The sequence below is a fragment of the Rhinopithecus bieti genome, unplaced genomic scaffold, assembly GCF_001698545.2.
Source record: "Rhinopithecus bieti isolate Rb0 unplaced genomic scaffold, ASM169854v2 scaffold_62324, whole genome shotgun sequence".
Lineage (NCBI taxonomy): Eukaryota > Metazoa > Chordata > Mammalia > Primates > Cercopithecidae > Rhinopithecus > Rhinopithecus bieti.
In genome coordinates, this window is record NW_016823670.1 from 56,380 (window position 1) to 128,468 (window position 72,089).

General features: G+C 37.5%; 1 long non-coding RNA gene and 1 pseudogene across 1 annotated transcript; one reads left to right on the forward strand and one right to left on the reverse strand.

Moving 5' to 3' along the window:
* Positions 1-11,376: 11,376 nt before the first annotated feature.
* LOC108521755 (uncharacterized) lies at positions 11,377-28,224 on the reverse strand. The gene is made up of 3 exons (XR_001883272.1): positions 27,907-28,224; positions 17,344-17,391; positions 11,377-11,529 (listed from the first exon to the last, which is right to left on the reverse strand). It is a non-coding gene; the product is annotated as an uncharacterized LOC108521755 (long non-coding RNA).
* Positions 28,225-48,979: 20,755 nt separating this feature from the next.
* Positions 48,980-49,393, forward strand: LOC108521750 (40S ribosomal protein S20 pseudogene; annotated as a pseudogene).
* The last annotated feature ends 22,696 nt before the right edge of the window (positions 49,394-72,089 follow it).

The following is a 72,089-nucleotide window of genomic DNA, read 5'->3' on the forward strand; positions in this document are numbered from 1 at the left end:
AAGGAGGAATGCTACCTTAATGGCCAGCTGACAGCTTGAAGCACCTGTTTAAGTGTGAATGAAATCTGAGGATAACTTTCCTGGCTTTACTGGGTGTCTCATTAATAAATCACCAGGCCTAGCCAGCCAATGGACAACTCCCAGAAACATTGGGTCAGGGTGCTACGAAGCTCAGAAATTAAAGTAGTCAGTATAATAGCTAAATAAACATTTTTGTTATCAAAATAAATCATTTTAAAATGGTGTCTATCCAAGAGCCAATTCCCTGCAAAAGTATACTTGGAGTGTTTCTGTATCCTAATTTGTAGACTCATGAAATGTTAGAACTGTCCCTTCTCCAAAATAAGTTTCTTTAAATATCCAGCTAAGCGGGTTTTTTAAACTGTTTTATTTTTTTATTTTAATAGCCACAGAAGCATTCTTTCTTCCAATCAATGCTTTATATGGAGGTACACTGTGTAGAGGAGAGAAACCATAGGTCTGTTCCTGAAGCCGGCATTGTGGCCCAGTAGCTCTCCCTGTGACCTCTGCCTTCTTTGCCTTGATTTGATTTCACCAAACTGCGTGACTTCGGAGGTTAGCAGTTTGAAGACCGTGGTCCACAATCCAATTTATCTATTTTATAACTGAATAAACTGAGGTTCAAAGAGGAGAAGTTATAGGAAGCACTTAGCTCAAAGTCCAAGTCTCAATTTTCAGTCTAAAACCTATTCTACTGTAACAAAATCAGGTGGTTGCTTTTTAGTCATGAGCACTTTTAATCTACCATATGTAATGTTCTGATATAGCTAAAAGTCTTAGGTTTCAAGATGAGTAATAAGTAGACCTGTTACTTTCTACCTGGGTATTTTATTTCACTTGTGCTGGCTGCTATCAGGTAAGTGCTGTGACCTCTTACAGGTAGGAAAGATCTAGTCATCCAACCTCTGAGTTAAACCCGTGAACAGTTTAAAATCATACTTTGTATTCTCATTAATGGATATTTTTAAATGAAGTGATTAATAAAATACAGAAATTGACTTTCAAATAATTGGAAAATATGACACGGTTTCCCTTTCCCCCCCTCCAACTCCCCACACACACTCTTCCTCATTGTATAAATCATCTGCAGAACTGAATCTTCTATTTAGTGGAGCTTTCTGTCAGAATTGAGAACAGCAGCGTTCATTCTGACTACATATCAGTAATATTTAGAGCAAAAAATAAAAATATACATTTCTGGTCTGGGCCAGACACACCTGCCTTTCCACCAAGAGATTATCATTCAATAGGTTTAAGGCTACAGGTATGTGTGAAATTGTATTAATGTACAATAAAACATAGAATGAAAATCACACTTTCCACAGTGATGATGGAAAGGAGGTGGCTTCCTTTCAGCTGTATAGAGCCAATTCCACTGTCTTCAATATGCTGAACTCTAGTTCTTGAGCCATGTTTGAGGGTTAATACGGATTCACAACCAATTCCTAGAGCTGTCTGGCTATGTAGCAACCACTTATATTAACCATCTTTTGACCCTATGCCCTGAGCGTGCTCATGTTCCTAACAGTAGATGCTCTTTAAAAATGTGGGAACTATCTCTGAGTCTCCTATAACACCCTCAGAACCAGAAGTCGCCATTCCTGAGACTTACTCTAAAATATATCTTAAAACCCTGCCCCTGTCTAAAATATCTTTTAGAAGTTTCAAAACTTTCTCCAAGTCCAGAACAAGAAGGCTTCGAACCCAGGCACAGATCCAAACCTTTGATCAAAACATCTGTTCCAGTTACACTGAGCCTAGTATCTTGGGTTTCACAGACTTAGCCAGGAGCGATGATGCAGGCTAATTTGGGTAATATTAATAACATAATCCTTAGAAACACGCTCTCAAATTTAGATGTCTCCGAAAGAAATAAAGGGTGGAGGGAAAGCTGCCTCACTCCCATGCATTGGTAGCACTGGGGTAGAGAAACATTTACCTGCCTGTTCTGTGAAGTACTGACCACTTGTTCTAATAATGTAGTTGGAATCTGGTAGGGAGAAACTCAACAGGGCATTCAAAAAAAGGTCAATAGAGCATTCAAAGAGAGATAAGTCAGGCACTTAAGTACCAACAACTTCATCACAGAGGCTGAAACCAAAAGAATTAGGCTGGCCGCGGTCATGGCACCAGCTGGAACCCACAGGTGCAACCACAAGGCAGAAACCACTTCTGGCCATGGAAAATCATCACCAGACTATAAGCCTTGCTGACAAGTGAGAAGCCACAGTTGTTTCTTCTCTGGGCCTAAATTTGTGCTTCCATTCTGTGAGCTGACTTTGGCTTTGAAGATCTGAATCACCGTCTTGGTAACATGCCTAGTTTGTCCCCCAGCTGCACTGGTAGGAGGCAGCAAATCTGAATGTCTACAAGGTCCAGCCAAGTAGCATAAACAAGTAATATGGATTATTTGAGAATGGTGCAAATTGAAAAAGGAATGCCTCATTAATAGAGGCCAGGTGCTTAGTCCTAGCTGTTACTGTGATGGAAGAATGTAGGACCAAATCTTCCACTTGTTCATGAAAAGCTGAACATCTGAATATTTTACTCCCACTTTTAAAAGATTGAGGCTGGGTGCGGTGGCTCATACCTATAATCTCAGCACTTTGGGAGGCTGAGGTAGGAAGATGGCTTGAGGCCAGGAGTTCAAGATCAGCCTGGGCGACATGGTAAGACCCCATCTCTACACAAAAAGAAAAAATTAGCCAAACATGGTAGTGTGCACATATAGTCCCAGGTACTTGGTAGACTAAGGCAGAAGGATCTCTTGCACCCAGGAGTTTGAGGCTGCAGTGAGCTAAGATTGCACCACTGCACTGCAGCAAGGGCAAAAGAAAAATAATAATAATAACCTAAATTTTAAAAAATATTTTTAAAAATTGTGATAAAGACAATATATTTCATGATTAAAATGGTGAATTTTGTATTGTATATATTGCCACGATTAAAAAAATAAAAGAAAAAGAAACAAAAAACATGTGGGCCAAATAAAAAAAATCTATAGTCTAGATTAGATTCAGGTGCTGTCTCCTCATTGTCAGTGTCTGCTTTCGTAGTAAGGGCTTGTATTGTCCTTCTTTCCAATGCTAATACCTCTCTCTCCTCATTGCTAAAATTTGCTTAACTCTTGGACTCCAGACCAAGGCCTGAGACCTTGAAATCTGCCACAGGACTATGGCTATGTTTTAGAAGATCTGAGAATGGTCTGGTCCTGGATTTTGCTAAATTGTCAAATGCCTTACTTCCTTCTGTTGCATCCTCAAAATCTTACTGTTTATCCAAACTAGTACCAATGTGTCACCATCCCACAAGGCTTCTGGGGTCTGATTGTGGCTAGGTCTGCTCCCACCTAGACTTGCCGGGTCCCAAATTCTCTCCATCTCTCATGTCACCCTTCAAGAATCAGGCTTCAAGTCTGTTCTGAGATGAAGTAATAACTACAGCTTAGGTTTCCCATCTATGTGCCATGTTCTGATACCATGTTTTACATAAATTATCTCACTTTATAATTCCAGAAACTCTGTCAATAAGGCACAATTTCATAAGGAATCTGAGTTGGTAGAGAGACGACACAACTCGATCAAATGTACACAGCTATTAAATGGGAGATCTGAGATCCTAACTCAAATCTGAAGCTGTTGTCTCCTCCATTATCCTGCACGAGAGACACAGGCAAAGACCAGGGCGGGTATTTCTACACCTCCGTGCAGTTGGAAAGGAAAGGTAGTCCCTGGAATTTTTATTCAACCATATATTTTGGAAGTTCACAATATCGCTCCAATTTTAAACATTCTATATATAGTTACCTGTGGTTCCCAGGTTTGGGGATTTTTATGGGCCATTAATATTTCAAATATATTTGAGGGGCCCGCGTAGGGTTGCCAAACTTTTATTTTGCCAGGTAAGAATATTTTTAAAACCTATAATTTAGCATCATTATCACTTCACTAAATGAAAATTATTTTAATGTGCAGACGCATGTGCATGCACACACAAAATTTGTAGCTCTGTGGAACGAGGGATGCTGCTTGCCTTTGCTTTCATTTATGATGGATGTGTACATGAGCATGCAAAGGGAGTTCCCAGACTACAATTTTGTGGTGTTGCAAAAGTTTTCTGGGAAAACCATTGTTTGGAACTTGGAAAACCTTACTCTATAAAACAAAACAAAAATACTATAAATGATGGCTATGCTTCAAGCACACAGAGAAGATATAGAATATAGTTCTTTATTTGGATATGAGGCAACTAAGGCTTCAGGAGATTAAGCGATGCCTTTAAATAGCACACAAGCTCTTGCAGAACCAAGAGTAGAAATGAATTATCCTGATAGCTATTTCAGTTCTTGTTTTCATCATCAGAGACAATAATACTATACTATCGTTTTTACAGCATTACTAGTTAAATAGGCTTGTGAGGGGATAGTTTTTAAAACTTACTACTACTTATAAAAATGATTTATGGAAGAATGCAATCTTTGACAAAACTCAAAGATGCAAACATGGCTGTTATCACAAACAACAGTTTCCCTTTTACCTGCCCTTTCCTCCTCCCCCAACCACCAGGGCAGGGAAATATAGTGTGAGCCTCAGGAGTGAATCTTCCCATCCCCCAGAATAGAATAATCATTTGACTTTTCATATGAAGAGTTTATAAATCTATGTACTCTGACTGCGTTTGCATCCACATTAGCATCAACATAAGACTGAAATTGGGTCACTGACATGTTCGGGGAATAGCTATTAGCATAACCTTTAATTGGAATCCTATTTACTGTTCTGTTGGCCTAGCATCTTCTCTGTGCTTTAATGTGAGCTGTCACATGAAAAGATCATTTGAGACCAGGGCCCTGAAGAGAAACAAGAGTGTGCAATCCACACAAACTTGTAAAATTCAAATATATTATCTCTTTCAAAGAGATGGTAACAAATGTATTAAGCTAACGAAACTCCAGTTTAAGGAACAAATGATTAAAGATGACCAGAGAATTTAAAAGACTCTAAACAATTTCTCAGAGTTGCGTCCAATTTATAATCATTAGCCCAGTCTCTCTAGTGATAAGAAACAGATATATGTGAATACACATATATTGGTATATATATGCAGATATATGATATACATGTTTATGACAGTGACCATTATATATAATATTACATATACTATATATACAGTGTATGTGTGTGTGTGTGTGTATATACATATGTAGGAAATATTCAGAGGATTTAGAAAATCAATGTCGGGGAAAGTGTTTCTACGTATAAAAAGTGGCACCATACTTGAGAACTTCAATTTTCTTCTCCATCTTCCATGGCTTGCATTTGACAGTAGCAATTGTTTGTCTTTTCTCATCTAACTCTGCCTTCAGTCTTTCCAATTCCTCTTCATCAATTTCTTCTTCTTCTTCTCTTTAAGAGTAAAAAAGAAACACCTTAGTAAAGTTAAGTTTTGCTTGACTTTGGAACTTAAGGAAGGCAGGTATCAGATATTTAGTCCATTTTTTAAAATGTGACCATATACAGTCAACACTAGGACCCATAAGCGTGAGAACTTAAATCTGAACACTGATGCAGGATTACTGGAACTATTATAACGTTAAGCAGTAGTGGTTGCCTTCCTGAATCTAAGCTGTTCTTTTTTTTTTTTTTGAGACGGAGTTTCACTCTTGCCACCCAGGCTGGAGTGCAACGGCGCGATCTTGGCTCACTACAACCTCTCTCTCCCGGGTTCAAGCAATCTGCCTCAGCCTCTTGAGTAGCTGGGATTACAGGCAGCCACCACCTCGCCCGGCTAATTTTTATATTTTTAATAGAGATGGGCTTCACCATCTTGGCCAGGCTGGTCTCAAACTCCCGACCTCAGGTGATCCACCCGCGTTGGCCTCCCAAAGTACTGGGATTATAGGCATGAGCTGGGGTTTTTTTTGTTGTTGTTTGTTTGTTTGTTTTGTTTTGTTTTGTTTGAGACAGAGTCTCCTTCTGTTGCCCAGGCTGGAGTGCAGTGGGACAATCTCGGCTCACTGCAACCTCCGCCTCTCAGGTTCCAGCAATTCTGCTGCCTCAGCCTCCCCAGTGGCTGGGATTACAAGCACCTGTCATCTTGCCCAGGTAATTTTTGTATTTTTATTAGAGACAGGGTTTCACCATGTTGGCCAGGCTGGTCTCAAACTCCTGACCTCAGGTGATCCACCCGCCCTGGCCTCCCAAAGTGCTGGGATTACAGGCATGAGCCACCATACCCAGCCTAAGCAATTCTTTTATGTCTAGAGCCTCAAACTCTCTGAACTAGAAAATCTGTGGAAAGAATAATTACAGATATATCAAGATATTTCCCTCTCTTCTTTGTTCCCTTGTATACCTTCCCTCAATTCTACATTTCATTTAAATATTTTGTTTTCAATAAGGATAATAAATTAAGGGTGAAGATGTCTTTGCCCTTAAACATTTTGTTAGCCCTGTCTCAAGAGAAAGAAAGAAAGAAAATTGAAATCGCAAAAAATAAAATCCCCTTCTCAAAGGTAACAATCTGTTATCTGTTAATTAAACTTATAACTTCAGTTGGTAAAATTCACCTCGAAATATATTTGGTGGAAGTGAATCCTTTGAAGAGACCTTCAAAGGAATTTAGTTCCTACTGAGCATGAGATGTAGCTTTTCTTTTCTGTGTTCCTAGTATTACAAAAACACTATAGGGTCCAGAACTCAAAGAAAACAAAATCTAAACAAGAGCAACATAATTTTTAATCAAGGCATGCAATACCATATCATAGAGATCAGTTTTCTTAGCAATAGATTATTTCAGTTGTTAGGCTATTGTCCCAACTTCAAACACACCCTCCTACACTTTAACTTTGTGGTGCTGGGGCTGGTATTTTGTGAGTCATATTTCTGCTTTGATAGCAGGGTCAATATAGACTCTGACAACAGGGGATAGTGAAGAGGATCTCCATCTTTCCTGTGGCTTCCTCTCTGCTTTCTATTTGCTTTGAGGGGTGACACTTCCTCCTTAGCATCACTTCTTCACTCCTGGAGCTGAGCATCCTTGACGTACTGCAAGTGAATCCCTACTACCAATCTGCTACCAAGCTAGCAGAACCAGCTTCATCACCTCTCCCATAGAAACCAGCACCACAGAGCACCAGCCCCTCTGCAGAGGTTGAGTTTTAGCTCCTGGGTTTTAGCACCTGATAGCAGCCACTACAAGTGAAATAAAATACCCAGGCTACAGTGTTTTCATTTCAACCCTTTCCATTGTTCCTCCAGCCCTTGGGATGGAAGCTGCTTCCAGTAGTTACCATCACCATGATACTTTAGTGTTCTCTTTTTACCTTTTCTGTAGTCTAATTAACATTATTTATACATCCTAACAATTCACTTGTTAAATTCTCTCTGTTCAATTAACTGTTGAAGTTTCTCCCCTCACTAGATATGGACCAATAACAAAATTGTAATCCAGTTTAATATTACTCAGAAAATAATTTATTTTCACTAAGCTCATGACTAGACACAGTAGAAATAAGGCAAAAGCTGCTTTTTAAAGTTCTAGCTGAGGAACAGGACATATCCACAGTTATATAGTTTACCCTACAAAATGACTTTCAATCTCCTTTCTTTGCCACCAATCTATAGTTTTTAATCGTGCTATGAGTACTGAAACAAAAATTCATATTAACCCTTTAAAATAACACTTCCTATTGACAGTTTGTCTTTTGGACAATCCAAACATTTTGCTTAGAAGAATCATCATGGTTCAAGAGAACCAGGGAAGTACGCTCTTCTAAGATACATCTCTGATAAGCATTGGGTTGTTTCTATTTAATTATTTGCTGTTTATCATATGAAAGCCTATGAGGCTGTGCAGCCATGGCATAAAATATTTCAGGATTTTTTTTTTACTGCATCTATATCCACAGTTTTTTTTTTTATTTGCCAATTAGAATGATATGTGGGTTAGTTTGTCTTAGGAGGTAAAGATGTGTTTTAATTAAAATGATTATAATTGTTTCCATGCAAACACAGAAATAACTCTAAATTACATAGATAGCAGTTTTACTGAAATATTTTCAGAAGCTAGCAAAAATAAAATAAAATAGAAATTATCAGTAATAAAGTCAATTAGAAAAAATCTTTATGATTAATAATTTAATTGCTTGATATGTTAAGCCTTTAACTTGCCAACTATTTGAAAATAATTCATATTTACATATAGTTACCTTAAAGCTTTACATTACTGAACTTCCATTAAGAATCACCTGTAAAACAGCATCTCTAATCCAACATCATCAAAGAACGAAAGAATTATCTGTTTGATGTGTGGATTTGCCAGGTAATTAAATCTACATGTGAACTTTCGGAAACCCTTTAATAGAAACAATTCTAACACTAATTAGTTGATAAGTTCAGCTTGTCCAAATTTCAAGTCCTTTAAAAATCATATGAAATGTCTTTAATAATCCCTTTTCTAATTATGCCTATGGGAACAGTTTTCGCTTCTCTGAGACTTCAAGCTACTTTGTTTGTATTTCTCCGGGACACATAGAGTGTCATATGTCATAATAATTTGTATCTAAGTGGCCTGTCCCTTACTATATTATGGACTTTTGAAGATTGCAAGATTGCGGGCAATTACATGCTCATATCCAAGTATCCCAAAGATATTAGCAAATTATGCCGCACAAAAGTAGAGCTGGGTAAATAATTTATTGAATAAACATATGTGTACAAAACTTTTCTGGATAGCTCAGGGTTATCATCATAAACCCAGTGCTCAAAGTACACTAAAATATAACAACGACCTCTGAGATTATTATGGTACAGAAAGACGGTTATTTTGGTACTAAATGATCCCAGATTGGTATATCTTTTATGTCTCTGTTGTTAATTGTTTATTTCACCAGGAGGATCATGCTGTGTTACAGGGTACAGTTGCTGACACATAAGATACCCTCAAATATGAAGGTAATTAAAATACTTTTCTAACCAGCATTACAGGAAACCTACTTTTCTAGAATCTCTCAAAGAAAGGGCTAATCATATTAAAAGGCATAGGCATGCCTCATCTAAATTTTCAGGCTAATCTGTGCAAGAATGGTTTTCTATCTTAAGTTTGATATATTTAAACAACAGTTGTTAGGAAGAAGAAGGCATAATATGCTGAATTTCTCACTGCTATGAATATATTACTTATTCACTTAAAACTGGGTCAGGAAAAGCCTGTAATATTACTGGAAATACTCCAAAATGTCTAACAAGGCAGTGTTTTTTTAACTGCCTCCAAAGATAGTTAGCATTACAACCTTGGTTTTAGTTGGTTTCAAATGTTGTGTCAATGCAAGGGAAATTCCCTGAGGCATTACTTGAATATTTAAATAAAAAGGCCTTGAATTAATTAACCCAAATAAATGTGCCCTGATTTGCCTACTAATCTTTCTCAAAAATATTATCTAAGATTTTATTTTAAAAAAAAAGATGTTTATCTTCAAAATGAACAATAGAAAACAGACTCTAAAACAGAGAACAGAACTATCAATAATCACAACTAATTTCTGATACTATTTATAATAGATGCACAAATTGTCGCAGTAAAAACACAATTTGCAAAACCTACGGAGACAGTTTGGTTATGTGGAAGAGTGGGAGGTAAGGGATCTTGATTCTCAAGATCAAAATGAAAGTGAGGCCAGTTAGGGAGAGACACTGTCATAGCCACAGGATCCAGTTGCTTCACATGGCCCCATTTCCTAGATACTGAGCAGTTGCCATGAGGGCTGTCAGCAGACCAAGACAGCAGAGGAATTCCTGCCCAACTCATCTTTTTAAAAGGATTTTTTTGAGGCATAAATAAAGAAGAAAAGCAATTTTGGAACACAACCTTTATCATGCATACATCAATTGGTGATGTTTTCTCAATGAAATACCACTGTTGGAAAGCGTAAGTTTGCTAAATAGGAATTATTACTACATAATAATGGAACTAACAATCATAGTAATACATGGGACTTAAAATTGTGTTGCATTTTATTTTTGAAAGGAATAAAGCGTGAAGAAACTTTAAAAGCAGATATAAATAAAAAATACTAGAGTCAAAATTTAAAAGCAAGTTTTGTCTTGGTATTCAAAAGTGAGAAAGGAGAAGATGGGGAAGAAGAGGAGGAAAACTAAGACGTGAAGTAGATGAGGTTATTCTTATCCTAAAAGGAACCATTGTCTGTTAATGCTAAGCTTCTCTACTTGACAAATTTTTCATACAATTGTTTTTAATGACAATCATTTATAAAGAATAACACAATAGTTAGAGCTATTGAGTACAGAAGTGTGTCATCTTGGAAGGACACCTTAGAAAGTTCCTCATGCTTTAAAGTCTTAGGAGTGTTTGGAGGAGACTCCACCACCCGATGGTGATTCACATGGCCCTATTACCTGTGAGTTGTGGAACAGATTGACTGTTCTCTTGCATTCTTTCGAAGGGGTCGAGGTTTTCTCTTATTAGAGGTGTTCTACATGCACACTTTTCCTACCTGCCTGCTATCTGCAAATTTCCAAAAAGCAAAGACAAGAAAAGTATTTTCTTGGATTTTTCCTAAACAGCATTTAATGTATTATTCTACACAAAGTTGGCATTCACTAAAATGTTTTCCTGGTGGAACTGAAAGATAACTGAGTTGTATTAAAAATAAAATGACAACCCAAATCCTCTGTAATAGGAGCCAGCACACTTTCTTTCTGTAAAGGGCCAAATAGTTAATATTTTAAGCCTTGAGTGAGATATACAACTCTGTCCCATATTCATCTTTGCTTTTTATTAATGACCCTTTAAAGCTGTAAAAACCACTCTTAGCTTTTGGGCCGGATTTAGCCATAATTTTCCAAACCCTGCTCTGTAAGGTAAAGTGATGTGTGCTCACTATTTAGGAGTTTCTACTTAACCTAGATAACAATGCATACAATTAGTGGGATAATTTTAAAATCTTTAAATTAACTGTAATAAGGCCGGGTGCGGTGGCTCAAGCCTGTAATCCCAGCACTTTGGGAGGCCAAGACGGGTGGATCACTAGGTCAGGAGATGGAGACCATCCTGGCTAATACAGTGAAGCCCCGTCTCTACTAAAAAACACAAAAAACTAGCTGGGCGAGGTGGCGGGCGCCTGTAGTCCCAGCTACTCGGGAGGCGAGTAAACCCGGGAGGCGGAGCTTGCAGTGAGCTGAGATCCGGACACTGCACTCCAGCCTGGGTGACAGAGCGAGACTCCGTCTCAAAAAAANTTTAAGGTCAAAGAGTATCTAAAAGGAGTGATCTTCTTCAGCACTGGAGCTTTTGAAAGGATATCAGAACTAACTTACGCTCCTCTCTTTAGCCTCCTCCTCCTCTCTTTTTCTCTTGCCTTCCTTGTTGCTTCATCCTCTGGTTCAGGTTCTGGGTCATCCTCATTGATAACATCTCTGGTTCTTTTCCTCTTTGGTCTCAAGCTCTCTCTTCGAGGCAGTTTACCTTCCTCCTCCTCTTCCTCTTCACCTAAACGTAGCAGTTGATTCAATGAGTAATGTCAGAAAGTGCTTCCTCCCACTACCAAACTTATTCTTAGTTTTTAATAACTATTATTACACATCTGACACCATAATCTAGCAATTCTCCACATCATGATGAGATGCATCATGGCATACATACTTCACAGCCCGTCATTTAAATAAATATATCTAGATTTCCATTTCCATTGTGGTTCATCGACTCAAATAGGTGAATGTGGATTCCCAAATTTTAATAAGTTTTTGAAGAAGTTCTAGTGTTCATTTACTTGAGTAACTAAATAGCTTGGTGGTTAATATCATATGATGACCTCTAAGACCATTCAAATTAGTCCAAGTTTAGAGATTACCATTCCATTATGTAATTGTTGAGCGATTACCCACTTCATATTTATTACTATTTCTATCTTAGAACAAAGAAGAGGAACATTAAAGAGGTGCTACAAACTAGAATAATTTTGGAGAAATTCATTCAACCCTTGAGGTTCCTCCCAATTTAAATTTTCTTCATTCTTGATTCTAAATATTTTTCTCCTTTTTTGTAAATATTTTTGTTCTTTTCTTTAAAAAAAATCATAGTATACACATTTGCTTGATCATTTATTTCTTATGAATAGAAATAGGTAACATAAATTTAATGTAAAATTGAGAATAATGACAGCATTATTTTGTTTTATCATCAACTAACAATGAAAGACTCATGTGTTCATAACTTTTTAGGATGCTTCCAGGTAAAGAATAGAGAGATAATTACCATAAAAGATAAAATTTCCTTCACAAAGTTTATAACATAACATTACTACTTCAGTTCCATTTCTATTGCTCCTAACTTCTTCTAACATTTAGCATAAACTATTGTAAAAAATTAATTACAGTTATCATTATTCTCTTAAATAGAGGCTACCATCGAGAAAAAAATTATATTTCAATGAAAACTATGAATTATCTACAGTATACCTTTCTGTGTTGTCTGATTCTGATTTTATGAGAACTATATGACAACTTTGAAAATTATACATAACCATATAAAGCTATACAAAACACTTTTTATCTGTAGACATACAAACGAACTCTTTCCAATGGAGAGACAAGCCCCCTTTCAAAAAACAACTTTGCCTTCATTCGTACAAACATTTCAAAATTTATTATCTATAAATGTATCTATTCTTTGGACTTTCCTTTGAACTGATTATAGCATCTCACAAGTTGTTTTATTAGTTAAATATGTTCTTTTCACATACGTGTGAGTCATCCTTTTATTTTTTCAAAATTATCTTTAATTACCACTTGTTGAAACTTTTTTATTGATATTTCAGGTATAAGACCTAAATATTACCTATATTACTAAATGTCAGGTAGCAGAGAGAGAAACAGAATAACTTTTCTTTCTTTTTTTTTTTTTTTTTTTTTGAGACGCAATTTTGCTCTGTCACCCAGGCTGGAGTGCAATAGCACAATCTCAGCTCACTGCAACCTCCAGCTCCAGAGTTCAAACAATTATCCTGTCTCAACCTCCTGAGTAGCTAGGACTACAGGTGCAAGCCATCAAGTCCAGCTAATTTTTTGTATTTTTAGTAGAGATGGGGTTTCACCATGTTGGTCAGGCTGGTCTTGAATTCCTTGCCTCAAGTGATTCACCTGCCTTGGCCTCCCAAAGTGCTGGGATTACAGGCTTGAGACACCGTGCCCGGCCTGTAGTAACTTTTCTAACTGGGCTTGGAAAACTGTATATATTCTGTCATCCGAATCAAGAATGAGTTTCTGTTTGTTTAATTTTGTGGCAAAGGTATGTTATTTGAACCCCATCATGGCATTCTGAATATTTACCCAGCTTTTATTAGCCACATTAGTCACTAATTAAAGAAAGGACAAAAACTTGACAGGAGGCGAGAAACAATTCACCCACGAACAACTCACAAACCCAAGCAGCTACTTGGTACTCTGAATTTTACTGTTTTTTGTATTAAAACTAAACTACTGGGATGACATCAACAAGTTGAGAGAATAGGAAGCCCTGGACTCTCCTTCCCTCCATAGACATAAAAGTTCAACCACAATGTGGAGATAAGCTCCCTTCGTGAGAAATTCAGAAACTAGTTGAAAGGTAACTGCACCCTAGATGAACACAATATCAGCTAAGTCGCTGGTAGAAAAATCTGACACACCCTCATACCACAGTCCCTCTCTGCTAACACAATACCATACAATTGGGAGGAACCCACCATCTCCTAGTTTCTCCCTGGGGAGGGGAGAAAACAACTGAACCATGTGTCCAACATTCTGATTTTTCTGGGCGTTCCCAAAGGACTGGTTTCTGTCTTGCCAGAATCTGAGTACTGACAGGAAAAGACTTCTGACTGGGAACCAATGAAAGCAAAGATAGCCATTAGAATAGTATGCCTCACTCACAGTAGCCCCTCCCCCAACTTAGCACAGAGTGACCAGATGATAAACACCAAATCTGCACCTCTCTGGGGAGAAACAGTTGGATAGTGTAACCAACACTCCCTCCAACTTTTGGAAAGGATGACTGGCCTGACTTCTGTCCCACTTGTCTCCTAGAGCACTAATAGGACCCATTATATTCTAGACGGCCCAGGGCCATGGAGAACAAAGGAGAAGAACTAGTTTGTACTCTTTCACCAGAGCTCCTTTCCCCACCCAGTTCAGCATGACATAATTAGCAAGAATTCCAGTCCTTAACTTGCCCCTGAAATGGGAAAGAAAAGCTGAAATATATACCCAATGTTCAGACTTTTCAGGAGGCTGCCTAAGGGAATGGCCAGTCTCAGAGCATGGACAGGACACAGCATACTGTTGATGCCTGGGGGCCACTGGAAACCAAAAAAAAAGAACTCAGAACATGCTGCTTCCCCAGGAGACACATGTTATAACAGAAGAACACTGGAGCAAACAAGACATTATGAATTCTTAAAAAGAAAAGGTCAACTGAAAAATCCCTCTTATTGAGGGATTTTGTGTGTCCTCCCTGGACACACAAGTCCAGAGAGGATGCATACACAGGAAACATTTGAGAGGCCCAAGAATCTCTGGCCTGCCTCATTGGTGAAAGTCTTCTCCTGTACAAGGCTGGTGCTTCTCCTGAAGGCTGGGAAAGGAATCCATTTTTTCTAATATATGGATGCCAAAACAAACAAACAAAATAATCAAGAAAATAAAGAAACGGGAAAACACGCCCCAAACAAGAGAAGAAGATAAAGCTCCAGAAACAAGCCCTAATATAATGGAGATATATTAATTACTTAACAGACTATTAAAAATAACTCATAAAGATGCTCAACAAATTCAGAAGAAAAATGCATGAACAAAGTGAGAATTTCAACATAGAAATAAAATATAAAATAACTGGAGATAAATATTGAAGAATACAAGACAATAACTGAACACAATAACTGAAGAATACAGTAACAAAAATTCACTACAGAGGTCCAACAGCAGACTCAATCAAGCAAAAGAAAGAATTACCAAACTGAAAAATAGGATGTTTGAAATAGTCAGCAGAGCAAACCCATAAAAAGAATAAGAAAAAGTGAGGAAAGTGTTATGAGGTTTCAACAAGCAGACCAATATATACACTATGGGAGTTCTGAAGGACAATAAAAGAAAGAAAAGGACACAAAGACTATTCAAAGAAAATAATAGACAAAATCTTCCCGAATCTGGAGAAGGAAATGGACCTTCAGATTCAGAAGCCCACAGATCCTACATTATATGAACCCAAATAAATCCACATCATGACATATTATACTTAAATTGCCAGAAGTCAAAGATAAAGACAGAATTGTGAACAAAACAGAAAAGCAACTTGTCATGTACAAGGAAACCTTCATAAGACTATCAGTGATTTCTTAGCAGAAACTATGCAGGCCTGAAGAAGGTAGGATGATATTTTCAAAGTGCTGAAAAGAAAAAACCTGCCAACAAAGAACACTATGCTCAGCAAGTCTGTCCTTTATAAATGAAGGATAAATAAAGACTCTCAGACAAACAAAATCTAAGTTAATCACCCCTAGACTTTTCTTACAAGTAATGCTAAAGGAAGTTCTTCAAGTTGAAATGAGAGGACACTAAAGAGCAAGACAAAATCACATGAAAATATAAAACTCTCTGGTAAAGGTAAACATATAGACAAATACAGGATACTATAATACTTTAATGACAGTGTATTGATAACTTTTAATTTTATTATAAAAGTTCAAAAGTATTAAAAGTAGCTATAAAATGTTAATGAATGTATAATATAAAAATATATAAATCAAGACATCAATAACATTAAGTGTCAGGGAAAGTAAAAGTGTAGAGTTTCAGGATGCAATTGAGGTTAAATTGTTTTCTGCCTAAAATAGGACTTTTATAATTATAAGATGTTGAACTTAAGTCCCATGGTAACCACGATAAAATTTCTATAGAAGATACACAAAAGAAAAAGAGAAAGGAATCAAAGTGTATCACTGTAATAAAAATCAATAAAATATAAAAGAGAATAGCACGAGATAAAAAAGGGACAAAACAGCTTTAAAACAGAAAACAATGAACAAAAAGGCAAAAGTAAGTCTTGCTCTGTCAGTAATAACTTTAAATTTAAGTGGATTGAACTTCCCAATCAAAAGACGTAAAGTGGCTGAATGAATTAAAAAACAAACCAAAGAAAAGAAACAAGGTCCAACTATATGTTAACTACAAAAGACTCACTTTAGATTTAAGGACATGCACAGGGTGAAAGTGAAGGAATGGAAAATGATATGCCATGCAAATGGTAGCTAAAAAAGAGCAGGGTTGGCTATACTTATATTGGGCAAAATATACTTTTAGTGTAAATCTGCCATAAGCAACAAATAAGTGCATTATATAGTAATAAAAGGGTCAATTTACCAGGAAGATATCACAATTATAAGTATATGTGCATCCAACATCAAAAGCACCTAAATATATAAAGTAAACATTAACCAAACTCAGGAGAGAAAACATACAGCAATATAATTGTAGTAGGAAACTTCAATACCCTACATTACATTCCATAATGAATAGAACATCTAGACAGAAAATCAACAAGGAAACAGCAGACATGAACAACATTATAGATCAAATAGACTTAGCAGACATATACAGAACATTCTACCCAATAGCAGCAGAATAAACATTCTCCTCAAATGCATAAAACCTAAAAATACTACTCTAACATTCCCTCTGCCCTGTCTGTATAAAAATTGGTCATCAAGAAATCATTCGCCCTACCTTGTTTGAGTGTAGATCATAAGACCCTCATTCGAAAGAGGGTCCTGTCCCACACCCAGAAGAAAGAAATGCATGCTTAGAGAGGCCAAGAAGAATCTAGGCAGACAGGCCTTGTTGCATTTTCCCACTCAGTGTGTAAACATTAGATTATACCTCCAATCATATTTCTGTACTGCTGTCCATACTTTGTTGAAACTAAGCATTAAAATGAACAATTTTCTCTATCTTTGGGTCTTCATCCTAAGCTTTAATGAATACATGTTCTATGACATTATATGCCTTTTCTCCTATTAATATGCCTTTTGCTTGATTTTTCAGCCAACATTCAAGGGACCACGGTCTTGGCTCCTACAATGCCAACTGGATGGAATCTAGAGTGGGGATTCTGTTTGCTGAACTTGATTCCCCCTGTGAGACCATCAAAAGTTATCCACACACACTTCTGCTTATATGTGGTAACTCAAGTCCACAAGATAAGAGGATAAATTCCTTGAATTTATGGGTATTCCATAGGAAAAGTATCCCAAGTGGGCCTATCACCACTTACTTGAGCTTTCCTCTGTCTCGTCTTCTTTTTCCTCCACTTTGATTTGTACTGTTGAGGAAAGAAAATAGTACAGCAATTATTTAAATGCCTGTACAATTGTTAGTAAGTAGTTTTACTTTTATTGTTTTATCATAACGTTTTGTGCAGTTAATACAATTTTCCATAAACTTGTCAAAATGAGCATGATTTATTAAAGATATACGGCTACAGCATCTTATACAATGCCATGCAAAGATTTTTCTATTTCATAATCTTCATGGATTTGCAAAACATAATTGTTATAAGCTCCATTCAAAGTTATAAGTTATCAGCTCAATTCAAAATAACTTCAACCAAAATGAATTCGGTATTGCAATAGATAGAGTTGGGGTTTGTTGGGTTATTTTATTTCATGAGAAATTGAATTGTTAATAAAGCTATATGCCATGCCCATACCAATTAGGTTAATAACCAAATTAACTACATAAAACTAGAGAATAATTTATTTCAACCACTTTTGCCAAGTATAAAAAGGTCTTTAGAAAAATGCTTAAAGCCAGATCTTTTCTGTTTCAATTATTTTTACAGGTATTATATTAATAGATCCTAAATTTTCCAATATGTGATTCCCTTTGGCAATATGGAGATAGGTGATTTTACAGTTCTTTCCAAGACAAAGGACACTTTTTCTTTTTATTCCTCATCCCATACAGCATCTTGTTTTTAGCTTTGCTTCATTTTTATAAAGACATATAAAAGTTTTATAAAATTTTAATGCTACAGTAATATGAAAAACATATTTATTGGCAAATTTTTTTTCTTGTCAACTTAATGTTCATTCATCACAGGTTTCTTGCCTTAGAAAAATTAGAATATTTATTAAAAACCAAAGTCTATTAATTTGCTTATAAAGCATGAATTTTATCGTATTTTTATTTGAGGTAGAATGGCATTTGTCCAAAAAAGCAAANTTCATTCATCACAGGTTTCTTGCCTTAGAAAATTAGAATATTTATTAAAACCAAAGTCTATTAATTTGCTTATAAAGCATGAATTTTATCGTATTTTTATTTGAGGTAGAATGGCATTTGTCCAAAAAAGCAAAGATGACAAACAATGTTGCTGTGAACAGATGAAACAACCTCTGGTTTTGTTTCTGTTCACTCACTGTCAAAGGTTATTATTCAGAACTTGACAGGCATATTGAAAAGGCAACACATACCAAGAGTGTAAATTCCATTCACAAAGAAAATTATTGTAAAAGCACTTTTTGCCTTTAAACAGCATCTGGGTAAAAAATTTTAGGATATGAAAAAATGTTATCACTCAACATCAGCCACAGAATGTGAAAATAAATGTTCTTTTGTTCAAAGTGAACATATGCCTTCTGTTGCTGGCTGCAGCTGAATCTACACAGGACAAAGATCTATATGTCACTGCTGAGAGTTTGCAATAATGAAGGCAGACACTTCTAAGGAGATATTCCACATTCTACAATAGGTCATGGTCTTTTATTTGCAATTAATGTCACCACTAAGCTTCTTCAGTCAAAGAAGGATTCTGTAGGAAACAATTTTAATGATATAAGACTAGCACTGGAGCAGGGTCTTATCAGCTATATATAAAGAAGAAACAGCTGAGGACAAATAGCAAATGCTGACCCACAGCCTACTTTGCAATATGCATAGCCAAAGCAAATTTTTAAAACATTTGCACAATGTATTAGGCTGATTTCTAATGATTATTTCACTAGAATGTAATAATATAAAGTCAATTAAATAAAATGGAAAAATCTACTAAATGAACAAAAATATAAGCAAATCTTTAGGAAGGATTATATATTAAATAAAAAGAGCAGAATAAGGTATCCCAAGCTGAAGAGATAAGCAACAACTCTGTTTCCTCTAATAACCAAGGGAGAGAAAAAGCAGGACTAGAGTCATGAATCATCTTCTCTGGCACAGAAAGAATAGTTATAAATAACCATTAAATAAAACTTAAAAGTCCATAAGGGAAGACATTCCCTGTGATGGCAAGTAGAGAACTAGAACACAGCTATGATTTCCCAGTGATGCAACGAAGAATGCTGTAGAAATGACCCATTCCCTCCTCTTGAGTTGGTTTTCCGATAGTGATTCTGGTCTGTGCCTGATCATCTCCACGTTCTCCTTAGGTGCCTTCTTTGCTTAACAGCATTCCTTTGTCTGATCATGGAACAGTCATTTTTTTATAGTCATTGTGATAATTCTTGTTTTGTTCTTGATTCAAACCCTCAGCAAAGGCGTCATCAGCATTAAGAACTAAATAGAAGCACTATGACCAGGAGATTTAAGACACTGTCAAGATCCTGAGACCAAGCTCGATTTTAATGGAACATTATTTGGCCTGAAAAGTAACTATCAGCACTGGCCTATATCTCCTTCAACCTAAAGCAATGCTAAAGAACCATGTTAAGAACCCCCTCCAAGACAAAAAACTGTGCAAAGAGATAACTCAGAATACTTGAATGGGAGCTACAAACCATCTTTCCTTTCTCAGACAATTTCTGAGGTGGCCTGTTGCCATTGTTTCTCCCAGCAGTCCCTAGTACCTTATTCCCAATCATGTGATCTCTTCATACCTCAGTTGCTCCCCAATGCCTATTGATCATGCACTTTAAAAATAACCTTCTCTCCTAGAGAGTGATGGGAGGATAGTGAAGGAAGAGGAGGGGAAGTCTGTCAAAATGTTGGAGGCAGCAAGCAAAACTGCATTGAAGTATGTGTAGTTAAAAGAGGAATATGCAATAGGAGCAGATGAACTCCTAGGCAACCCAGATCCTCATTTCATGCAGATAGACTCAGTAATTAAAACAGTAAAAGAAACAACAGCAAAATGTCACATTTCAGAGGCATAGGAGTGGTTCAGAAAAGTGGATATTGTTCTGGGGCTTCTTTTTTAATCTATAAAACTGAAAGCAGTTTATGTTTCTTCAGGATAACACAGTGACCAAGTGGCCAGAAGAGTTGAATGGTATTGCCTTTTTCTCTGACCCGCATTTACCTCTTGAAGCAATGTTTATAGCTCCAAGCTATTATTTTGGAAACTGAAAATTCACTTATTGAATTACCGTTTATTGTATGATCACAAACGAATACAGAGAAAATGCTCTTGGATAGGGGTTTGTAGACAGTAAAAGAAAATACTACTGCCTTTAATGAGTCTTACTATTTGATGTGAAAGAATGACTTTATAGGCCAGGCACAGTGGCTCATGCCTGTAATCCCAGCACTTTGGGAGGCCTAGGTGGGCAGATCCCTTGAGGTCAGGAGTTCAAGACCAGCCTGGACAACTAGGTGACCAGCCTGGACAACTAGCCTCTACTACAAATACAAAAATTAGCTGGGCGTGGTGGTGGGTGCCTGTAATCGCAGCTACTCAGGAGGCTGAGTCAGGAGAATGACTTGAACCCAGGAGGCAGAGGTTGCAGTGAGCCGAGATTATGCCACTGCACTCCAGCCTGGGCCACAAAGTGAGACTCCTTCTTAAAAAAAAAAAAAAGACTTTATAACAAGTTTCGAGATTAGGTATGGGTATCTTATTCACTCTACTTGAGCTACAACAGCAATGTATTATTTAGCTTTTTTGTGTTTCTTCTCAGGATTCTTTTTTGTGTATGAGAAATGTCAACATTGACCCTTCTCATAAAAATTGCATGTCTTCTACCTCAGACTAAACTTTCTTGACAGGGATGTTAATCAATGGCATGACAGGCAAAAATGAACCCATGTCATCCTTGTGGGATGTGAAATAGAGAAATCAAGGATAACCACGGGTACTTTGCTTGAGCACCTGAAGAATGGAACTGCAGGAAAAGAAGATGGAAGACTGTAGAAAGAAGATGGAATAGGGAGAATAGCTTAGGTAGGAGCTGTTAAAGTTCAGGAGTTTAATCAGGCCCATTGGATTTCAGGTGCCATCTAGACATCCAAGCATGGCATTAAGCAGACAGTTGAATATTTGAGCCTGGAGTTCAGAAGAAAGGTCTGGACTGGAAATATGAATCAGGGAATCATCAACATATACATTGTATTTAAAGCCATAAGACCAGATGAGATAACAAAGAAAATGAGTGTAAACAAAACAGAAAAAGGAGACTCAAAATGGTGAGGAACAGGAGAAGAACAAACTGAAGAGATTAAAAATGAACAATCAGCTCTTAAGTGGAAGGAAAGTCAGAGATTGCGGATGGCAGAAGATGTGCATCAGAGATGTATCGTAAGTTGCTAAGGACATTGAGGACTGAAAATTGACCACTGGATTTGACAATGTAGACATATTGATGATCTTCATCTTCCAGGCATAGGTTTAGTGCAATTGTGTGGGCAAAAAGCTGAATTCAAGTGGCTTTATGAGCTGATGGACAATGAGTAAGCAGATATAGCTATTTTTGCTGGATAGAATGTTCTTATATGCTGATAAGAAAGACCTAATAAGAATTGAGAAATTGAAGATGTAGGCTATGAAATGAACCAGCTATAATGTAAAGCAAACAACACGAATTAGATTAATTCCTCAGTTTTATTTCTGCTTTTGGTTTATCCCTGGGCTGTGATTCTCTGACTAATACTTTGTTAAAAGACTGAACAACTTACTAATATACCTCTTGCTTATATTTGAGTCCACTATAGCAATTCAAAAGTATGGAACTAAAAGATGGAGTAGGGAGAAGACAAAAAAGAAAAAGAATGAGAGGAGAAAGGAGAGAAACAGAAAGAGAAGTAAAATAATAAATATGGGGTGAGAAGTTCAGCAAATGATAATGGAAAAGAATAAATATAAAGCAAAATTTTGCATTTTTGTCTTGCTAGATATGATAAATATTTTTAATATATGTACATATTATGTGTAACCTCACGTTAACTAAAGTCAGACCACCTTCAGCTATCTGTACTATTAATATATTGCTTTAACAAGAATGTGAAGGTGAAAAGATAGAAAATGTGAATAAAATAATTTTTTTAAGATACTGTATTCCAAACTGAAATTTGTCATATTCTATAAGGAAATTATGAGCCCCTTAACAAAAACATGAAATCTCTCTTCTCAGGGGGAAAAAAAAAGAGAGAGGAGGGAAAACTGACCAGCGAAACTATAAAAAATAAGCTATGATATTAAAAAACCTCTTTAAAAGGTAGCATTCTTATGAATACACACTGTGTAATATTATACTCTGAAAATTCTAGGTATAAGGTCATTCAGTTGCCCCTCAAATTACTAATTTCTGATTATAGCAATAAGAATCATGGGGATACATATTTTGATATTAAGAAAATTATACATGTGTATGTATGTATATGTATATAAGGTAGGCCAAGAACAGCATGTAGATATTTTGCTTTTCTTAAAACCAAACAAAAAGTAAATCAATCCAAATTTTGAAAGGAATGGGTAAAGTTAGCCCTAAAGAAGACCAAAGAAGAATTGCCCAACAATGAGCCACTTGGATGCTAGATTGGGTCACCGAATCATATTCAGGCATCATCTCCATAAAGAGAATGGCCCATGATATGGTTCAAATTTGTGTCCCTGCCAAAATCTCATGTCTAATTGTAATCTCCAGTGTTGGAAGAGGTGCCTGATGGGAGGTGACTGGATCATGGGCACAGACTTTCCCTTTGCTGTGCTTGGAATAGTGAGTTCTCACAAGATCTTGTTGTTTAAGTGTGTAGCACCTTCCCCTTCTCTCTTCCTCCTGCTCCGGCCATGTAGGAGGTGCCTCCTTCCTCAACTTTGCCTTCTGCCATGATTGTAAGTTTCCCCAGGCCGCCATGAGGGGGCTGGATAGCAGAAAACAGCCATGCTTTCTGTACAGGCTGCAGAACCATGAGCCAATTAAACCTAGTTTCTTTACAGGTTACCCTGTCTCAGTTAGTTCTTTATAGCAGTGCAAGAATGGACTAATACGGCCCAACTCTCTGAATTTATGATAACACTATTGGTGGTTGTGAAGTAGGGAACAGAAGCTACTGTCTACAAAACTGAATAAAAATAAAGGGATGCAATTCTTCTTACTCTAGAATAAAATATACCCAAGATTATTAAATCTCGCTCAGGTTAACAAAGCAGCTCCCTTTATTTTTGCTACTTCTAGGTCAAGACAAAAAGAAGCTCGTGCCGTTTGTTTATAACAATCCCAAGTCCTTCAAATGATGGAATTAAACATATCTCAAAAGCCATTGAATGAACAGAATATTTAGTTCTTATATAAATCAAATACCTTAATAAACCTGTAAGCTATAAGACATTTAAAAACTTATCAGGAGTGAGAAACACAGAATGAGATCATCACACTTAAATATCATCAAAGTATCTGGGGACAAGATTTAATGAGATAGACCTAGGCTGATATTTCTTCTGTGTGTACCAGTATCTTATCTTCCTTAAGATCAGTTTTGTGAAAACCAGAGGGCACAGACATTCAAAAACACCCTACTGGAAACTTGTGTAACAAATGCCCCCAACACTGGTCATATTTTCAAACATTATAATATCTTGGAGATACTAAATAGTTATTTTCAATCTCTGTGGTTTCAAAATTACAAAGAGAATAATAGTTTTGGTTTTTGGTAGGACTCACCAATCCAAAAGAGGGAGGCAGGCAAAAATTGCAACTGTTATAATAGCTGTCACTCTTCAATGTTTTTCCTTCTAGATTACATTCATTTTTTTGAGACTCTTTGGGCCCTCAGAGGCAGAAAATAAATTGCTGCTGATGTCTGCTTTATTAAAAACACAATATAAAATAGTTGATAAATATAATATAGTTGATAAATAGAACAGGATGAAGCCTACGGAGAAACACATTTTACTCCGAGGTCACAGAGAGAGGACGCTAACTCTGAGGCAAACAGAAAGAACAAAAATAGAAAATCTACTCAAAATAAAGATCCCCATTCTATCCTTTTACAATGGAAATAAATATTTTGTATATACGTAAGAAGGAGGGGAAAGGGATGCACACCAATTTTTTTGCACGTTTTCCTTCTGCTTTTATTGTACGTGAAATTATAATTAAACACAGGCTGAGTGAAGTGGGTTGCTGGTATGTTTCCAAATTCTACCACCCCTGAGCTGGAAGAGCAAATATGAAATGTGAAGCCTGGTTCTGCAAATGGCAAATTACATGCTGGAGTATTTGTAAGAAACTGCAATTAGGTATATCACGACACCATCAGTCTACAGAAAGAACAAAAACAGCTCTTACTCTATGTGGTTTGGAGGGTTGGCTTTTTCAAAAAAAAAACTATACATATTCAATAAATAAATAGCTATTTACAAAGATATTTAGAGCCCTCTGTGGTTATGAAAAAGTAAGTGGTGAGTCTTGCATTTTCTTTGCATTTAGATTGTTTGAGGGAGGGAACATTTCTTATTTAACCATGCTGTCATAATATATATTCAGAGTGTATGCTTTCACATTGCAATTACCACCATAAAGGGCAACCACTGTAAATAAGTGTTGTAAAATGAAATACATTATCTTGTGTGAGGCTGTCTGGTTAAAATCTTTGCTAGTAATAGGATACCAAAATAACAACCAGATGAAGATACAAATGTGCATTATAACCTCTTAGCAGCTAGGCTTATATCCTTGGATTATTTAGGACAAAAAGGAATCCTTCTGTCCTCCACAGCATTTTTGCAGTATTCCAACTCAAGAAGAAGAATGGTTGTCAGGGTTCACGGATAAGCAAACAAAATGAAACAAACATAAAACACTAAAGAATTGTGAAAGAACTGAAAGAAGAGGATTATTCCTAAGGCAGAAAGAAGCAGAAAAGGCTGGCTGAACTCTGTACACATCTTTACCCTTCCTTTGTAGCACTGCTTTTGTTCACATTAGAGATGCTAATTATTGCTCATTAGCATACATTAGCAAATGTTAATGAGTGTCTTCACAAGACACAAGAACAAAAGGCAGCGGGGACAGGGTAGAGTCAGAATGAAGGCTTAGCAATGAGGGAAGGGCCACAACAGAAGAGAGACAAAGAGAAAAAGGAAGTGAGAGCAATATAGGATTTAGATTCAGAGTTTCCTAACATTTGGAAGATCTGTCGCCCTGACAAAATAGTAATAGCACCAAGAAAAATGAAACAATTTACTTCATTTTTTTAATAAAAATAGTAACAGCAAGTCATTAACTAGAATAAATCCATTTTTTTTCCTGCTCTTTAGCTGTTAGGAGAAAATCACACTTCACAGGACTTGCTACCTAGTCAGGAATATGAGTTAACAGTCATCACTTAATGAAAAATAATTCTGAATTCTAGTTATTCTCAATTCATCCTAACTTTTTCTCTCACAGACTCAACTTGCAATACTCAGAAAGACTAAACCTATATATAATTTTTGTATGGCCTGTAATATAATTAAAATAATTCACATAGACTGTGGTACACATATTAATTTATATCCTAGAGGAAGCTAATTAATATTTGAATACTCCAGTTAAGGATTCACAATATTAGAACGGAGATTTAACACCTACAATACTGGAATCAGGTACACTTCAGCCATCTCTAGACGAGCACCATATGGTTTGTTAGTTGGAACAATGCTTATTAGAAGGAAATTTTGTGAAATTAAATGTGATTGAGGTATGTGGACTGGCTAGCAATATTATTTCTGCCCCCTGTCTTTGTGTACACAGAGTCAGAGAACATATTAGCCTTAATAATCTCACTTTGGAAGAGTAGGCACCACAGACCCAGGAATCCCAAATAGTTATTTGTTTTGCCATTTAATGGAGAATTTTTTTTTTTTTTTTTTTTTTTTTTTTTGAGACGGAGTCTCGCTCTGCCACCCAGGCTGGAGTGCTGTGGCCAGATCTCAGCTCACTGCAAGCTCCGCCTCCCGGGTTCATGCCATTCTCCTGCCTCAGCCTCCTGGGTAGCTGGGACTACAGGCGCCCGCCACCTCGCCTGGCTAGTTTTTTGTAGCTTTTTTAGTAGAGACGGGGTTTCACCGTGTTAGCCAGGATGGTCTCGATCTCCTGACCTCGTGATCCGCCCGTCTCGGCCTCCCAAAGTGCTGGGATTACAGGCTTGAGCCACCGCGCCCGGCCTTAATGGAGAATTTTATTATCTGATAAGACCTCTGTGAAATAGGCACTCTCCAGTTCCTGCCCATGAAGGGGTCAGGGAAAATTTCTTGCTTCATTGCCTATGTTACCCAAAAATTCATATGTTTCCCAAATTCATATGTTGCAAGTTTATGTTCCCCAAAATTCATATGTTGCAAGTTTATGTTCCCCAAAATTCATATGTTGCAAGATAGCCCCCAATACAACAGTATTGTTGGGTCATGGGATGAAACCTTCATGAATGGATTAGTGCCGTTATAAAGAAGACTCCAGAAATTTTATTCATTCTTTCTGCCATATGGAGACACAACAAATGGAATGCTGTCTATGAACCAGAATGTAGGCTCTCATCAGATACCAAATCTGCCAGTAGTGCCTGGATATTGAACTTTCCCACCTCCAGAACTATGAGAAATAAATATCTGTTGTTTATAAGCAACCTACTCTATGGTATTTTGTTATAGCAACCAAATACAGTAGGACAATTACATGTTGCACTTTGTACAAATAATAAATGTTTTTGTGTTAGTGAAGCCAGTTGGGCAATTAGGCATGTGGCCTCATGCCTTCTTGGAATAAATCCACACATTCCCTCCGTCTCTACACCCCACCACCCATATACTCTACCTCTAGGCCCAAGCAATTGCTAGTCTGCTTTTTGTCAGTGTAGATTAGTTTGCATTTTCTAGAATTTCGTTTTAATGGAAATGTACAGTAAGTACTGTTTCGTGTCTGGCTTCTTACATTTAGTATAGTGCTTTTAAGATTCATCCACAAGAAAATGTGGCACATATACACCATGGAATACTATGCAGCCATAAAAAAGGATGAGTTCGTGTCCTTTATAGGGACATGGATGCAGCTAGAAACCATCATTCTCAGCAAACTATTGCAAGAACAGAAAACCAAACACTGCATGCTCTCACTCATAGGTGGAAATTGAACAATAAGAACACTTGGACACAGGAAGGGGAACATCACACACCGGGGCCTGTTGTGGGGTGGGGGGAGGGAGAGGGATGAGCATTAGGAGATTATACCTTAATGTCAATGGCGAGGTTTATGGGTGCGCACACCCAACATGGCCAATGTCATACATATGTAACAAAGCTGCCACATTGTTGCACATGTACCCTAGAAACTTACAGTATAATCTCAAAAATTAATTAGTATTTAATTTAACGAATAATAATAATAATACAGTGCCTGATAGAGAACAAAGGTTATAATAGTCTACAAGAGCTGTTCAAATGCTTTGACACATACACACACAAATTTTTGGCATCTTTAATCTAAAATTTTAGGAAGATAAGGAAACACATCTACTTTGAGCTTTATCTTAATACCTTAGAATCTGCAGGTAGAAATATCCCATATTATTTAGTCTGAGATGATATTAGAAATCATTTCATCAAAAGATAAGGACCAGGCATAAAATATTACCCTAAATTGATACTTACTAACTCTCTTGATACTCTTAACTCCAACGCCAATGTCTGCTCTTGACGTCAACCAATATTGGAAGTAGAGGCAGCCAAATTCAAACTTGCTGTGCTGCCTTAACCAATGGTGTGCTTCCCCATCCAAGTTTTTCTTGTTACCAATTGGAGGATGAATTCTAATCCATGCTCAGATTGATCAATAAACAAAGGACTAGCAGTCATTTGGGGTACTAATCTTTCATTGCCTCAGAAATTATAAAATCAGTTCCATACAAAAAAAGAGACAAGAGTCAATGGAGTCTAGATTGGTAGATTTACATGACCTCTCTCAGCCAGCTTCAGAATTCCTTTCCTTGGCAGTACTCTGGCATTCAGAGAACAAATTATCATGATTGTGTGGCAACAGGAAGGACAAAAAGGCATGGGGTGGGGTCACTTAGTAAGAGCTTGACAGTCTGCCAAGTCCACTAGAAGCTGGGACCTTGTACTTACTAATATATTCAGTATCCTGATTGTAAGTGATTTTTTTGTTTTCAGTCATAAGTAATCAATTTTATCTTCATTAAATGCCAGAGGGTTGAGACTGTAGTTGTAAGCATTACATCATGCAGGGAAGGACAATGGATTAAGATCTAAACCTAGACTTTTAGCAGCCAGCTCAAAAGTAGGAAAGAAAGTTAATGTTGATGAAGAGACACTCCCTCTAAAGGAGCAACAAATACATGCAGGTGCTTTTAATTCACCATTATCCCTTTTTTCCCTCACATGGGATGGAATCACTTTGGTTATTGGAACAAACCACATCCTAGTTTCAGACAGTAAGACCAGACTACACTAAACCCATTTTTAAAAATTCAATATCATATATTTTTCAGATGACAGGAGAAATGACTAAAATTCTGTTAGTAGCCTCAGAAGCTACTTAGCCTCCCCATTGTATTCATGTGTTCCCCAAGAAACGAGTTTGTAGCTCATACCCAGCTAGAATAGACCTTCACTTCCGGTTCTTCAAGGTGATTTTACCACTCAGGCATTCATCAGAACTGTTCAGCTTCACAGCCTGTCTCATGTGTCATGAAATCTTACTATATGTGTATGTGTGCGTGTGTGTGTGTGCATGAGAGAGAGAATTTTAAAGATTTAATTGAAAGATTTCTGAATCCCGGATTGATTTTCATAACTTCTGCATTCTTCTTAAGTATCTACTTCCAGTAAGATAGTTTCAAACAACAAATTGTCTCCACTGTGTGAGCTTGGTAAAGCTGTTTGCTCACCCTGAAACACAATTATCATCAATAGCCTGATGGCTTGATATGAGATTAGCTTATTTTTTATTCATCAACTCAGCCTGGCAGCAATGAGAGTATATTTTAATGGATTCCATGGACAAAGGCCATCAGTTTTCCTCTTCATTCTGTGGTGCTGAATTCTGCCACTCTCTCCAGACCTCTTCCCCTGTCTCCCAAATCCTGGCGGATTTCCAACCGGGAAAGCCCAAGGCAATGAATCTCAAACTTTAATAGACAGCATTATCACCTGGAGAGCTTGTCAAAACACAGATTCCTGGGCTTTGCCCACAGAGATTCTAGTTCAGCAGGTCTGGGGTGGGCCCAGTAATTAGCTTTTCTAAAAAGCTTCCAGCTGGTGCTAAAGCTGCTAGTGGTTCGGCAACCACTGCTTAAGGCATCCTGAGGACATGGGGAAAGTTGATAAGTACCTGCTGCCTTCCTTTAGGAAACATAGCTCTCATGACCTAGAAATTGTCTTTCTTTGTCTATCTTTATTTCAGTCTCACACTGTCTTGATTATCGTAGCTTTATAATGAGCCCTGAGGGCAAATATATGTCTTTCAAACTTACTCTTCTTTTTCAAAGATAGTTTGCCTCTTGTAGGTCCTTTGCATTTTCATATAAATTTTAGGATTAGTTTGTCAAATTTTGCAAACATTTTTAAAAGCCTCTTGAGGTATTGATCGAGATTCTGTTGAATTATAGACCAATTTAAGGAAAATTTATATCTTCACAATGTTAAATTTATCCAATTCACAAATGAGGTTTCCATTTATTTCTGCCCTCTTTAATTTCTTACAGCAATGTTTTATAGTTTACAGAGTTCAAATCTTGAGCCACTTTTGTCAGGTTTGTTTCTAAGTACTTTATAATTACTTTTTCTGATATTATAAATGATATTTTATAATTTTTAATTTCCCATTGCTGCTTGCATACAGTGGTCTGTAGTTTTGTTTTCTTGGAATGTCTTTGTCTGGTTTTGGATAGAGTAGAACTGGTCTCAGGGAGAGTTGGAAAATATTTATTCCTCTTCAATTTCCTGGAAAAGTTCACACAGAATTAGAATTACTTCCTCCTTAAATATTGGGTACGATTTTCCAGGGAAGCAATCAGAGCTTGAAGTACGTTTTGCAGGATAATTTTTAACTGTCAACTTAATTTCTTTAATAGATATACAGCTACTAAGATTATCAATTTCTTCCTGAATGAACTTTGGTAGATGGTGTCATATAAGTAATTTGTTCTGTTTATCTAAGGTGTCAAATTTATTGGCCTGAGTTTTCATCATATTATCTTATTATCTTTTACTATCTGTGGAATGTGTAATGATGTCACCTTTCTCATTTCTGTCTTCTGTTATTAGATGAATAAATGTTATATCAAAGTTATTTATTTTTGGGTGCTACATATAAGGTATCAAAAAAAGAAAATTGTTTGTTTCTTCTTGATAAATTCCTAATCAGTCTGGCCAGTGGTTTATCAATCTTACTGATCTGCATAATAACAAGTTTTGGGTGTTATTAGATTTTTTTTGTTTTGTTTTTCTGTTTTCTACTTCATTGATTTCAGCTCTGGTCTTTATTACTTACTTTCTTCTGCTTATTTTGGATTTATTTGCTCTTCCTTTTCTAGTTTCTTCAGGTAGGAACTGAGATCACTGGTTTGAGATCCTCTTTTCTAATATAGGTCTATACTATTGTAAATTTTCCTCTAAATACTGCTGTTGTTGCATCTCAAAATTTTGAAATGTGTATTTAATTTAGTCAAACACTTCCTAATTTCTATTTTGATTTCTTATTTGACCCTGGTACATTTAGAAGTATATTAGTTACCAAATATTTGGGGATTTGCCAGATATCTTTTGCTATTGATTTCAAATTTAATTCCATTGTAGTTACAGAATATATTTTGTATTAGTTTAATTATTTTAAGTCTGTTGAGAATTATTTATGGCCTAGAATATAGCATATCATGCTAATTATTCTGTGTGCTCTTGAAGAAAATGTGTATTCTGCTGCTAGCTGATGTGTTGCGTGTGCATGTGTGTGTGTATATATACATATATATGTGTGTGTGTGTGTGTGTGTGTGTGTATGTGTGTGTGTGTTGCCCAGGCTGGTCTCGAATTCCTGAGCTCAAGGCCTGCCGAAGTGCTGGAATTACAGGCATGAGCATCAAGCCTGGCCCCATAAATATTAATTAATTCAAGTTGATTGATAATATTTTGGAGCTTTTCTATATCCTTACTGATATTTTTGTCTGTTTTTTCTATCAGTTATTGAGAAAAGGTCCTGAAATCTGACTATAACAGTGGATTTATCTATTTCTATTTGAAGTTATATCAGCATTTTCTTTATGTATTTTAGAGTTCTGATATTAGGTGAATAAATGTTTAAATTTGTTACTTCCTTTTTATCAGTTTACATGTATTATTATGAAATAATGTTCTTCATCCCTGGTAGTATTAATATTATTTGCTTTGAAGTCTAATTTACTCAATATGGCCACTCCACCCTCTTTTGATTAATTTAAAATAGTATGTCTTTTTCCATCCTTTTATCTTTTACCTATTTATATTTTTATACTGAAAGTGGCAATATTTTCTTATAGGCAAGATATAGTTGGATATTGGTATTTTATTCAATTAGACCATTTTTAACTTTTAGTTGGGGTGTTTAGGCCATTTACGTTTAATATGAATATCTAAGTGATGAGTTTACTCTCTTACCATTTAACTTTTTTGCAGATTGAATTAATTTTATTTTATAAGGAATTTAGAAACCATGAGCAAATATTTATATTTCATTAAAAAACGAAGTCTGTACATCATTCAAATTTTAAAAGTCAGCAAGACACTTAAAAAAATGTACTAAGTAACATGTTTCATTTTAGAACGAAATATTATCAGTGGCTCATCATAACTGATATAGGAACACAAAGAAAATGCTAAAAAAAAAATGTAAAACTGCATCTCAAAATGATCCAGTTGGATGAAGGGAGCACCAGCTGTCACCAATGTGGGACTACCATATATTCTATCAAAGGAAACAAACTACTACTAGGTGATAAAGATAAGTAAATAAATAAACTGGCCAAGAAAAGGAGCCCATGATTCCTGGAATGTTACAGTAAATGGTTTATTTGTTTCTGTTGTTACATGTATTTTATCTTTCTTCTTTTAAGAAATTAAGTGGATGTGTAAGGGATCCAAGAATATTTCCCAGTTATATCTTATTTTTTCAGTAAGGATAATGTGATATTGAAGAAATAATGATTGATGCTCCCTATCATTTCAGCCACTGAATATACTACTACTAAAATGATTTGTTTTAGCAACTATAGTATGCTTTGATTTGTTTTCTTTTTAAAAAACTTTAAGTCCAAGAATATTTAAAGAATGAAAGTCTCTTAATTTATAAAATATACAGTCATCCTTTGGTATCCGACGGCACTCCTCAAACCCCTCCTGTATACCAAAATTAAGGGATGCTCATGTCCCTATGATTTACTTTTTATTTCTCCCATCTCTTCTTTGTTTTTGCTTTCCTCTTCCAGCCTTCTTTTGGATGAGTTGACTTTTCCAATGATTCCATTTTACCACCTTTATGGCATATTATCTACATTTGTGTTACTATTATAAAGTGATTGGTTTCAGGTGATGGGTATCAAGATATACTACCCCCAAATGTAACACCTTAGCATATTAAATATTTTAAGCTATATGAATTTAAGAAAACTGCAGAAGCAGGAAGATCACTGTTCTTCCCCGGCACTTCTCTGAAGTAGATCCTACGTCCCTCATGTGAGAGGTGCCCTCCCTATACCCAGAGAAAAGAAACATGCTTGCCTCTCACAACAAAAGGTCAAGGAGAAAAATCTGAACAAGTAAACCCTGCTAAATTTCCCCCAGTTTACTACCTTTAGATCATACACCCATTGTCCTATTATATTTTGCCGTGACTATCCATTCTTCATCAAACCTACTATAAAAATAGTCAGGTCTGTTTCTTTGAGTCTTCTTTCCTTATGACGGCTCCTGAGTCACATAACACTTATACTAAGTAAATGTGTATGCTTCTGTGTTGTTAATCTGTTTTTTGTTATATTGGCCTCAGCTGTGAACCCAGGATGGGCAGAAAAAAAAGATATTTTTCCTCCCCTAAGAGGGTACGGTGGTCTTTAGTCACAGTCTCTCTTCAAGTGATACTATACCATTTCATACATAGTGTAAAACCTTATACCAGTATGTTTCCATTTCTTTTCTTACAGACTTTATGCTACTGTTGTCATATATGCTTTGATGTTCATTAATCCTTCTTCTACACCTAATCTGCTGCGAATCCCATCTTGCTTATGCTTCATCTCAGATATTGTAATTTTCATCTGTAGATATTTTATTTTGTCTTTTTATTTCTTCTGTGTCCTGATTTAATCTTTCCTCTAGCCTTTTGAACATGTGTAATGGCTAGAGTTGGCAGAGTTACAATTAGCTCTTTGTTTACTAATTACATCATCTGTGTCATTGACGAGGCAATTATGTGTAATTGATTTTTCTTGGAATTATGGGTATTTATTTTCATGCTTCTTTATATTCATGGTAATATTTGGTTGCATGATAGATATTATGAATTCTACCTTACTGACTGCTAGATATTTTCATATTCCCATATTCTTCGGCTTTGTTCTGGTATATATTTAAGTTACCTGGAAACAGTTGTATCCTTTAGGGTCTCATTTTTTAAGTTTTGTTAGGATCAGAGCAACATTTGGTCTAGGTCTAATTTTTTCTCACTGCTGAAGCAAAACCCTTCTGAGTACGTTGCCTGATATCCCGTGAATTACGTGGTTTTTATACTCTTTCCGGTGGAAAGAGGAGCTATTCTCAGACCTATGTGATGCCAAGGATTTGTGCCTCTAAACCTTTTCAGAGGTTCTTTCTCCAGCCACACACATGCACTGATCATGATTCAGCAGAAGAGTCAGCAGGAACACTACAGAAATCCAGAGCTCACTCTCTGCTCAGTTTTCTTTTCTCTGGAACTCTTCCTCATGAATTGCAGCTATCTTAGTACCTGCAGACTCTCAGGTCTCTCTCCTCAACTCAGAAAGAGCAATGGTTTTCATTTGCAGCCCTTCTCTCTGCACCTAGGCCTGGAATCTCTCTCCAGGCAGTAAACTGGGGCAATCATAGGCTCACCAAATTTGTTTTCCCTCTCTCACAGGTCATTATCCTTTGTTGTCTGAGGTATAATGTCTTGAAAACTGTTGCTGTATATATCTTATCCAGTTTTTATTTATTTCACCTAAAAGAGTAAATTTAGTATCTGTACTTCATCTTAACCACACTGAGAAATCTATTTGTGCTAACTGTTCTAGAGGTCTCTAAGTTAAGTTCTTTTTTTCAAGTCATATTGAAAATATATATATAAGTCAAGTCAAGAGACTAGCTCTCTCTTACCCTTTCTTGTTTGTTTCACATCTGCTCATCTCCAGGTATGTGAAATTACCAATTTTTTTTTTTTTTTTTTCATCCTTCTCTCCCCATGGTTTTTAAAATTCAAATTTTTTTTTTTTTTTTTTTTTTTTTTTTTTTTTTTTTTTTTTGAGACGGAGTCTCGCTCTGCCGCCCAGGCTGGAGTGCAGTACCCGGATCTCAGCTCACTGCAAGCTCCGCCTCCCGGGTTTCCGCCATTCTCCTGCCTCAGCCTCCCGAGTAGCTGGGACTACAGGTGCCCGCCACCTCGCCCGGCTAGTTTTTTGTATTTTTTTTTTTTAGTAAAGACGGGGTTTCACCGTGTTAGCCAGGATGGTCTCGATCTCCTGACCTCGTGATCCGCCCGTCTCGGCCTCCCAAAGTGCTGGGATTACAGGCTTGAGCCACCGCGCCCGGCTGAAATTACCAATTTTAAAAGAAGGGTTGTATCAATGAACTATGCAGTCCTTTAAATGAAAATATATTTTATAAATATGTTTCAATCCACATGGCAGGGAAAATGTGCTTTATGATAGATTTGTCAGTACACAAATATCCATTTAAAATTCTATTAGCATTATAACAGTTTTTAAGAATATCTTGAAATAAATGTCTTCTGGCCAAAAATTAAATTAAAGAGCTGAAACGTCAAAATGTTAGCAGTCATATCTAGATGATGAGGTTGTGAGATGTTTCTTTTTCTTTAGATATTTTCTGTACTTTGTAAAGTATTATAGTACACGTATATTACCTTTCTTTTTTTTTTTTTTTTTTTTTTTTTTTTTGAGACAGAGTCTTACTTTTTCACCCAGGCTGGAGTGCAGTGGTGCAATCTCGGCTCACTGTAACCTCCACCTCCCAGGTTCGAGTGATTCTCCTGCCTCAGCTTCCCAAGTAGCTGGGATTACAGGGGCCTGCCACCACACCCTGCTAATTTTTGTATTTTTAGTAGAGACAGGGTTTCACCATATTGGCCAGGCTGGTCTTAAACACCTGACCTGAGGTGATCTGGCCCCCACAGCCTCCCAAAGTGCTGGGATTACAAGCATGAACCACTGCACCCAGCTGTACTATCTTTTAAAAGAGCAAAATTGTGTTGTGTTTTGTTTTCTAAAAATGAGTTGTAGGGAGACAAAAAGTGAGAGAAAATGTTGAGGAAAACATACAGAAGGTCTGAAGTTACTGCTCAGCTATTTCTTTAAGGATCTCACACAAGGATCTTTAAGGATCTCACTGTTCTTTTCTTGACCCTGGCAGTTATAAAACATAGCCCTGTGTCTCTATGAAGAAGGCCTGGATTATAAAACATCATGAAAAAACAGGAATAAAACATCCAGAATTTGGTGAACATTGTTTTAATCCCACAGTATTAGGAAAAAAGGAACCAATGCCATAAAATGTTAATAGTGGCTAAAATGTTCTATCTTGTAATAGAACTCAGTACCGGACTTTCAGAGAAAAGCGATGAAAAGTCTAGAGAGCAGTCATGGCAAAGGGTTCTAGTTAATTAACTCTACTTTCTCTTGGTTACCAAATTAAGGGAACTCAGTTGGACTATTCTATTACTAGTTCAGGTTCCTGCAATGATCCTCGTTTTACAGAGAAGAAAACAGAAGCAGAAGGAACTCCAGATAATTCATCCATTAATTCACTCAATCAACAAGAATACACTTAGTGTCTATGGAGACAAAGCTCTAAGAGGGGCTGTGTGGTTCAGCTGAAGGAGCACAGAATTGTTCTCAGAATCAAACAGGCCTTTAGCTCCGCCTCCTCAAAAATTATGACCACAGACAACTTTTTAACCTTTCTGACCATCAACTTTCAACAAATCATGAAAACAAATGACATCATAGAAATGTTGTGATCATTAGATAAGTTAAATGCTAAAACTCATAAGTAAAAATATTATACACTAGGCATTGCCTGATGTATAAAAGGCACTCACATCGATACTAATCTAATGAAATCTGGGAAGCTGTAAAGTTAAAAAAGATATTTTTTCTTTTATTCCAAAATGTCACAATCTAACTAGGAAAAAAGATATTAACAAGTAAAACGATTGGTGTGAGGTACAATATAACTAAGTACCCTGATTTTTAATGTCAAAAATAGGAACTGAGAGAAAGAAGGCATTCCAGGCAGCTGCAAATGGTGAGAGACGGCTGAATGAAAGAGGTAGACTTAAATTGAGTCTCTAGATGTAAAGAGGTTACAAGTCATCACTCCCATCCTAAGAATAAAAACGCTAAACAAACTGGAAATCAATGGCTCTTCTTAATTCTGTCAGCAGAATTGATAGAAATGATAGCCTCATTGAGGTAAGAAGGAGCAGGGATTCATAACAATAGGTGCTGTTGTCTGACCATTTTACTGCTAAGCAATTTAAAAATTGCCAGGATTAAAAATGCCCAGAGTTTGCAGAGAAACCCACTGGTGCCTGTGTTACTATCTTGATTTTAAGCAGACTAAATGAATAAGTCCATTTAAATATGGTGGATTGTATTTATGTGTTTGTTATGACTACATCCCAATATTCAACTACATTTGGTAGGGAAAAAATTGTAAAAGGTGTATATACCCATAAGACAAAAAGGAAGGAACATGAGCAGGTGAGAGATTTCTACATCTTTTGAAAATGTGAAAACAAGGAAGAGATTTTGGTTTATCCAGGAATAAGAATGTAGTGAGCTGGCAACCAAGAAGAAGGAAGCTGACTTACATTGCAGAATCTAAGGATCAGATCTTAGAGGTTCTGGGGAGGGAAAGGGCAGTGAAGAGACATAAGGTAGAAAACTCACTGAACCCAAAAGTCAACCTGGAATTTCCTTTGCCACTTTCATCTTACAGAGGATACAAAAGCAGCCAGAGATGGAGAAACCCAAATCTCCAGTTATCACTAGTTCCCCTACCCTGCTTTATTTTCTTCAAAACACTGTCACCATCTGACATTACTTTTTTTGGTTTTTGGTTGTTTTGTTTGTTTGTTTGTTTGTTTGTTTGTTTTGAGACAGGGTCTCACCCTGTCACCCAGGTTGGAGTGCAGTGGGGAGATCTTGGCTCATTGCAACCTCTGCCTCCTGGGCTCAAGTGATCCTCCCACCTCAGCCTCCTGAGTAGCTGAGACTATCGGCACACGTCACCATGTGTTTCGTTTGTGGTTTGTTTTGTTTTGTTTTGGTAGAGATGGGATTTCCCTATGTTGCCCAGGCTGGTCTCAAACTCCTGGGCCTAAGCGATCCTCCCACCTCAGCCTTCCAAAGTGCTGGGATTACAGGCATGAGGCCACCACGCCTGGCTGTGCCATTATGTTATCTACTTATTTGTTAATTGATCCACTGTTTATTTTCCCCACAAGCAAATAAGCTTCTGGGAAGGCAGAGGCTTTGTTGGTCTTCAACTCTTTATTGCCCATGCTTGGCAAATAATAAGCACTCAGTCAGTGTTTGTGATATGAGTAAATGAGTAACCCAAGCAATAATATTAACAATAGTTATACTGTATAAGAGCGATATTAGATGGTAACTTCCTTCCAGTCTCAGATTTACCACATTTCCCCGTGTCTTGGGGCCTTTGGATTAGTACAGGAAATTTTTCCAAGAGGAAGGAAGAACATTAGCAAAGTCACAAAGAAGAAGGAAATACAAGGCATGAAGGGAAGAGAGATTTGCCAGGCTAGATTAGAACCTCCTCCGTAGAGTGCTTCCCCAGTGTCCCTAGAGAAGGTCCTATGTTACTCATTGCATCTCTCATGCCTCTGAATATTAAAGCACTTTTCTTCCGTTTCCTTTCTTTTTTTTTTTTTTTTTTTTTTTTTTTTTTTTTTTTTTTTTTTTTTTTTTTTTATATAGAGACAGGACAGGGTCTTGTTATATAGTGCAGGCTAGTCTTGAACTCCTGCCCTCAAGCAATCCTCTTGCCTTGGCCTCCCAAAGTGCTGGGATTACAGGTGTGAGCCACTATGCCTGGCCTCAGAGCATGTTTTAAATCTAACTATTATAAATCTTTCCTTTTGAAATTTCTGATATTTTAATTTGCTGCCTTCTCACTACAGCATTTGTGTAGTCTGGTCGCTCTGCTTTTCACATAACCCAAGCTCCTCCATTCAGAGAATAGGTAACCAAAGGCCATGGAGGAACTATGGAGGGAACCATGAGCCGTGTTCTCCACTTCTGAAAGCCATTGTGCAGGTCATTCTTCTTCATGGAGAAAGCAAAGTTCACTTGCTTGTGAGTGAGAAAATGTTCCCTCCCAGGAGCTGGTGTTGGTAGCGCACACATCTACAGCCCTCACCTACATCTAAATATAGATCAGGAGAAATTTAGTAGGCAACAAAAAGCTAAGCAGAATTTTAAAATAAAGCAAACTAACTGAAGGCCTGTTAGATTAATCTCTGTAAACTAAGGTATCGTGGTGCCAGACATAACATTCAGGTCTCCTGACTAGAGCTTGAGTCACCAGTTGTCAGACTTGTGAATTCCAAAGAGGAGCTTGCCCTGGTTTATTTCAGCTTGCCAGGGCTTCCACCCATCCATCTCAGGCCATTGGAATGTAGTGCTAAAGCACCCTGGATTTGATATTCTATGTGTGAAATATCTTTGTACCACTTTCTGTAGCAATCTATCTAAATCAGTCACCAAATCTAAAAATAGACATTCTTCCTTAAGTTATGGCTTTGAGTCCATATAACCAATGGAGGAAAATAGTACCAGAGTCCAACCTTTTTTTCTAACACCTCCACTAAGCAGGAACTAAGAAAAGGAGTGGGGACCTAGACTAGAAATATCTCTTCTTATACTCACCTGAAAGCAGCTCTCAGAAGATGTCATAAAACCAAGGTTCACACCACTCATTATTCAAGTACCCCATACAGTTGACCATCCACTCAATAAACACAGTAACGTACCACATAATGACACTTCAGTCAATGACAGACCACATACACAAAGGTGGTGTTATAAGATTATAATGGAGCTAAAATATTCCTATCAGCTACTGACATTGAAGGGGGAGAGTTCCCTGATCCCCCTTGCAGGACATGTGGAAGGGGTGTGGCTCATCTGTTGGGCAGCCACTGTTGCACAAGCCCATTATAGGAGAGGGAGCATGTAGACAGACAGGTGCAGGAGCCAGGGTGAGCACTTTTGGGTTCCCGCCCCACAGTGGCATCTAGGGGTGTGTGCCTGTGACTCTCAAAGTCCCAGTGGGTGTGCTACAGTGCTCTTTTAGCTCTGCCATCGGCAGATGGCTTAAGTGTTAACCAGCTCAGTGCCCTCTTGGCACCTGGGTTCTTGTCCAGTGTCCAGGAAGAATCAAGTCACACATGAACTTGAAGGATGGTGAATGCAGGGATTTTACTGGGTGATGGAGGTGGCTCTTGGAAGGATGGATGGGGAGCTGGAAAGGGATTGGAGTGGAAGATGATCTTCCCTTGGAGTTTGGCTGTCCTGCAACTGATCTCCTCTCTGACCATCCCCCTCCAAACTCCTCTTGACATTCAGATGCTCCTTCTCTTCTCTCCTTCTCTGCAGCACCACTCTTCTGCTTCTCTGTTCTTCTGTTTGTTTGCTTATCTGCTCATCTGCTCATCAAGCCTGGGAGTTGGGGTTTATATGGGTACAGCACAGAAGGTCATGGCAGGCCGAAAGGCAACATTTGGGTGCACAAACAGGAATGTCTATTCCCATTTAGGGCTGCGGGTTTCTAGGCTTGGGAGTAAGACTTTTACCAGGGAACTGCCCTCTTCTACCCAGTCCCTGTCTCCTGTCTATACCAGCATGGTAGCTCTGGTAATGTCATAGCTCAACACATTACTCACATGTTTGTGGTGGTCTTGGTGAAACGCACCTACTGCACTGCCAGGCATACAAAAATGTAGCACAATTAGGTACAGTACATAAAACTTGATAATGATAATAACAGACTCTGTTACTGGTGTATGTATTTACTGTACAATATCTTAATCAGTATTTTAGAGTATACTCTTTCTACTTGTAAAATAGGAAATTAACTATAAAACAGCCTCAGGCAGGTCCTTCAGGAGGTATTCCAGAAGAAGGCATTGTTATCACAGGAGATGAGAGCTTCGTGTTACTGTCCATGAAGATCTTCCAGTGGGACAAGATGTGGAGGTGGAAGATAGTGATACTGATGATCCAGACCCTGTGTAGGCCTAGGGTAATGCATTTGTGTCTTCATTTAAATTAAAAAGTTTAAGGGGAAAAAATAAAAATAGAAAGCACTTATAGAATAAGTATATAAAGAAAATATGTTTGTACAGTTGTACAAAGTGTGTTTTATGCTGTTATAAAAGAGTTAAAAGTTCAAAAAAATTAAAAACTTTAAAAAGTAAAAAATTTATAGTAAGCTAAGGTTAATTTGTTATCAAAAAAAGAAAAATATTTTAATAAACTTAGTATAGTCTAAGCATATGGTGTTTATAAGGTCTACACTGAAACCACCTTTGCAAACATTATAACAGGGACAAAATTATGACAGTGAAAGAGATCTGACCTAACAAATTCCATCTTGATTCTAACCTCCAAGCTGCCCTTGTCCATTCCTGGGGATAGGTTCAACTAACTTTGGGAGGAACTTAGTTTATAGTTTAACTTTGAACAAAGATGATAACAGCCCTTTCCTTAAATAAACCCCTTTCTTTCCTGGGGACTAGACTTTGTAGGACTAACAAATTAGCCACGAGATCTGCAACTTCCCCAATTACTCCTGCAAATAACATCACTATTACAGAACCTAAGATTGGTCTTTTGAGATGTCTTTTCAGGTTTTTGCATTTCTGATAACTGGTGGCCCCACCTGGACCCACCAACCAGTCCTGTGGCCCCACCGAGAAGCAGATTCTAACACCTCCACTAAGCAGGAAGTAAGAAAAGGAGTGGACTCGAGAAATGCATGAGGACCATTTTCCACACCCCTATGATTGTACCTCCAACCAGTCAGCAGCACCATTCCCTGGCCGTTCAAACTGTCCTTGAAAAACACTACCCTCCAAATTTTCAGGGAGACTGATTTGAGTAATAGAACTCCAGTCTCCCATTCAGCTGGCTCTGTATGAATTAAACTCTTTCTCTACTGCAATTCCTGGTTCTTGATAAATTGGCTCTATCCAGGCAGCAGGCAAAACGAACCCGTTGGGTGGTTACAAGAACATATCCTAGTTGTTAAGCAATGCATGACTGAATTTACTAAGTCTTAACTCTTGTTGTGGCAGTAGGGATCTATGATATAAAAAGTTAGCCATATCCTTGCTTCCCAAGATTTTCTAGTATTATCATTGAGATAACTTACATCCTGAAATTTCTGGAGGAGTGCTGATTACAAGTGTTTTATGGCTAAGATACATTGTTACAGAATTTTTCATTTTTTTCTTAAAAAAGCAACAAGTTTGAATTTATTGCTTATTAATTAATGAGCACACTTTTTTCAAATCATTTAAAAAACACAAAACAAAAAGCTTTAAATGCTATTAAACATCAAAACATAAAAGATGAGATCTGATAGATGCAAAAACTTCCTAAAGAGACAGAATGGCTCCCAGGGCAGAATAAGTAGGCAAAATGATGGTATTGATACACTTAAGGAAAAAGAGACCAGGCACAGTGGCTCACACCTATAATCCCAGTACTCTGGGAGGCTGAGGCCAGTGGACCACCTGAGGTCAGGAGTTCAAGACCAGTCTGGCCAACATGGTGAAATCCTGTCTCTACTAAAAATGCAAAAATAAAATAAAAAATAAAAAATAGCTGAGTGTGGTGGTGCACATCTCTGATCCCAGCTACTCAAGAGGTTGAGGCAGAAGAATCGCTGGGACCAGGGAGGTGGAAGTTGCAGTGAGTACTTCAGCCTGGGTGACAGAGCAAGACTCTATCTCAAAAAAAAAAAAAAAAAAAAAAAGAAAGAAAGAAAGAAAGAAAAAAGAAAAAGAAAATGTGTCAAAGGAGATGTAATGGTTGGAAAAGGAAGCACAGGAAATGGCAAGTGAAAGAGGATACCATGTTAGTGCTTATTAAATGTTACCCAGTGGAAAGAGATCCAGATCCTGGGGAAGTCCTTCCAATGTTTTTCCTTCTATTGGCAAAACTGGAATGTTCCATCAGACCTAGCCAAACCTATCCCTCGAGTCTGCCAACCTGTTTTGCTCTTGATCAAGGGCTCTCCAAGCAACGTTTGCATCATAATCTGTTTCCCCATGTAGACTTTCTGTAGGCCAATAATTTGCTAGTCAGCAGACACAAACCAGCTGTGAGTTTAGCAACTAGCCAACTGATCACAACAAACTCACCTCATCGTTGGACTTTGTCAGATTTGCAACCTAACAAAATGTAATTTAATTTCAAAAATTTGTTTTAAAACTTATTAAAGGAAACTCAAAATTGAGAAAAAATTATCTGTCCAAGTGTTTCAATATTTAGTCTGGAAAAAAGTGGTCAGTAGTCATATAAGGAACATAAATAACATCTCCACGCCAAAGCACTTGGAGATGAGTCACATGTAACTGGTGCATACTTAATACCACAGAAGTATGAAAAGGAGAAATTATGTCTTACTAAGGAAATCCAGGAAAGCATCACAGAGGAGGCAGTAATCAAGTGAGGCTTGAAGAATGAGCAGAGTGATGATAAGCAGAGACCTAGAGAGGCTGAGGTGATTTCTCCAGTCAAATAAAATGTAGAAGGTGGAAAATGTGCTGGGCATGCAGGCACACAGGTTAGATGTGGACTTAAAGTAAAACTAAGTTTAAATGGTAGAAGAAGATGACACAGCAGCTTGGGAAGTATAAATGTCACATGGCAGCAATGCAAAACCATCTAATCTTTATAATAAGGAGGAAACACCATGGAGTGAGACTTTAGGAATTAGGCAAGGCTACAAAATATGATCCATGGCTGAAAACTGGAAAGCATACTTTTAACTCCATTGACATTCTTTTTGTTTGTTTGTTTTTGAGATGGAGTCGCGCTCTGTCGCCCAGGCTGGAGTGCAGTGGCACAAACTTGGCTCACTGCAACCTTGGCCTCCCAGGTTCAAGCGATTCTCCTGCCTCAGCCTCCCAAGTAGATGGGACTGCAGGTACTTGCCACCATGCATGGCTAATTTTCTGTATTTTTCTAGCAGAGACGGGGTTTAACTCTGTTAGCCAGGATGGTCTCGATCTCCTGACCTCGTGATCCGCCCACCTCAGCCTCCCATACATTCTTATATAAGGTATTGATAATTTCCATCCAAATACTTGGATGAATGCAAACTAAAATGAAAAGTGAAGGACAAGGGCTTGAGAGTACTGGAACCTGGATAAGAAAGGCATTATTGTAATATGGGAAGCCACAGGAGGATACAAACTTGGGATACTTCATAATTTTGACTGGGTCTTCCAAGCATCTCCTGCATAGTTCAGGAGATATTTTTGCAAGAAGAGCCTTATCTATTCATATTGCCATAAAGATATGAAAATGTAGAATACATCTATTTTCTACAAATTCGGTAGAAGGTTATTATGACCAAGATGTATCTATATGCAAAATCTTATATGTGCAGTCTGAGAAACTCTGGAATGCTCTGAAAAAATTTTTGTGCATTTGGAGGAGTTGGAACAGATGTAGAAAGACAAGAAAACTCCTCTCTTCTTTGAATCAAAAATAAAAGGTTATTTTTTTCAAAGGCAGATAGAATTGAAGGAGAAAATGCTATTGTGTTGCTCATTGCCTCTCAAAAACCCATTGTTTAAGAACTGGACAGCTGACCTGAATGTAAAGTTCAAGGAAAAGGAAATATACTTGAGGTACAGAATTCAATTTCTCAAAATCACCATGTGTGAAGCCTCAAGCTAGTTGCAAATTTAACTTGATACAATATTGTCCATGAAGTGAAAAAGCAAAAAAAAAAAAAAAAAAAAAAATAGCCACTGTTGCTGGGAAGTTTGTTTAATTGTTCACTACCCAGGAAGTGTCATGGTGCTTCATAAATGAGGGATCCATATTCAGTTCAGACTTTAAGCAAACGAGAACATTAACATTAAGGGGGTATGAAGCCACTTCAGTCCACACAGTGCATTGATGATCTTCCTCCTCAAGGAGAAGGACAGGTAGGAGGAATAAGATAGACCATTAATACTCAGGGGTAGAAAATGATGTCGTATTATGCAGTCATTCTCAGAGTTAGAAAGCAACGATTTTGAACTCTGTCATCAGCAGTTAAGGCCCAGGAATCACAAACAGAAACCCCAACTAACATCAGATCATGAGCAGAACAGAGTGCACAAAAGAGTGGATTAGCTGCCCCATTAGAAATTCTTCAGTTCTTTTGCTTAAAGGTTCTCATGAGTTACCTTAAGAGGAGGAACTAGATATCTTATTAAAACCTGCTATGTGCCCTACTAACTCTAATTATAGAGACTATATCTCAAAAAAAAAAAAAAAAAAAAAAAAGAGAAAGAAAAAAGAAAAGAAAAAGAAAATGTGTCAAAGGAGATGTAATGGTTGGAAAAGGAAGCACAGGAAATGGCAAGTGAAAGAGGAGTTAATTATAGTTCAGTTCAATACGTGAAGGATATTTGTTTAAAGAGTAAACAAACTCCACATGGCTTTTGTTTGCTTTTTGTCTGTTTTTGGACACAGGCTCACACAGGGTCTTGCTCCATTGCCAGGCTAGAGTGCAGGGGCACAATTTTGACTCACCACAACCTCCGCCTCCCAGGTTCAAGTGATTCTCATGCTTCACCCACCCCAGTAGCTGGGACTACAGGCACATGCCACCACATCTGACTAATTTTTTATTTTTAGTAGAGATGGGGTTTCACCATGTTGGCCAGGCTGGTATTGAACTCCTGGCCTCAAGTAATCTGCCCACCTTGGCCTCCCAAAGTTCTGGGATTATAGGCATGAACCACTGCCCCCGTCCAAAAGTCCATCTTTTAATCTGGCTCCATTGAATTTCACTTTTCCAACCCTGGATAACATAGCAGGAGATCCCGTAGCTTTCTTGTTATTTTCAGTTGTAGGAACCACCTCATTTTGAGAATTTAAGATTCATTTTCAGGTGTTCAAATATCCAGTCCAGTCTATATTAAAACTGTAATCTCACATCCTATTCCAAGCTTCTCTCCTCTACCTCCTCATGCCAGGAACTGAGGCTTGGAGACCTAAGGGTGGAAGTGAATATAGGCATCTTTCTGACCACTTCTTCTGATTTATGTTTCTTTCTCCACTCATCATGAGGCTTCTGGAGCTCATGTTGTCTGGGTTAAGAGAGTAAATACTAGAAGAAGAGCAAAAGTTAAGCATTTTGCTCACACTATGTGGCCACTATGTCCTTGTGCTAGCATCTGTGGCTATTGCCTGGAAAAACTTCTAAGTTCTTCAGAACCACTCCCTTTTTCCCTAAGGGAATCTTCTCTCTGATTTCTTGCCTTTGATTACATATTTTCCTGAAGGTCTTTTGTAACATCCCAACAGTTCACCCCATCAGCTCCTTCTGTGTCTGCAAGACCCTCACCCTAGCAAGCACCCTTCTTGGGAGAGTAATCATCAGAGTTTCTGAATCTCTCTTACTTTTTATTGCATGTCCTTGGCTCAGAAGGAATATATGAATTCTTGCCGTTGAAAAAATAACAAAAATGTAAGAAGTTGTTTCAATAATTCTGTTCTATAAAAACATATTCCTATGCGTAGGTACTACATGTTATACACGTTTAGCAAAAGTTGTCTAGGATAGAGAGTTAAAAATTAGCTAGAAAGAAGGAAGGAAGAAAAGAGTTAAGGAATAGAAGCTAATTTATGCAACTCTACCTGTATGTCAGGGTCTGCACTGCAAAACAGGTATTATCTCCATTTTGTAGATGAGTAAGTTAGACTAAAAGAGATGAAATGTGGCCGGGCGTGGTGGCTCACGCCTGTAATCCCAGCACTTCAGGAGGCAGAGACGGGTGGATCACGAGGTCAGGAGATGGAGACCATCCTGGCTAAAATGGTGAAACCCTGTCCTTACTAAAAATACAGAAAAACTACCCGGGCATGGTGGCGGGCGCCTGTAGTCCCAGCAACTAGGGAGGCTGAGGCAGGAGAATGGCGTGAACCTAGGAGGCGGAGCTTGCCGTGAGCCTAGATCTCGCCACTGCACTCCAGCCTGGGCGACAGAGCGAGACTCCGTCTCAAAAAAAAGAGATGTTTAGTTATAGTGAACAACCATAGTTTTTTTGTTTTTTTTTTTTTTTTTTGAGACGGAGTCTCGCCCTGTCACCCAGGCGAAAATGTACCTAGTATATATTGCCTCTACAATTCAACTGATACTTTATATCCTGCACCCAAATATTTTCTTACTCTGGTCCTATACTACCTTTTAATTTTTCTAAGTATTTTTTCCATCTGCCCAAATAGATTATGAGCTTCTCAAGGAGTGTCTATTACACTTTTTGTTGTATTCAGTAATCAACATATATTGAATATTATGTTAAACCCGTTAAAATTAAAAGTACATAGCTTGTTCAAACACAAGGGGCTATGAGGATAATTTCATCACTGTGCTTGTAGATATGAATATGTATTGATGGGAACTGACTTTTCCCCATACCACAGCCTGAACAGGAGGAAGAATTCTCATATACTAATATGAAATATTTAAATTAGTACTAAAAATTAATTTTCAAATTGAAACAACTGTTAAACTATGGACTGTGTCATGGCCGATTTGGCGGGGGAGCTTAAGAGATTCAGCTTCTGCCTAGCGATACTTTTCATTGTCTAGGACAATTTTGGTTTGGATTCTTTTAATTTTGTCTTATTGTAAAGTTATGGACTTTACAACCCTTCTTCAAGTCTTTCCAAGACCTATAAAGACATCAGACAAAAGCAGAATTTCATCTTTCTTTTCCCATTATAACATACCATATGGATACACCCAAGACTTATAAATATTGTCATATGGAACTCAGATACTAAAAATCTATTATCTTTGGCAAAAACCAGAACTGGGAGAACCACCCCAAAACTGAAAAAATATGTTTTGAAAATATTCTCATTTACCTGTTTACATCATGTAAAATTATGATAACTAAAGGGAATCCTCAAATAATTAAGTAAAAACATCTCATTAAAAAACAGTATTGAAATTCTGCTCCCAGCCACAATCCAGTAACTAGGAATGCATTTACCTTCTTACCTTGAGCAACTAGAAAGTCAGACAAAATATATGAAACATCTTTCTTCAGACATTGTTCAATAGACAACCCGAGACAGTGATCTCTGAAAGGGAAGGAAATGAGATGACCCCTGATGTTGCCTGATCTTTTCTCCTGAGAAGAGTTTCTAGGTTGCAACATAGGCAGGGGAAACCCAAGCAGTGGCTTGTGGTCTCACTGAGTTGAGGAGACATAGTTCTGATTTCAGGGAGTTTCACACACTTAGAATTTGTGGGATAGAATAACAGAAACGAGTGACACAGAGAGAGCTCTGGAGATCTTTGAATCCTTTCACACTTTGGCTGAACACTGCTGTATGCATAGATGTGTGGTAACTACTAAGGCCAGGGAAAGAACTATCAGAAAGGAGTAGGCAGAACAGTGTCCAGACCTTACAAGAATCAGGAATAGCTTAGGCTGTCAACCAGTCAGAGGAGAACGACTTCCTATCTCACAGAACATGAGACCCTTCAGAGGGCTATTTCCGAGATCAAAGTAGCCCTGCTCTGAACTCACCCTAACAAATCTTAAAAGCAAATCTCAAAAGCCATCCAGCTAATTCCAAGAAACTTATCTGCATCCCGGTGGGGGGGGAGGGGGGGTGAAGAAATCTGACAATATTTAAAGGAATACAGAAAATCCAGGACAAAAATGTAAAATTCATCATGTCCAATTGTAAATGAAGTTTACTTTTATAAATTTATTTTGATAAAAAAATTACCAAGTAAGCAAAGAAGTAGGGAAAATATTGCCTCCCAACCAGAGTAGTAATCAAATCAATCAATAGAAACAGATCTAGTAATTTCATAGATGATAGAATCGGCAGATAGCAACAGTAAAACAATGGTTATAAGTATACTCCAAATGTTTAAGACGATGAGAAAAATAAAAAACGTTTTCAAGTACAAATCAAACTCTGCAGCTAGAAAATACAATATTTGAAATGAGAAACATACTGGATAGGATAAACTTTAGATTAGATATTGGCCCAAAAAAAGACCACCAAACTTGAAGACAGATTTTACCCAAAGTGAAACAGAAGGAAATTAAGCTTTTAAAACATGAAACACCTCTTTGAGGAAGACGTGGTCGTAGGTGGTGCGGAGCTCTGATCCGCCCACACCTGCTCCTGACTCACCGCTGTTAGCTCTCGCCGCCGAAGAAGTCGGTCAGGAAGCCGCGCAGCAGCCATGGCTTTTAAGGATACCGGAAAAACAACCATGGAGCAGGAGGTGGCAATTCACCGAATTCGAATCACTCTAACAAGCTGCAACGTAAAATCCCTGGAGAAGGTGTGTGCTGACTTGATCAGAGGAGCAAAGGAAAAGAATCTCAAAGTGAAAAGACCAGTTCGAATGCCTACTAATCACTACAAGAAAAAACTCCATGTGGTGAAGGTTCTAAGCCATGGGATCGTTTCCAGATGAGAATCCACAGGAGACTCATTGACTTGTACAGCCCTTCTGAGATTGTTAAGCAGATTACTTCCATCAGTATTGAGCCAGGAGTTGAGATGGAAGTCACCATTGTAGACGTTTAAGTCAACTATTTTAATAAATTGATTACCAGTTGGAAACTTAAAAAAAAAAAAAGAAACAAGCATCAGTAATCTTTTGAATGATATTAAGAAGTCTAGGATATTTGTAATTGGAGTCTCAGAAGGGAGGGTCAGAAAAAAAATGAGAAAATATGGCACAAAGATAAGAATGGTCACAGACTACTCATCAGAAACTATGGAAGACGGAAATCCTTAAAGCACTGAAAAGGGACTAGCAACCTGTAATTGTACGTACTGTATTAGTCCATTCTCATGCTGCTATGAAGAAATACACAAGACTGGGTAACTTATAAAGGAAAGAGGTTTAATTGACTCACAGTTCAGCATGGCTGGGGAGACCTCAGGAAACTTACAATCATGGCAGAAGGTGAAGGGGAAACAGGCACCTTCTTCACAAGGTGGCAGAAAGAGAAAGGAGAAGTGCAAGCAGGTGAAATGCCAGATGCTTATAAAACCATCGGATCTCATGAGACTCACTCATTATTAGGAGAACAGCATGGGAGGAATGGTCCTCATGATCCAATTACCTCCACCTGGTCCCCCACCTTGACACGGGGATCATGTCCCCATGACATGGGGATCATGGGGATTACAATTCAAAGTGAGATTTGGATGGAGACATGGAAACAAACCATATCATATGTCCATCAAAACCTTCTTTCAAAATTAGCTAAAGGCTTTTTCAGACATACAAAAGTTCAGAGAACCATTGCCAACAGATCTGTGCTACAAAAAAATACTGAAGGTAGTTACTCAGGCAGAAAATTATACCAGATAGAAATTTAGATCTGAAATATGGAAGAACAAAACAATAAAAATGGCAAATACATGAAAAAATATGAAAGACTTTTCCTTATTTTAAAATCTCTTTTAAGATGATTTAATATTTAAACCAAAAGTAATAATGATAGATTGTAGAGTTTCTAGTATATATGGAATAAAATGCATGAAAACAATAGCACCAAGTACAGGATGGGGAACTGATATTTTTACCACTGTAAGGTTTCTAAAACATATGTAAGGGGTATACCATTATTTGATGATAGACTGTGATAAGTTAAAGATTTATATTGTAAACTCACTAAAATGGAACAACAAAAAATTTATAGATAATATCCCAGTAGTGAAGATAGAATAAAATAAAAAATACTTAATCTAAAGGAAGAAAAGCGAATGAAGAATGAAGAATAGATGGAGACAAAAGAAGATATAAAAACATGTTAAACATCATTAGTCATTAGAGAAATGCAAACTAAAACCACAATGAAGTACCACTACACATCTTCTCAAAAGGCTAAAATTTAAAAGATTCACTCTTAATTCTAGGTTTTGATGAGGATGAGGATCAACAGGAAATCTCATACGCTGCTGGTGAAAATGCAAAATTATATATTGCTACTTTGGAAAATCATTTGGCAGTTTCTTATGAAGTTAATCAAACACTTACCATACAACCCAGCAATTCCAATCCAAACATTCACAGATTCTATTCAAATGTTCATAGCAGCTTTATTCGTAACAGCCCCAAATAGAAAACAACTGGAATGTCCATTCACAGACAAATGGGTAAACTGTGAACCATGTATACGATGGAATACTACTCAGCAATAAAAAGAAATAAATTATTGATACACCCAGCAATGTGGATTAATCTTTTTTCTCATTTCATACATTCTTATTAAGCATTCTTTTATTTTATTTTATTTTATTTTTTATTATTGATACTTTAAGTTCTAGGGTACATGTGCATAACGTGCAGTTTGTTACCATATGTATATCTTGTGCCATGGTTGTGTGCTGCGCCAAAACCCCATCAACTCGTTGCCAGCACCCATCAACGTCGTCATTTACATCAGGTATAACTCCCAATGCAATCCTTTCCGCCCCTTCCCCCTCCCCATAATAGGCCCGCGGTGTGCGATGTTCCCCCCTTCCCGAGTCCCAAGTGATCCTCATTGTTCCAGTTCCCCACCTATGAGTGAGAACATGAGGTGGTTTGGGGTTTTCTGTTTCCTTAACGATAGTTTGCTGAAATGATGGTTTCCAGCTGCATCCATGTCCTACAAAGGACACAAACGCCATCCTTTTTTAATGGCTGCATAGTATTCCATGGTGTATATGTGCCACATTTTCTTGTGGATGAATCTTAAAAGCACTATACTAAATGTAAGAAGCCAGGCACGAAACAGTACTTACTGTACATTTCCATTAAAACGAAATTCTAGAAAATGCAAGTGAATCTACACTGACAAAAAGCAGACTAGCAATTGCTTGGGTCTAGAGGTAGAGTATATGGGTAGTGGGGTGTAGAGACGGAGGGAATGTGTGGATTTATTCCAAGAAGGCACAAGGAAACATTTTGAGGCGGCGGAAATCTTTATCCTGATTTTTATAATGCATATACATTTGTCAAAACTTGTCAAATTGTCATTTTAAATGTATATAGTATATTGTGCCTAAAGTATACTAAGGCTGATTTTTAAAGTGGGATGAAAGAAAGGAAAATAAAAGAGTGTCAACATTTTATCAGTCAAAGGAATAGCATAATGCTTTTGAGATTCATCCACATTGTTAAATGTATCAATAACTTGTTTCTTTTTGTTGTTGAAAAGTATCCTATGTTATGTAAGTTTCACAGGTTTTTTTGTGTGTCTATTCACCTGTTGATGTCCATCAGTCATTACTGACAAACATTTCAAACCCAAGGAGTGCTGCCACTTCAGAGGAATCCTGAAAGCACAAACCAGGTTAGGAACAAATGTGTCAATGTTCCTAATTTTCATAGGCTCTCTATAGCTTGCATAGCAATGTGCCTGACTCTGGTTTTGTTTCAATAACTGTTCTAACACATTAATCTATAAACTCTTTGAGAGAAGGGACTCTGTCACATACCTTCTTCCCAGAGCACTTAAAAAGAACAAAACAAGGCCGGGTGCGGTGGCTCATGCCTGTAATCCCAGCATTTTGGGAGGCTGAGATGCACAGATCACCTGAGGTCGGGAGATCGAGACCGGCCTGACCTACACGGAGAAACCCCATCTCTACTAAAAATATAAAATTAGCCAGCCATGGTGACACGTGCCTGTAATCCCAGCTACTCAGGAGGCTGAGGCAGGAGAATCGCTTGAACCCAGGAGGCGGAGGTTGCAGTGAGCCGAGATTATGCCACTGCACTCCAGCCTGGGCAACAAGAGCGAAACTCCAGCTCAAAAAAAAAAAAAAAAAAAAAAAAAAAAAAAAGGAAAAAACAATTTGTTTGCTGAATGAGCTGTGATCAGATGAATAAATGAGTTAATAAAGTGAATTTCTATGAGAATTTATAATCCCAACACATTGATACATAAACTATTTATTTATTGTAGGAAATGCTATCTTTTTATATAGTAAAACATTCTTCAAGTACCACAAATATGTATACTTGTGCCATGTTGGTATAACTTTGAAGAATTTGTACAAGGCTTATCTTCGTATTGTTGAAAAAAAAAATTTATATGGCCAAAGAGAGTATAGCAACATGGTGATAATTGCCACCTTTATTTTGTATGTCAATTCAAAGTTTAGAAATGGCTTTCACAAGCATTATCCCAATTAAGTGCTATTTTACCAATAGGCAGTTTCTACTTAAAACAAAAAAATCACAGAATGTATTGATACATTGAAGGAAAATTTCAAAGGGCTTTTTCTAGCTAATATGTAGTTAACCTGCTTCAAATTATGATGAGACAAACACAGAGAGTGCTCTCAATACAATTAAATTTTAAATTATAATTCAGAATTGTCATCATTTGTACAAATGTTCCCCTGGTTGGTCCGCATTGCAGGTTATTTCTTTGCAACACACTAAGGTTCTTAACTGATCCCGCCCTCCCTCTGGTAACACTCTACTCCCTTAGCTTCTCCTCTCATCTCACTGGCCCATCCTTTCGTTTCTTCCATGGGCTTATCCTCCTCCACCCACCTCTAAATGCTGAAGTTGTTCAGGGTGCCATTACTAGCCATCTTCCCTTGTCATTCTATATGCTTTCCCTAGGAAGCCACATGATTTTAGAAACTTTAACTCACAGATAATGACAAAATCAGTATCACCAACATCCACCTCTCTCCTATGCTACAGCAAACATCTTGCAAATAATCAAGCCATACCCTAAACAAACCTCTTTCTGCTGCCTTCCTGTTTTATTTATTGTAATTTCCTTCCACTCAGATATACAAATGGCCCAACAAGCCTACAGAAAAATGTTCAGCATCACTAATTATCAGGGAAACGCAAATCAAAACCACAGTGGGATACCACCTCACTCCTGCAACAATGGTCATAACAAAAAAAAAAAAAAAAAAAAGATATTGGCGTGAATATGATGAAAAGGAAACACGTTTACACTGTTGGTGGGAATGTAAACTAGTACAATCACTATGGAAAACTATGGAGATTCCTTAAAGAACTAAAAGTAGATCTACCGTTTGATCCACCAATCCCACTGGGTAGCTACCCAGAGGAAAAGGAGTCATTATGTGAAAAAAATACTGGAACACACATGTTTATAGCAGCACAATTTGCAATTGCAAAAATATGGAACCAGCCCAAATGCCCATCTATCAACAAGTAGATAAAGAAAATGTAGGACATATGTATGTACCATGGAATAGTACTTAGCCATAAAAAAGTAATAAAATAATGGCATTCACAGCAACCTGAATGGAATTGGAGACTATTATTCTAAGTGAAGCAACTCAGAAATGGAAAACCAAACATCATATGTTCTCACTCATAATTGGGAGCTAAATTATGAGGACCCAAAGACATAAGAACGGTACAATGGACTTTGGGGAGTCAAGGGAAAGGGTGGGAAGCGGGTGAGGGATAAGAGACTAACATTGGGTATAGAGTACACTGCTCAGGGGATGGGTGCACCAAAATCTCAGAAATCACCACTAAAGAACTTATTCATGTAACCAAACACCACCTGTTCCCCAAAAACTTACTGAAATTTTAAAATAAAATAAAATAATTTCCCTTCTACTCGACTGACCAAGTTAGAAACTTGGGAGTCATTCTTAATACCTTCTTATCCCTCATCTTCTCACATTCAATCTTACCAAATACTAGCATATCTACGTATCAAATGTTTATTTAGAGTTTTTTCTTTCTGTATCAGACAGAGACACCATGTACATCATCAAATTCCCTTGAATGTTCCCTTCCTTTCTATGGCTCTGCCCAAATCCCAGCCCCAACCAAACACTTTCCTTTGAAGTGGCAAGCCTACAGCAGAGTGGACAACCTGCAATCGCAGAGATTTTAGGGCCTGTGCCACTTCCAGACTTGGCTAAAACATCACACCGTGGAGTGTGGGATCTAGGATCTTACAGCAATGCCATGTTGAAGGAACTTGATAACACAACTCAGAAGTGTGATGTGTTGACTCTCCATGGAGTGAAAACAGCATACAGGAGGTTATCCAGGCAGATAAATTTGCCTTGCTTCATCTCTTCATGGGCTACCTCGAAGTCCACAGATTTCCTTGTGTTCTGTGCAGAGTATTTCAACAATCTGAGCAATGGACTTATTCTGTCCCAACTGGATAAAGAAAATGTGATATATATATATATATATATATATATACACACACACACACACACACACACACACACACATACATATACCATGAAATACCATGCAGCCATAAAAAAAGAATGAGATTACGTCTTATGTGGGAACATGGATGGAGCTGGAGGACATTATCCTCAGCCAACTAATGCAGAAACAGACAATCAAATACGACGTTCTCATTTATAAGTACGATAATGATAAGCACTTATGAACACAAAGAAGGAAACAACAGACACTGGGGTCTATGTGAGCAGGGAGGATAGGATGACAGAGGAGAGGAGAAAAGATAACTACACTATTGGGTTCTGGGCATATATACCTGGGTGATGAAATAATATGCAAAACAAACTCCCATGACACATGTTTACCTATGTAACAAACCTTCATATGTACTCCCAAGCCTAAAATAAAAGTTTCAGAAAAGGCTTATTCTGTCCCTTCATAGCTTGTTGAAAGCCATCATAGTAAGGCATCACTTGTCCTTCCTTTACCTCTAGTCATCACGGTGACTCATCACTGAACATTGTACAGAACCTGGCACATAATAGACACTCAATAATGGAGCTATTGTTATGATACTGTGACATTATGTAAACCACACCAGGCAAGTCTATCATTTTTTTCCATTCTTATGAAGCCCAAGTATTGTCTTAAAAGCTACATTTGCTTTGTACTTATTGATTTTTATCCATTTTATTACGTAAAAACCAAACATAACTCTCATATAAAAGTTTGGAAGAGAATACCCAAATGTTGATAATGATATTTTTGTGGTGGGATTTTGTATTTCCATCAGTGCATCATTTAGTATATTTTCTCTAAAGTTTACATATTTTCTGCAACAACATATATTACATTCATAATTAAAATAAAACTCTTGGGCCGGGCGCGGTGGCTCAAGCCTGTAATCCCAGCACTTTGGGAGGCCGAGACGGGCGGATCACGAGGTCAGGAGATCGAGACCATCCTGGCTAACATGGTGAAACCCCGTCTCTACTAAAAAAAATACAAAAAATTAGCCGGGCGAGATGGCGGGCGCCTGTAGTCCCAGCTACTCGGGAGGCTGAGGCGAGAGAATGGCGTAAACCCGGGAGGCGGAGCTTGCAGTGAGCTGAGATCCGGCCACTGCACTCCAGCCTGGGCGACAGAGCGAGACTCCGTCTCAAAAAAAAAAAAAAACTCTTAAACTTTAAAATACCTGCTATGTGAGTGCAATAAGGTTAATAAATGATAAATAATATGCAGCACTAATAAACAGCAGGAATAATCCATTCTAATTTGACTTGCTTAATGAGATGGTTGGCATTTAAGATAGCCTGAGCAGATTTATTACAAGTTTTGTAAAATTATTGGGCACTTAAAAGTTTGCCAACACTATAACTACCTAAAATAGCCTGAGGAACTGGAAGATCCCAGGGTTGAGAAAAATGCTAAGGTATTGAAATCTACCATCTTCCATAAAATTCGAATCCTGTTCTTACTAATGAAAAACCACCCCACCCTATTAAGAACTAATACGAAACTTTGGGCCATTTCCAATAGCTTCTTTGGAAAGATGTGTAGAGCCTCATAGGAAGTGGTTGTTTTGTTTCTGTTTTTTCAAAAGCAATGGCTTTCTCAATAATGATGTTCTCCAGGTGTTTAAAGTTAATAAAATGAGCATATTAAATAGGATACTACTCAGATTCCCAAGATACGGGCCTGAAGCTGGATGGCTTTACTAGATTATCTCTAAATGAGGTCTCTGTTTCCACTTTCCATTCTAAGATTAAATAAGTAAGCTAACAAAATGACTGATAGCGAGATTATCTGGACTAGACAGTCTATACAGAAAAGCAAATGTGTGTGTTCACGTTTTTCCTATTTGAAAATTCTGCCAGTTTGTCTTCAGGAAACTGAAATGTTGTTGAAAATAGATCCAAGTGTAAGCTACATAAATGTCAAAGAATGACTGATGAATGAACATGCCACACATTATCCACATAGTACTGAAAATGCACCCTATGGCAAGTCACAGCAAGCAAAAATGTGTTTTATCACATTGCTCATTCCTTCACATAAATATCCTACAACAATAGGGTTTGATGTCTCCTTTCTCAGCTATCCCTGCCTTTACCTGCTTCCTGTTCTTCTCAACTTTACTTAATTTAGAACTTTGTTTAATTCATAAACGGAAGTAGAACAAGTCCCCTTTCAAAAGCTGTCTCACACACCAGTCTGACAATAGGTCACTGCTGTGGAATAAAGCCCGCATTTGAGTTGCTATGCTGAAATCTCAGTGCATTTTCCTTTCCTCCATTGTCTTCCTGAATGAAAGCAAAGTCAATTTTAGCACTTACCAGTTGGTGAAATCATTCATCCATAAAAGAGAAGAAGGTGGAGAGATATTAAACCCTTCTCAATTTCTCAGAAAACAAAGGGAAACTACTCACAGGAAAAAAAAAAAAAAAAATGAAAGAGGGAAAGCACAAAAAGAGGGAACAAAATTGTAAAACAAACTTTTCAAAGTTTTCAAATACCTTTATACTTCTCAGAAAGACATAGTGTCCTACAGACAGTCTTGATTTTGTAAATACCTTTTTTGGGTGGCATCCTGGGGGTGTCCTGTCAGAAGGTCTCAGTGGCTGGCTGGTTTGGAAAGGGATTGCAGGATGAAGGGACAAATATTTCGGGTTTGATCTAGCACATCCACACAGTTCTGCCTGCCACTGAAAGTGCTCCCCTGGTGCCATTTCACCGTCTGAAACTTAAGAAGGTACTAATTTCCTCACCATTAAATTTTCACGAATGTTCAGTTTGCCATTTAAGGGATGGAGCACTCAGGTCAAAGGGTTTGTATCTGGGGCTCATGTCTGGAATAAAACTAAAGTGATCATATAAGTCCTATTCGGAGCAAAGCTGGCTTCATCCCACTCTGCCTGTGCTTTCCTGCCTCCTTTTTAATGCCTTCCATTCTATGGTTTTATCCTAATTACATATATTGAGGGCAGTGTAAGTGAGTGCACTCTTAGAAAGGTGAGAAACACCAGCCACTAAGTGTGCTTGGTAAATTAAATGGGTTAGTAAAGAAGATACTCCTGCGCTTGGCATTTGGGTTTAAGCAGCAAAGCTATAGCACATTCAATATAGCAACCAATTTCCAGTGAGGGGAAACCTGGGGACATAGTATTTATTTTTTCCACTTTTCTGAAAGTAAAACTTGCAATATGAAGAAAGTGCTATTTTTCTGAGGAAGTATAACTTTTTTTTCTTTCTATTGAAACTTCTCATAGGAAGGTAGTGATCTTTGATTTGGAATGATAAAAAAAAAAAAAGATTTCCTTCAGTGAAAAGAAAGGGACAAAAAGCACAAATTGTAATGGTGCAGAAAAGGCTGCCTTTTTGAGAGTAAGCACGCTGGCATTCTCTGGTTACTTGGGTGATAGCAAGCATAGCTGCACTAACCTAGGCAAGAGGAAGCAATGTTTTGAAATGGATCCTGGTGGCATATTTATATTGGAGCAGCTTTTGACTACACAAATCAATGTGTGCACATATCTGACCCTTCTAGAATATACAGACTAGCCCATAGCCAAGACAGTATGGAGCACACCCTAAATTACGTCTCAAAATAAATCTCTGTAAGGGTGATGTTCACCTGGTTTTTCCCCTATTCTAGATACTGGATTTTATCTGAAATAGTAAGACAGAAGACAGTTGATACAAGTATTTACATGTAAAGATATCCAGAGTACTTAATTAACTTGAGGACTTACAAAGATAAAGTTTTGTTGCAAATTATTGAATCTGTAATTTAGAGCAAGAACAACATGTAATTTGATTTATATTAACTTATAAATATACAAAATAACTCTAAATACTATTATAACAAAAACCATGAGAAAATTAACAAAAGGTGTTTTGCAAGACTCATATTCAGAAGATTATGAAAACAATACTAAAGAAACTGAAGACAATTATAAAAGAATAGATGTATTAAATTACATTAAAATAAAAAAATTCTATTCATTAAAAGAGGTTTCAAAGAAAACTAAAAAACATGGTAAGAGATATTTGCCACTGACAGAGCACCTTCTTTTCTCTTTTTTTTTTTTTTTTTTTGAGATGGAGTCTCACTCTGTCACCAAGGCTAGAGTGCAGTGGCGCGATCTCAGCTCAATGCAACCTCCACCTCCTGGGTTCAAGCAATTCTCCTGCCTCAGCCTCCAGAGAAGCTGGGATTACAGGCACCCGCCACCATACCCGGCTAATTTTTGTATTTTCAGTAGAGACGGAGTTTCACCATGTTGGCCAGTTTGGTCTCGAACTCCTGACCTCAGGTAATTCACCTGCCTCAGCCTCCCAAAGTGCTGGGATTACAGGCATTAACCACCATGCCCAGCCCGACAGAACACTTTCTAAAAGATTAATATCAAAAATAAAGAATTGTAACATTATAACAAGGAAAAGACAAGCACACCTACAGGAAAAAAATGGCAAAAGTTTTGAACAGATACTTCATGTGTTAGGATATAAAATGGCCTATCGGAGGTTGCAGTGAGCCAAGATGGTGCCACTGCACTCCAGCCTGCGGGACAGGGCAAGACTCCACCTCAAAAAAAATAAAATAAAATAAAATAAAATAAAATAAAATAAAATAAAATGGCTGTAACCCAATAAAAGATGATCAAAAGCATGAACAGTAATATCATAAAAGAAGGAAAAATATAGCCCATAAACATAAGAAAAAATGTCCGATCTCTTCTGAGTAAATGGAAATCAAGACCACTACAGGTATGGGTATGCATTTTCATGCATTTTTTCTGGCAAAATTAGCAAGTGTGAAAATAGCAAATTTGAAGAATGAAGATGATTAGAATCTCTTGTATATGGCTAACAGGAGTATAACTTAGCTACTTTGGAAAACAATCCAGCAATATCTTGTAAAAAGTTGAGCTTTTGCTAAAGTATGACTCAGAAAATTTAATACTAAGACTATTACAATAAACTTGCACCTGTGTACAAGGTGGCAAATATGATTTATATTAGTAGCACTGTTAATAATAGAATAACAATAACAAAAACTTTGCAAAATATGATCATCGGTATATAGATATGTAAATCATGCAATAGTCACGAACATATAAATCATAGACTATAATTTTAGAATATTCATAAAACAGAGTGTGATATAGCAGTAAATGTAAATAACTTGATAAGCTGATTCCAGAGCTTATATATATGAGAGGACTTCAAAATTTTATGGAAAATATAATTAGAAGATTAAAATGAAAAATATAAACTTTATTTCTCAATATAAGCTCCATCGAGTTTAAGGCACTTTTGTAAGCAATGATACCAGCCAAATAGTACATTCCTTAAGAAATGAAGATCCTGGGAATTGAACTATGGAGGCTTTTTTCCATTATTAACTAAGGAAAAATGGGTGCCCTTTAAAGATTATTTTAATATTAGAAAACAAAAAGCCAGAAGGAACCAAATCAAGACTGTAAGGTGGATGCCTTATGATTTCCCACTGAAACTCTTGCAAAATTGAGCTTGTTTGGTGAGAACTTGTTTTGTGACAATGAACAGGAACATTGTCATGGTGGAGAAGGACTCTGTGGTGAGGCTTTGCCAGACCTTTTTCTGCTAACACTTTGACTTTCTCAAAACACTCCCATAATAAAAGATATTATTGTTCTTTGACCCTCCAGAAAGTCAAGAAAAGTGCCTTGAACATCCAAAAAACTGTTGCCATGATCTTTGCTCTTGACTGGTCTGCTCTTACTTTGACTGGGCCACGTCCCCCTCTTGGTACCATTGTTTTGTTTGTGCTTGGGCTTCAGGGTCATACTGATAAGCCATGTTTCATCTCCTATTACTGTTCTTTTAAGAAATCTTTCTGGGCCTTGATCCCACTTGTTCAAAATTTCCATCAAAAGCTCTACTCTTGTCTGGAGCTGAGCTGGGAACAATGGTTTTGGCACCCATAGAGTGGAAATTTCGGCCAATTTTAATTTTTCAGTCAGAATTGTGTAAGCTGAGCCAGTTGAGATGTATATGGTGGTGGTTATTATTTGTGCTGTTAATCATGAGTGCTCTTCAATTAAGACAAAACAAGATGAATTTTTTTCCTATCAATTAACGTGAATGGTCTGCTGCTGTGGGTTTCGACTTCAACATCAAATCATCTGTTCTTAAAATGAGTTATCCATTTGATAATGTGACATTTTCCCTGTAAATTTTTCATAAAGCATCAGTGATTTCACCCTTTTTTCACTCACGCTTCACAATAAATTTGATATTTGTTCTTTCTTCAATTTTATCAGAATTCGTGTTTTCTAATGGGGGCAGTTTTTAAATTGATGATTTATCCTTTTCAATGCCTCAGACTAGCTCCTGTTCACACATATTATAACAAGTTAGTACACATTTACTTTGATGCAAAAGAATTTTGAAAATTTTTAAATTCCATACCTTTTTTTCATAATACACATTTTCCATGTAGTTTTGATTAATGCAAATGACTTGGAATAGAAAATGCAACCTTGAAAAGGAAAAAAATAGCAGACTTTTATTACCTAACTTTAAGACTTTATTAACTACAGTTATCAGGATAACTATCAGTTACCAAGATATAGAATTATTCTATATCTTGTCTACAGTGATTGTCACACTAATGCACAGGTGTCTGTTAAAACTCATAGAACTGTACACTTAAAGGGTGAATTTATTACATCTGAATTATATCTGAACAAATCTGACTACAAAGAAAAAGTAGAAAACAGTTATCAGGACAGTGTAGCACTGGCATCAACATAGATGAATTACCGAAACAGAAAAGAGAATTCAGAAATAGACTCACACATACAGAGTCAAATGATTCACAATAAAGGTGGAAAGACAACGTTGTGGAGAAATTAGTCTTTTCAATAAATAGTGCTGGAACAGTTTTCCACATATTAAAAAAAAATCTTCAATCTGCATCTTAGACCATATACAAAAATTAACTCAAAATGGACCATAGACCCAAATGTAAAACCTAAAACTATAAAACTTCTAAAAGAAAACACATAAGGCTATGGGTTAGGCAGATACTTTTTAGCTATAACACCAAATGTCCAATCCATAAAAGAAAAAAAAACCATAAAGTGAACTTTACAAAATTAAGAGCATCTGCTCTTCAAACGACAGCTAGGAGAATTAAAAGACAATCACAGACTGGGAGAAAATATTTGCAAATCATACATTTGTTAAAGGATTTGTATCCAGAATATATATAGCACTCTCCAAAGTTACTAATAAGAAAACAAACAGTCCAATAAAAAAAGTATGAATTATTAAACAGATATTTGACCAAGGAAGATAATGATGGTAAATAAACAAAAGTAAAGACACAACATAACTAGGCACTAGGGAAATGCAAATTAAAACCACAGTAAGATACCACTACACATTTATTAAAATGGCTAAAATTGCAAGACTGACTATACCAAGTGTTGGAAGGGGGATGGTGAAGAACTAGAACTCTCAGACACTGCTGCCAGGAATGTAAAATGGTACACACTTTGGACAACAATTTGGCAATGTCTTTAAAAGTTAAACATACATCTACCATATGACTTAGCCATTCTACTCTAAGACATTTACCCAAGAGAAATGAAAGCATATGTCCCTATACAGACTTCCACATGAATCTTTGTCGTAGCCAAAACTGGAAATAATGCAATGTCCATTCACAAATGAATAAATTACAATATATTCGTGTAATTGAATGCTAATTTGTAATAATACAGAATGAACTATTCATACACACAAAAACTGATATGAATGGCAAAATAATTATGCTGCATGAAAGAAGCCAGACAAAAAAAGAGCACATGCTATATGATTTAATTTACATAAAATTCTAGAAAATGCAGTGACAGAAAGCAGATCAGATGGAAGGAAGGAAGAATAACATAAAGACACAAGGAAACTGAGATATGTTATTACCTTGAATGTGTTGATGGTTTCATTGTGTATACATATGGCAAACTTTTCAAGTTGTAAATGAGTATGTGTAGTTTACTGCATATCAATTTCTTTCCCTCCACAGGGCTGTGTCTTCATGTGAATGTATATGAGTTTTATCTCAATAGAATATTGAAATGCAAGCCATGCATGGGCCCAAATGAGAGTATGTTATGAAATAAATAACAAGATTAATCTACTTCCATACACCTACACCTCATATCTAAAAAAGTGGGAAAGTAGGAAGGGGAGAAAAAAGGCAGAATAAAAGGAGGAAGGAGTGTAATAAGGAAGGAAAAGAGAAAGGAAGGAGAAAAGGAGAAGGAAGGAAAAAAACCTTTGAAAATTAGGTAGAAACAACCTAAATACATATAACAACATGAATAAGTCAAATTATTTGTGTCCAGTGAAAGAGAGAAGAAGCCTGTCTCAAAAGGCTACATACAGTAGTGAACACTGTATGTAGTAATGAACATTTTTCATAGAGTAATTTTCATACAGTAATGAACATTTTTGAAAAGGCAAAACTATAGACAGAAAATTTTTTAGTGATTGTCAGGAGCTAGAAGAATTAACCACAAAGAGGCTTGGGAGAATTTTGGAAGAGGGGAGATAAGAGAATTATTCTATATCTTGTCTACAGTGATTGTCACACTAATGTACAGGTTTTTGTCAAAACTCATAGAACTGTACATAAATTCACAAAAGGGTGAATTTATTACATCTGAATTATATCTGAACAAATCTGACTACAAAGGAAAAGTAGAAAACCGATACTTCTTGGCTTAACCTTGGGCTGTAGTTATTTTTCTCTGCCTATATTGAGTCTTTTCAAAAATTGAATTAATTGACAACATAAAAAATTTAAAATTTCATACAAATTTTGGATTTCTGACTTTTCTTTAAAACATTTGACAAAGCATACCCACATTTTTAGATGGCAATAATCTTCTGTGGCTATTTTAAATAGGCAGCTGTTTCCTCTGCAGGCATGCAGTCAAGCCATACCTGATGGCTTTACTATTTAAAGCATATTGCTTGTCCAATCCCTAGGGATATTTACGTTTAAGCTCTTGCCTTAAACTCATGTTAGCTAACACCTTTACTAACATAATCTGTTCCCTAGCTATGAATAAATTCGTCTATAGGAACGAAACAGGAAAAGTGTATGATGACAATAGAACCAGAGGCATAAGGACCACTGGGGTCCTATATTATGTAGTTAGGACACAGATCATAAGAACCTGGAATAGAGAATTTGCAGCTTGAGACTGATACACAGAAAATCACAACTGAGCATCTTAAGGAGAAAATAATCTAGCCAAATTCTGGGTGTTATTTCATCTACCTCGTGAGGGCCTTAACAAAATCTAAGATCTGGGGCCGGGTGCGGTGGCTCACGTCTGTAATCCCAGCGCCTTGGAAGGCCAAGGCAGGTGGATCACGAGGTCAGGAGATCGAGACCATCCTGGCTAACATGGTGAAACCCCGTCTTTACCAAAAATACAAAAAATTAGCCGGGCGTGGTGGCGGGCACCTGTAGTCCCAGCTACTCAAGAGGCTGAGGCAGAAGAATGGTGTGAACCCAGGAGGCGGAGCTTACAGTGAGCTGAGATGATCGTGCACTGCACTTCCAGCTGGGTGACAGAGCAGACTCTGTCTCAAAAAAAAAAAAAAAAAAAAAAAAAAAAAAAATCCCAAGTAAAACATTTTTGAATACAAGGGAAAGGAAAAGATCAAAGCCAGGCGCGGGTGCTCAAGCCTGTAATCCCAGCACTTTGGGAGGCGAGACGGGCGATCACGGGTCAGGAGACATCGAGACCATCCTGGCTAAAAGGTGAAACCCCGTCTCACTCAAAAACATACAGAAAACTAGACGCGCGAGTGGCGGGTGCCCTGAGTCCCAGCTATCGGGAGGCTGAGGCAGGGAGAATGGCGTCAACCGGGAGGCGGAGCTTGCAGCCTGAGCCTGAGATCCGGCAACTGCACTCCAGCCTGGGCCGACAGAGCGAAACTCCGTCCTGCAACAAAAAAACAAAAGAACAGCAAAGAGATCAAGACTTGGGGGTTCCATTTCCTAAATATTGCCTGATTCTTGACCTACAGTAGGTAAGATGAGATTGGCATGGGACTAACTATACCTATCTTAAGTGCATGTCCCCATACTTGAAAAGTTTACTGTCATTCAGGCTGCTCACCCCCATGATGATGCCTGAATGGCTTAGATGCCTAAATCAAAAGATGAGTGATGACTACACTGGAGCCTTTCCACCACGATTCTTTACAATAAAGGATTGGGGACCATAAAATGTATCCTCCACATCACATACTTTTGAGTGCTAAAACGTTAAGTTGGAGAAAACTGGAACAATAGACATTAAACAGGATTCTCACAGGCCAGCTATGACGAGTGGTCATCCTAACTATATTATCAAACCATAATGCAGTCATCCCATTAGCCTTTAGTAGTACCAATATCCAACATCAGTAAAAACGACAGTCACAAAGACTACCAAACATGTATCAAGTGCTTTTTCTGTGCCGAGCACTCTGTTAAGCACTTAATTTTAAAAAAAAGAAAAAATTGGATCTCCAAAACCAGAAATATGCTTTATTAATACTATATATTGGTAGCACGATGCTTTTGAATTAGGCTCTAAAATTGGTTCTTTGATCTATTTTAAATTGCTGTGATGCAAATTAGGATTAATTTTGGTTGTTGGAGTTGGGGCATAAGTAGTGCCTAAAGAATTAAGAAAGATGAACAATGAAAAAACTATGCCCATTTTAAAATGTAAATAACAGAAAATTAAAATACATTTGAAGGGAACTTGGATTTGACATACACTTTCTAAATAATTGCAGTCCTTCTTATTTAATTAAGAAAGGATAATTTTTGTGTTAGAGTTCCTTTCATTTATTCCTCTATGTATTAGCTAAGAATGCTTATTAAAATAACAAATGTCAGAGTAATTACATTAATTTCAACCATATATTTCACAAGTGACTCTGCCAATGTATCTGAAGACCAGTGATAAAATGTATAGATTACTTCAGGGCTTTATACGTATATTCAGATAAAACTTCTCCACAGAAAATCTTTAGAAAACTCTCAAATACAATTTTCCTGTTTCAAAGGATTTTTCCAAGAAATAATTAGGTTTCTAAAAAATCCATGAATATGTTGCAGTTTTTAAAGACGGTTACTCTAAAAAATTGAGAGATTAGAAGTAGAGTGCCAAATGTCTTATATTTATTAATTGTGTGGGCCGTGTTTCAAATTATGAAATCTACTTTCTTAAGCCCATGGTTAGCATCTTCTAATACATCTTTCCATATATTATGGAAATTTATATCACACAAATTGCAAATAAATCCCATGAAATATTAGAATAAGTTATAGTGCATTAAAATATCACCAGCATCACTTCTCGGCCTTTTGGCTAAGATCAAGTGTAAAATATCGCCAGCAGTTAGTTCCCAGTAATGAAATTCATTACACATTTATGTAACTTCACATATTTCTTGATTATAAAAATAAATGCATACTTATGTTTTTTAAAAAAAGTAATAATGAAGAAGAAAGTATAAAGATGAAAGTAAAAATTCCACCTATGGTAGGTTGATAAATTAGTCCCTATTTCTCTATGCTCCTCAGTAAAGCAATAGTTTTCAGAAGTAAATGAGTGTTAACTTTTCAATCAAAATTAAAAATAATTGTGCATTAAAATAAACTAAAACGCTACTAATTTGCAGGGACTGAGAAGGAATAAAGAGATAGAGCAGCATGTTTTCTATAAATAAATTCTTGACCGTTCTCAGAAAAATTGGACTTTAGTTCAAAATCTAACACATAGTAGCTCTGTGACCTTTGCCAATCACCACTAGCCCTCTCCATGGGAGATGACTGAGGGCAGCTTTCTGTCAATTTACTCTCTGCACATTTATTTCTCGCTGTTTATGCATTCAGTCAATACTACAGAGAAGACACACATGACAGGTCCTGTCCAAGCAAGGCAATGAACACTATGCTCTGTATTTTTATTGACTCTTTCGAGCTCCTCTGTACAGAATAGGTTCACAAAGAGGTGGTTAAAATAAGCAGCAGGCAGGGGGCTGCTGCAATTCGGTGAGCATGAGTGTCGATTGTGCCCCAGACCAGAACAACAGCAGTGGACACTGTGAGAGGTAGACAAGTTCCAGACAGATTTGGAAATCGAATAGTCAAGCCCAGCAGATGAATTGGAAGAGCAGTTGGAGGAGAAAGCCAAGGAAAGGAAGTTTCAAAAATCACTCAAGGGCCTCTAGGTTTCAGTTACTCAGGGAATGAATGCAGACATTGTAGTGTGGCAGACATTGTAGTGTGTGGGAGTGATAGATAATTAACGTATAAAGAAATAGATAAAATTTTTATAGAGAAAATAAAACAGAGGAGTAATAGGGTAGAGAAGAATTGGGATAGTATGGGCAGCAGGCTGGGGGCGGGAGGAGAGAAAGTATATTTCAGACAGGAGACCAGCACAGGACCTTCTAAGTTGTCTTTGAGCTGATCTGGAATGAAGGGGATGGTAGTGGGAGGCAGCATGATCAATATCTACACGGCTTCAGGAGAACACCATGAGAACTACAGCAATTCAAGAAATTTCCCTCGGACTCCCCTTTAAAATGTACTAGGCTTCCACTTGTGTGCTAAACTAGTTTATGTTTTTTTTTTTTTTTTTTTTNCCGCCTCGGCCTCCCAAAGTGCTGGGATTACAGGCTTGAGCCACCGAGCCCGGCCTAGTTTATGTTTTAAAAGGACCAACACAATCCAAGATTCCTTATTACTGGAATACTAATTCCCTTGTACTTTTCCAGTTCTGAAGAAATTTGAAGCAACCACATATAAGGACGTGGCTTGAACAACTTAGAACGACCAAAATGTTGCCATTGACTTTCTAGGATTCTTTAGTAAACTTATCCGTCAAGTTACTTTCAGGCAAACTGTCAAAACACGTGTCTGAATTACTCTACCAGATGCTGGATAGAAAACAGACTCTGTTTACTGCAGTGGGATATCCACAAGATTGTCTTAGTGGTCTCTGGGAAATAGGTCTTCTAATACTCTAATAATTTAGTTATCTATTCTGACATTAGAAGAATGACTAAAAGAGTTGAAGGATTATAACTAACTGCAGAGAGATTTAAAATCCTGAACAGCTCAGAGAACTACCATGTTCAAACTGCGAATCTGCTAGGAGGTCCTACTTCCAAAGCACACTGGAGACCTGGGGGAAACCCACTGACTGGGGATGGAAACAGGGCAGAGCCATGGGGAGGATTCAGACTTTTTGGATTATCAGGGTGAAGAATGTATAGAGTAGGAGAGTTTTGGGTAAGTGAAAAAGGTCCAGTACTCAGAACAAAGGGATCTCTGTGGTAGGCTTCTCTATACTAGATAACTAACATAAACTCTTGAAAACAAAAAAATAATAATAAGCATTTTAGTAATCTGGCCTATGAAATTCCTGACATTTCAAAAATATACACATTGGCTGACACTGGTGAATAGCAAATATCTGAAATGATTTTGAAAACCAATCGGGGCTGCTGACATTTTGCCTGTCTCCTCCACATTTATTCTCATTAGTTGATTGAAAAAAAAAAAAAAGGAAAAATCAAAGTTCTAGGCTGCTTCTCTAGGGCAGGGTTTCTCAGTAACAGCACTATTAACACTTCGGACTGAATAATTCTTTTGTGGAGGCTGTCTTCTGAATTGGAGAACATTTGCAGTCTCTCTTGGCATCTGCCCACAACACCAATAGCATCAGCCTCTAAGTTCCAAAATTGTCTCCAGACATTGCCAAATGTCCCCTGGGGAATAAAATCCATTGTTGAGAACCTCTGCTCTGGGGTGATGTGCTACTACATACCATAGATTCAAAAGAACCACACATTGCTGAATTCCCTTTTTTTTTCTTTTTTTTTGAGATGGAGTCTTGCTCTGTCACCCAGGCTGGAGTGCTATGGCGTGATTTCAGCTCACTGCAACCTCCAACTCCCAGGTTCAAACAATTCTCCTGTCTCAGCCTCTTCAGTAGCTGGGACTACAGGTGCCCACCACCACACCCAGCTAACTTTTGTATTTTTAGTAGAGATGTTTCACCCTGTGGGTTTCACCATGTTGGCCAGACTGGTCTCAAACTCCTGACCTCAAGTGATCCTCCCGCCTCAGCCTCCCAAAGTGCTGGGATTACAGTCATGAGCCATCATGCCTGGACAGATAGCTGAGTTCTTTATCAATGAAAGAATTACAAGCACAGGAAAGACCTGGGACAGAAAGATACAAGATGCCAACTCCCAAACTGTGCCATTTTATTTTTTCTATAGCACTTTGCTAATCATATATTGAAATCTTAGAAAATGAGTCTCTGAGCTGCCTCAATTTTCATAATTATTCATTCTTAGAATAGTCCAAGTCCAGACAATTTAGAGATGCGTCTAACTGAAATGTGCACCAGTTTCTTGACCATCTATACTTAGAAAGTCTCCATCCTCAGGATAGGCCTTACCCACCCCGGGTAGAAGTTTGGTCTTTATTCTGTCAATTGGAGAGGCAGAAGGCAGTCTAAATATCACAGAAAGAATGGGAGATCACTTCAATCCCATTCTAGATCCTGGATTCTCTTTTCTTAACCTTCTGACACAGGTAATTTTGGTAGATTTCCTGACATAAAGGGAGTTATCCTATTTAGTGGCGCTCATAGGTTCAATGGCCATAGAAAGGATAAGCCATCCTTAGGTGGTGAATTTATCTGCGCTAAAATAAGTGTTTCAGGGCAAGCATTAAGGGCGGTGATATGACAGCATCTGGGTTTATATCAGAAATGCCTAGTGACAGGCTCTGCTTAATCACAGTCTCCACTATTTCCTAATCTCAATTTGTCATCCCTTTTTGCAACCCTAATGTATTCCCTAGCTTCTTTCTATGCTTACTTTAAACTCCTATTTCCACTGCTCCGTGCCTTGTTCTTGAAGTTTCCCAAATCAAATTCTCAAGACAAGAGAGCTTGACCGACTTATCATTTTAAATAATAATAATGTGTGATAGTGTGATTTATAATAAGATATATATATATATAGTGTTTTTTTTTGCCACAAAGCCCCTAAAACCCTTGGAATTTTCTAACAGTAATAAAGGTAACAGGAGCATCTTTTGTTTTTCAGTCACACCAGAGTTTGTGTTAATGAGGTGACTTTTGGAAAGTCCCTAATGATAAGAGGGGCTGTTGCCAGGGAAATCAACCATGTGGATAGAGTTGGAACTTTCAGCCCAACCTCCAGTCCAACCTCCAGACCAACCTCCAGACCAACCTCCAGATCAACCTCCAGCCCAACCTCCAGGGAGGGGCATGTATATGCAATGAAGCCCTCATAAAAATCTGAAGGAACACTTTTCTTTTCCTTTTTTTTGAGATGGAGTCCTGCTCTGTCATCCAGGCCAGAGTACAGTGACACAATTTTGGCTTACTGCAACCTCTGCCTCCCAAGTTCAAGCAATTCTCCTGCCTCAGTCTCCCAAGTAACTAGGATTACAGGCATGCACTGCCACACCTGGCTAATACTAATATATATATATATAATATAATATATATATATATTTTTTTTTTTTTTTTTTTAGTAAAGACACAGTTTTGCCACGTTGGCCGGGCTGGTCTTGAACTGCTGACCTCAGGTGATCCACCCACCTTGGCTTCCCAACTTGCTGGGATTGCAGGCATGAGACACCACACCTGGCTTAAGAAAATTTTTCAAAGAGTGTCCAGGTTGCTGAACACATAGAGGCGCTGAGAGGGTAATGAGCCCAAGAATGCGTGGAAGCTTCATGCCACTTCCCACACACCTTGCCCTATGCATCTCTTCCATCTGGCTCTTCCTGAGTTGTAATTTCCTTTTGAAGTAAACTGGCAGTCAAATAAGTAAACTGTTTTTCTGAGTTCTGTGAACCATTCTAGCAAATGGTCAAATCTGAGGAGGAGGTCCTGTGAACCTCTAATTTATCTCCACCCAGTCCAAAGCACAGGTGAAAGGACTTCCCATTCTCATTTCAAGTGGGGTCATGAAACCGCCTTTGCAAAAATGATGACAGTGAGAGAAATCTGATATAGCTGACTCCTCTTTCTTCTAACATCACAAGCTAACTGCCTTTGTTAACTTTAAAACAAAGATGGTAACAGTCCCTTCCTGAAACTAATCCCCTTCTTGGTGGGGGACTGAAACTGCCTTTGTAAGACTAATGAAATTCCACAAGTTTGGGATTATGAGAATAACCTGAATTCTGCTAAGATGTAGGTGTAAACGATAACCAACCATTGTTCCCTAGCTTGCCTTTCTATAATAGCTTCCTGCTCAAGAATCCTGTAACTAGAGGTCACAAGATTTTTAACTTCCCCACTTGCTCAACATCACCATTGTCAAAATCTAAGATTGGTCTCCGAGATATTTTTAAACTTTTGCATTCTCGCAACTAACTGACTCTACCCAGACCTGTGACTCATACCGAGGAATTGACTCCCACACAGAAACTTCCACCCAGAAACTGACTCAGCGTGCGAAGACAGTTTGGATACTCCCATGATTTCATCCACAACTCATCAGCAGCACTCAGTCCCTAGCCCCCTGTCTGCCAAATTATCCTTAAAAACCCTAACCCCTGAGCTCTTGGGGAGGTGGATTTAAGAATTATCTCCCATCCTTCTACTTGGCTGGCCTTGTGATTATCAAATGCTTTCTCTACTGCAACACCACTGTCTCCACGTATTGGTTTTTCTGTGCAGCAGGCAAGAAGAACCCACTTGGGCCATTACAGACAGTCTTATGAGACTGAGCTGTTAGTCCATGGAATTGGATGCTGTTTCCATGTAGATGGTGTCAGAACTAAACTGAATTATAGGACACCTAGTAGGTGTCTTACAAACTGATGTAGAAACCTCCACACATTTGGTGACTAGAAGGATTGAGTTGTAGTAGTAGTGGAGGAAATAGAATTTGTTCCTTTAGTTGGTGTAATTTTTTTTCAGAACATGTAATAGGATTGTGTCTTGTGC